The sequence below is a fragment of the Mya arenaria genome, chromosome 10 (genome assembly GCF_026914265.1).
Source record: "Mya arenaria isolate MELC-2E11 chromosome 10, ASM2691426v1".
NCBI lineage: Eukaryota > Metazoa > Mollusca > Bivalvia > Myida > Myidae > Mya > Mya arenaria.
The window spans coordinates 21812079-21884167 of record NC_069131.1 but is presented as its reverse complement, the minus strand read 5'-3'; the positions used below and the strand labels follow the sequence as shown (position 1 = coordinate 21884167).

Sequence of the window (72089 nt, the reverse complement as noted above, 5' to 3'; positions counted from 1 at the left end):
ATAAAAAATGCATTTTAAATCCTTGTGGTTCAAAAACAAATGCTCAATGGAGATTTGAACTTTCACCATCTCCTCATCATCAGCATTCGCGATTCTCAATTCCGTTATACTTTATACATACCGTGGTAAAAATGACTGACAAATGTTCAGTTCATTGAATACGTATGGGGCAGGAGGCACAACTCTTCTCATGAATTTTCATGTTTTAATTTAATTTAATATTTTCAAGAAACAAACTGTGTCAGTAGCCTTCATGGCCGAGCGGTCCGACTGCAACCAAATAGTATTGTACTGAAAAGGCATTCAAGGCTCATGCCAGGATATTTTTGACGGGAAAGCATCTGGTACCTTGCGGAGACAATAAACCTGTTAAAATTTGAATTACTTATGAACTGTAAAGATAGAAACCAATTAGTTAAACTTGCTTCATTTTGTAAGATAATTATTCTAACTTCCATTAATCTGAATAATTTTGTTGAATCATTCTCCATTACTACAAGGACTCTTAAGCTGACCTTAAAAGTTTTATTGAAAACATTATTTTCGCTAATTTTCACATTCACAGTTATAATCTGATATTATTGTATTTTGTTGTAAACATTATTTTCAATTTGATTTCAACTTAAGTGCTGCACACATTCTGTTCACTAAGTTTTATATTATGTAGTTACTGATATTTGTTTCACTGGTTTGTTTAAACCGTTTCAAACTTGTTTCTATGTCATCATATCATGCGTATTATATGCGAAAGATGTAAATAAAACTTGAACTTGAATCTGCCTCATTAAGCATTCATGATTACGAGTGTTTACTAACCAATTGCCCAAGGATTTGTCTTGCTTGTGTATACATGCTGTACTTTGACTATGAACGGAGGGATCTTGTAAAAAAGCAAAGTCTGTTTTGTAAAAGGTCTAGGTCAAATGTGAGGGTCATTGGTAAAATACATCGTATTTTGGCGATTCAGCGCTGTAACATGGCACTTGGGGTTTTGGCGTTGTTTGTCCTCGAGGAGATAAAGGTGTGTCAACTCATATTCATGAGGCAAAGGTCAAGGTAATTTTCGGAGAGTAGTTTGTTTATGCTATTTTCGCTTGTAATGTATCTCTGTTACATCATAAACATCATGTTACATCGGTTTACACATAATATCTTTATACCTACGTATTGAATCCACACAATTTAACCAGCCCAACTTCGTTCATACCCCAATAATAACATCAATCGCGAAATTCATTCCTTAAATATATGTTTTGTTCTGTTATTGATATTAATCAAGTAGAACATAGCCTGGCTGGGCATGTAGACAAACCTTAAATAAGTAAAACATAACAACAAACAACAACCATTTAGAATTCGTATATATATGATAACATAGGCAATGATAACATACACAATTTCAAAGGTCATCATACGTAGAAACAGTTGCGTTTTTACCACGCCACTGACCATTTTTTTATAAGAAAAACGAATCACAATCGCCCCTGGACACTCAAATGTTTTTCAAGATGGCGATGACAAAGGCTGTCACGGAAACGATAACTCCGGGTCCTAGCAAAAAGAAAAGGAAAAGAAAAACATTTATCTGATGCAAGCACAAGGCCCCTTTAAACATTGTTTTCGAAGAAAAAAAGAAACTTCAATAAAATGGTATAGCTGATGTGACATAAACTATTTATCCATTTACAAAACAATTTAAGACACCAGTTAGTAATCCTATTATTATAGCATGTATAACTTTTAAGTGTATAAAATTCTAATGTTTATGCTTTTGCTTACTTTTATGAAAATCCAATTTCCATCAATTTCATCAAGTATTTCATAAATCCGTTTATCCAGAAATCCATTCTGTTTATTTATGTTTATAAAAAAGATAATAATAAAAAATAACTTTGCGGTTATTGATAAAGTAAATGCGTTTCGACCAGGTTGAAAGTATGTAAAGAGCTCTATACCAAAGGCGGGTGCAGATGACGTCACTCCAACTATTTCTATGACGTCATGAGTTTGTAAATAACGATCTTCCTTTCCGAACGGCATGTTTCGTCGTCGTCTTCTTCTTGACGAAGGGCCGACACCACTGCACTGTAAATCAGTATGAATGTACTATGTAAAATAATGAAGTATATCTATTACATAACCCAACAAGATGTAGCCGTATATAGTATTATGTGAGGTTATAATTATGAAAATATTCGGAGGGGTCATAAATTATCATAAATCACTAACTTTTAAACATAATGATAAAAACCTGCGATTTTTTGTCAACAGTCTTACATCACTGGTTTACACGCATTTTCGCTAAAAATGGCTCGTTCCAAAGCCATAAAATATAAAAAAAGTTGTCAAAACGTTCAATCTGTGAGCTTGCAGCTTTAAAAGATATTCTTGGAATTCAACCGTGGCCACGTAGCTATTAAATAAAACAAAAAAAACCCATTTAAATCTACTACTATCATCTGTTTCATTAAATGGGGCTAAAAACTCATCTGTGCGCACTCAAATTCTTTTTTATGTAAGTGCTTTGTTTAAAAGACGATGAAAGACTTGTTAGGTCAAAACAAATTGGTTTGGTTAGGGTTACATCCTTTTTAAAAATAGGTAGGGTAGGTAGGCATTTTTTTTGTTAGGGTTGATATAAGAACGTTATTTTCATCATACGAGAATGTGTTAAAGTAATCTTCCGTACAAAGCGTTTGAAAAGTTTAAAGCTGCACTCTCACAGATTAACCATTTTTACAACTTTTTTATTTTTTGTCTTGGAAAGGGCAAGCTTTTAGCGTAAATATCTGCAAACCAATGATATAAGATCGTAGATTTTCATATTTCCGTTCGATAATTAATGTTTTATGACTTACTAACGGTTTAAGAAAAATGCATAAAACTTCAATTTTTGAACTTAAATGTAAAAGTCTGCGATCTATTTTTTTTGTCAGCAGTCTTATAGAACTGGTTTCCATGGATCTTCCCAAAAATTGGCTCGTTCCAAGACAAAAAATAAAAGAAGTTGTCAAAACGTTCAATCTGTGAGAGTGCAGCTTTAAAGTACACATGTTATTGTTCGTTTTTCATTTTTTACCAACAATATTTTTTATTAGGCTTTATATAAGAATATCATTTTCATCATTGGAGAATGGTGTTAAAGTTATCTTCTGTATAAGCATTTAAGGTTTAAACTACATATTGAAAAGCAATTAAAAAAAAAAAACGAAAAAAAAAAAAAAAAAAAAAAAAATTTTTTTTGTTTTTCAATTATTTTTTTTCAAACTGACTATAAAACGGTAGAATCGGCGCCTATTATGTAGGTAGGGTCGGGTTACCTTAACCAAATGTTTTTTCAGGCCTTAGGGGTATTTTTTTATCCAATGAGAAGGCAGCATTTCCTCCTTAAACAGTTGCTAGTCAATTAAGTTGGTAGTTTAAACAAGAAAATGCAGACCACTAAAAAGTTAAAGGTTGTTTGTATATACCATTTATTTTTCTAAGTAAACAATATTCAAAATTCCAAAAAGGATAAATAGATGTCGAAAACAATGGTTCTTATGACAGTTACCAAGTTCAATTTGAAAGAAATGAGCATAAAACACGGTATATACCTTATGAGACTATAGTAGAGCACAATAAATCTTTTAGCATTCACCATTCATTTGATATATTTGCGCTTCTTGCTATTAAATACACGGTTACAATCTTGCTATCAGCAATTAATATTTTCCATAAATGCATTATTTAGTAAGTAGTTAATGGTTTATCTGTCAAAATTGATGTTTGTTAAACATGTGTATTAGGTATTGATTTTGAATAAGAGTGTCACTTTAAGCATTAAATAAAGTGTGAATTATATTATTTGTCTATCATTAATACACTTTTATTCAATTATTCAACTGTACTATTATCAATTTCATGAGGGTAGTGTTCTTTGCTTATTATTTTTTATTTTATACTGTTCTTTCTGTTTTACCAGCCAGACGTTTTCGGACCACCTCAGCCCTTTTCCACCGAAAATAATCTCGGATGTAAATGGTCGGTTTAGAAGGTCAGAAATCTTTACATTTAACTTTTTTTTTTAATTTCGCAGTTAAACTTAATTACTTTACTCTTGGGAATCTTAATTACGTATGCAATAATTTACTTCACTGGCAATCAATAATAATCTTCATAATACAAAATAACGTCTAAACACTACAATTCATTTATATTATTTTTTTTTTAAACTTTACGGACTACTTCTTCAGATGTACCGGCATACATTCGAGGTTGTTTTAAACTTTACGGACAACTTCTTCAGATGTACCGGCATACATTCGAGGTTGTTTTCGAAAATGGCCGAGGTTTTCGAATGCAGCCAGACGATGCTTAACATTGATTTTAGCTAAAATGTGCCCTACCGTGGGTTGGCAATCGGTCGGGGATAATGAAACCGGGCAGATATGTATGTCACATCGGATCTGCAAGTACTTATATCCGTGGAACTGGAAGGTGTGGATGGTTGTCCAGTAACGGTAGTGATTAGCCGCATACAAGTAGTAGTTGTCAAAACTCTCCATTAGGGTTGGCTGCTCGGAGCATCTACAGATATAACATGATGATAAGACAATGTTATATTTACAGAGATTAACATGATGATTAGACAATGTTACATTTACAGAGATTAACATGATGATTAGACAATGTTACATCTACCGATATTAACATGATGATAAGTCATTTTTATATACAGTGATTAACATGATGATTAAACAATGTTAAATCTAAAATATTAACATGATGATTAAACAGTGTTAAATCTACAGAGAAAACCATGGTGGTTAGACAATGTTTCATCTACAGAGATTAACATGATGATTAAACATCTACAGATTAACATGATGATAACACATATACAGAGATTAACATGATGATTTAACATATACAGAGATATCATAATGATTATAAAATGTTACATCTAAAAATTAACATGATGATCACTCATATACAGTGATTAAAATGATGATTTAACATCTGCAGAGATATCATAATGATTAGACAATGCTACATCTACAGACAGAGATTAACATGATGATTAGGCATTACAGAGATTACATGATGATTAGACAACGTTACATCTAAAGAGATTGAAATGTTTAGTGAACATTTACAGATATTTAAAGCTGCACTCTCAGAGATTTTTGACAGCTTTCTAAAAAAATTGTCTTGGAACGAGCTTATTTTTGCGAAAATGAGTGGATCAAACACTTGTAGCTAGAACATGGGCATTGCATGCACTTCATAAGATGGTTCTTGCTAAATCGTATAAAATGAGGTGAGATATTTCACCGCCAAAATGGCAAAACTCAGCCTCCATAGATGCGAGTGTTAATATCTCACACATGAAGTCGTGGTTTAAACTTTATCGGCGCCATTGAAATAGTAAATGCTTAATTCTTGGGGAAAGAACTCCTTTAACCAAGTAGTCACATAAAGCGATTCACCATGTGTTAACAATATGATATGTCTGTGATCACGAGTTCTGATATAACACATTTGTTTATTTCACGATTGATGTTTAGAATAAGAGGGCCGCGGTACGAGGATGTACTGAATTAGTGAGATGAGGAAGTAGGATACGTGGGTGTACTGAATAAGTGAGATGAGGAAAAGAGATACTTGATATACTGTATAAGTGAGATGAACAAGTGGAATACGCGGATGTACTGTATAAGTAAGATGAAGAAGTGGCATACGCGGATGTACTGTATAAGTGAGATGAAGAAGTGGAATACGCGGATGTACTGTATAAATGAGATGAAAAAGTGGAATACGCGGATGTACTGTATAAGTAAGATGAAGAAGTGGAATACGCGGATATACTGCATAAGTGAGATAAAGAAGTGGAATACGCGGATATACTGCATAAGTAAGATGAAGAAGTGAATCTCGCGGATATACTGCATAAGTGAGATGAAGAAGGGGAATACGCGGATATACTGCATAAGTGAGATGAAGAAGTGAATCTCGCGGATATACTGTATAAGTGACATGAAGAAGGGGAATACGCGGATATACTGCATAAATGAGATGAAGAAGTGAATCTCGCGGATATACTGTATAAGTGACATGAAGAAGGGGAATACGCGGATATACTGCATAAGTGAGATGAAGAAGTGAATCTCGCGGATATACTGTATAAGTGACATGAAGAAGGGGAATACGCGGATATACTGCATAAGTGACATGGAGAATTGGATTACGCGGATGAACTGTACACGAGAGATAAAGAAGAGGGATCCGCGGATGGACTGAATAAATGAGATGAAGAAGTGCTATACGCGGATGTACTGTATAAGTGAAATACAGAAGAGGGATATAGTTAATACGCAGATGTAGTGAATACGTGAGATTAAGAAGAGGGATACGCGGATTTCCTGAATAAGTGAGATAAGAGGGATACTCAGATTTTCTGAATACATGAGATGAGAAAGTGCTATACACGGATGTATTGTATAACAGAAAACTGAACTATTTTTCGAAATTATTGGAGTTGTTAAATGAGCCTTTGGTGGTGCTATTCAATATTTTTTGTCCTCATTGCGACTAAGAACAATGCTGCTGATTGGATCACGTGTTATTGACAGGGTAGAATGGTCAGAGCATTGACATAATGAATATCGCAACTGAAAGGCTTGAAATAATTAAGCTTATTATTATCGAATATGTATACAAAAAATAGCGAAGCAATTCTAAGAAGTAGCGCCTTTAATAACTATGTTTCCGTTAATATTTCAGAATACAATCTGTAATTGTCTGACTTGTACAAAGGAGAAAATAAAATATGCGGTAGTATATCCACGGTGAGGAATCACCGGAGCTAAATGGGTTCTCAGATGGGTCACAACCGTTGTAAACAAACATAACATTGTTGAAAAAAAAGATATGAAACTATTTCTTAGCCTATATATGACTATGCTATTTTCTGCTTCTACACCTGTGAAATATTTGAGATTAGCTTTTAGTTTAATGATACAATCCTTGGCCAAAATTAAGCGTTGCACCGTTCTACAAAATGTCGTCAAATTTTGGCAAATCATTAAAATGATGCTTACCCATGTTCTCCTACGAGTTTGACAGCCATGGTGGACACTGCAGTTAGATTGTCCATCAGAGGTTCCCCAAAGCACTGAACAAACTCTAGCGAGAATGCATCTGAAAAAAGAGAAAAGTTTAAAGATCAATCTCAATCTCAATCATTTAAAAAAAATCATTTTTTTTTCACAATTTCGATATTGTTATTTTTAGTTTGAAAGTATAAGATTTATTTTTGATTTTTTTTTTAAAGAATGATTGAGTTTTAAATCCCGTGCCAGTGAGAGCATGAGCGGATTTGTATGTTACATTAAAGCTAGAAAGTTGTAAACGTCTTCATTAAGATTACACCTCTTTGTAACACCAAGGGAACTAAGACAATCTGCGAATTATCATGTTCCCACTTACGAGCAGAACAAGTTGTGGGGTCGATGGTGTTCAAGCTATCAAAAATTCCTTGGCAAAAAAACCTTCGGCCTAGTTGATATCACGGGTGACGGTCTGTGAGATCCTCAAAATCTAGCATGTCTGGAATCACCAGCAATCTAAACACTTAGTCCATTATTTAACAGATACAATCTCAATCGGAACTACTCGGCCATTTTCCAACAAAATTGACACGTCTATCTCCAAGCTTGCCGGAGATGGCCGAGTTGTTACGGTTGATATAACCTCGGAAGGGTCGTTAATATAGTCCATCATGGTTAAGGCCCTGTTAAAAACAGGCTGCATGTGTTTTAACCCAATTTCTTACGATGTGATTTCCCCTGACAAGCAGAAAAGAGGAGTTCCAAATGCACTAATCCTTGACATCACCAATAGAAATCTGATTAATTTGCAATGGTTAACAAATGCAGTCACATATCATGTTAAGCGTTTTTATTTATGTCGCCTGTATTGGTGGCATACGATTTTATATTAGATCATTTAGGAAGAATAAATATACTAAATCAGTTGTTGTTGTATTTAGATTGTAAAGTTTCATTTGCAGCTCCTCGGCCATTTTTCTTTATCGAAAACAACCTCGGATGTATGCCGGTACATCAGTTGAAGTAGTTCGTAATATTTTGAATTATATCATTAATTAAATGTAGTGTTTTAGCTGGGGGTTTTTGTTAATCTAAGTTTAACTTAATTGCCAAAGAGGAGTATTATTACAAACATAATTAAGCTTCCAAAGAGTAAAGTCATTAAGTTTGACTGTTAAATTGAAATTACTACGCGATCTACATGCAGCGGACTTAAACATATCAATTTCTGAGTATGTAAACCGTCCATATACATCCGAGGTTGTTTTCGATAAAAATTGCCGAGGAGTTCCAAATGTAAGCTTTCGATTAAAATGGCAGAGGATTTCTGAATGTACGTTTTCGATTAAAATGGCAGAGGATTTCTGAATGTACGTTTTCGATTAAAATGGCAGAGGATTTCTGAATGTACGTTTTCGATTAAAATGGTCGAGGATTTCCGAATGTACGTTTTCGATTATAAAGGCCGAGGAGTTCCAAATGTCTCAATGTATTACCATGCAGATCTAGTGTGATGAAGATATCAGCGCCCACTTGAGCCGTTTGCAGACCAGTGTTGCCCTTATAATCGCTCTTCAACCCCGTCATTACGTTCGGGGTGTTAGTACGGGTCATCAGTGTATGCGTCGATACACTAAAATAAAATTTAGAGGGAAAGAGGCGCTAAATTCTAGAAACTTCTCAAGCTTAACAGGCTTAAGTAGCTTATTTCAATCAGCCGAAATAAATACTTAAATTGAATTTTGATAAATTGAAAATGGTATATTTTGATTATCGTAAAGACAATTTTTATCTTTAGTCTAAAATCTCTTCAAGAGGAAAATATTACGCAATTAATTTTAAAACAAAAATAGTGAGCTTAGCTTAATCCTGTTATAAGGGATTTAAGAAGTTTCGAGAAATTTGGTCTAGAATGTTAAAAGCCCCGGAGCGCGAAAAGCCGCCAAATCAGGAGCAGACATATGAAATATCTATTTGACGGCGTATCGCTCAGGATTTGGCGCTTTTCGTGTTTTCTTATGGCGGGTTTTCGTATTTTAACTCCGAAAGGCAAACTCGCCTCTCAGAACCCCGCCAACACAAAGTGGCAGAAATCCATCACTCTACCAACCAGATAAAAGTCTCATTTAAAATAACCCTCATGTAGCTCATGTTATAAACTATATATTAAATCAACTGCATGAAATAGTTGTTGTAGGTGTTGTTGTTGTTGTTGTTGTTGTGAGATGTTAACATGACCATAGACTATATTTCCAGCCAATGAAATCGTCCATTCCCTTCAATAAGTACCACACTTAATCGTGACAGGTAAAACAAAAATTAGGCCATAATTTGGTTCGTTACTAGGTAACGAAAATGCATATGTTATTTAAAGCCTTATTTATGAAGAAGTCTCTGAGCTTAGTGGTTAGCGCGTATTGTATCTAAAAGATCGTGGAATGAAATCCGACTGCAATCACATTTTTTTTTCTATTATCAGTATTCTTAGTATAGAAAACAATACCTTCCAGCATAGTCAGCAGTTACCACGTGCGAAACGCCGGCGGCGTCGATCTCCGAGCATTTAATGCCCATTCGGTTTATTGTGCTAAAAGGGGCACCCGCGTCACCGTCGGTATACATGAACAGAATCTCAACATCCTGCAAATACCGATAAATGTAAATATAAATGTAAGCCGTTTCTCATGCAATCATGGAAATCTTAGTTGCTTCAACGAACGTGCAGGAAAAGTAAGTCGCTTCTCTGACTATACTCATAAAAAGCCCGTGAACAACCATAGCTCTTTCTTACCTTTGAACAATCAGAAATAATGACGTCATTTCCGTTTCTAGATGTGGTGCAGACAGTATTTCCTTGCTCAGCGCGCAGTGACGTCATCGCGAGGGGAACTCCGCTCAATGTAATCCTGCCTCCAGTGTTACACGCTATGTGAAAGGAAATAAAACATTGTTAAACCATACACTTGAAAGCTATGTGCATAGTTATTTCACTCATAAATCTATACCGCCTCCGTATCCCAGTAATTAGGACCTCCGCCTACAGAGCGGGCGGTCAAGGAGTATGTTTTGTTATGACCGACTGCAGATCCAGCAGCTTGTTGAATAGATGGGTACCGATTACCTTTAATTGAAGCTCCAGGCGCGGCTCCAGGCGCGGCAATGCCTTTTATTGTTGGGGGTGACACTATAAATCAATCGGAACACCTCGGCAAATATCCAACAGAATTGACTATCCCCGATGCTTGTCGGAGATGGCCGAGTTGTTACGATTTACTATAAATAACAACAAAAGCTGTCACAGGGACAGCGCGCTCGACTATTCCGCGCTTTTCAGTGTAAGGATTGAAGAGTTTTAGCGAAATATGCATGGATCACTGTATTAAGTCTCAATTCAATAAATCAAGTAGTTGGTGAGATATTAACCTATATGTGCTTACATTTAAAACCTTGACCATAATTTCTAAGTCGAATAATAAAGGGGCAAACTTTATTTTATATGCAAGATAGAGTTATCTAACTTGATTAATTAAGAAGGTTGGGTGGTTGAGTATCATTGTATAAAGTCTCAATATAATACATCAAATAGTTACTGAGATATACTAACTTATGTGTGCTAACATGCAAAACCTTAACCAGAAACCTTAACCAGCTAAGTCACATAATAAAGGGACAAAAAATATATAATAATTATGCAAGATAGAGTTATCTTACTTGATTAATTAAGAAGGTTGAATAGTTGGGAGCCTGTGTATAAAGTTTCAATGCAATACATGATGTATTCGCTAAGGTATTGACTTAAAAGTTGTTTCATGCAAAACCTTAACCAGAATTTCTAAGTCAAATAATAAACGCCCATTATTTGCATTATATTCAAAAAAGTGTTATCTAACTTCATTAATTTAGTAGGTTATATAGTTGGGGATACATAACCAAAGTTGCAATGCAATGCATGATGTATTTACTGAGACAATGACTTAAAGTTGCTTACAAGCAAAACCTTAACCAAGGTGTGACGCCGCCGCTAGGGTAAGTAGTATAGCTCTCCTTATTCTTCGAATAGGTGAGCTAAAAATCGAGGCGAGATTTAAAATTTGTATTTTGTCTAAATCGTCCAATCCCCCCCCCCCCCCCCCCCCCCCCTGTCGTTTGTTTAATGGCAAAACATTGTGCATAAATATCGTAACGGTTATTCTAACCTGCCTTTATGACTGGCACACTCCCACCGGAAATCAAACGAATGCTGAGTGGCACCGCGGCCCAACATAGAAGGCAGCTGATCTGAAACAAAACAAGCATTAGTCCATCCAGATTTACCCTTTTTCTGCAAAATCGTGATATACGGTCAGGAATTAAGACTTAGGCAAAATATAGCTATAGACAGCCGTAAAGCCGGTGATGTCTTCCCATAATTTTATATAAAATATAATTTATTATATAATTTTAATCACAGGAGGCAGTTGCGTTGACATGACACACCCTATGGCCACAACCCTTCTTAAACATTTTTTTAGACCAACATTAATTAAAACATGATCATCTATCACAAAACCCTAAATATCAAAGAAAAATTCCAAAGAAATAGGATGGGTCATGTCAACGCAACTGCTGCATGTGTAAACAATTTGCGGAGTTTAGTGCTTAATTTTCACTGTAAATGTACAAATTCGACCATGTCGCTAAAGCCCGAGCGGACCTTTTTTTGTTCACATATGGATTTTAATTTAGGATCACAGTTATTTCGAACAAAATGTTGACTAAACATTTTCAAAACAGTGAAAAATCAAAATTATCAAATTTCCACCTAATTTATAATGAAGGCTCAGATAACATCATACCATTACATGCATGCTATTCCCCATTTGAGAGGTTTGTTTCCGGTTTCAAGCCACAAACATGGGTCGGGTTTTATTTTCTTGAGTTTTTCGGTTACCAAACCATATGAAATATATTCTAAAGAACATCTACATCGATGCAATCAGCATTACCATCATTGGTATTGGTAAAAGCCCAAAACATTTCATTTTTAATTTAAAAAAAGAAAGAAAAATGATAAAAAGTATTTCTTAAGGCAAAAAAGGTCTAGGGTTGGTGCAAAAGAAAAGGGTAGGTCGCTGCTAAACCTGTAACAAACATTATTTTTACATCAAAATGATGTGTGCATTTACACATCGTTCAACCTGTAAATTTTGCACATGATGTGTAACTTACGTTCAGTATTTTCTTGCGATCTGTAAAAACACGTTGTCATAATCCAAAAAAACGGGACTTGGTTTGAGGGAGCAGGGATATTCACAATTGAAATAAAACAATCAACTGTTTAACAATCTTTCACAAATACATATTTATGAATTGAACGACAGCATTTACATTTCCCCGGTGCACGAAGCTTAAAGCTGCACTTTCATCGTTTTCCCCACTTATTTTTATGATTATTTTTTGTCTAAGAATCAGTCGAGTTTTGCGTAGATGTCTAGAAACCAGTGATATAAGACGGAAAAAAACCAGATCGCAGGTTTCTAAATTTATTGTATGTTTATGCCGGTAAACATACTTTTTCTTAATGCTTTAGTGATGCTTTTAGCCATTAAACATTAATTTTCGGACGAAAATATGAAAACTGCGATCAGATATTTTGTCAGCAGTCTTATATCTATGATTACCAGACAATATCGCAAAAGTATGTCTCGTTCCAAGATGAAATATTAAAAAAATGTCAAAACGGTCCATCTGTGTGAGTTCAGCTTTAAATATTCGTGTTTGAAAATCGGACTCCATTTGCTATCGATAATCGAATCGAATCGGACCAAGCATTTCGATTTACTATCGGACAATAATTGAAAGTTCATAATATCAGTAAGCAATACATTCTTTATACATAGTATCATCATGATCATTTGGTTAAACCTGGAATCAGTAAGTGTGATTTGCAACAGTTAGTAAATTTCCATAACCTTTTCTGTCTATAATAACTTAACGAAAAAACATAGCAACGCAACACATGCTTAATAATTGCACAATAATTGCAAAATGATGCACACCGCATCAAGTAAGTTATCTTAGCATGTTAACCATGTAAAAACATATTAAATATTTGTGAACCAGCTTAACATTCAATATACTGTTATATTGAACATTTCATTAGAAAATCTTAATTTCATAAAACTTTCACAAAAAAAGTAAATTAATTAGAAACGATACCAAAAAAGGTTTTAACAGAATACCTCGAGCCGGGATCACCGGTATTTGCATGTAATACCGGACCCACTACACCATAGAAACAGGTTATTAAAGAAGGTTTTATGAAATATATAAACAAATAAAAACAATTTGCAATTTTGGGAGAGTTTGTAAGTTTTTAAGCAAAAGTGTTTACATTCACAGCATTTGTGTAAGAGAGTGACCTCCCAAGTTAAAATGACTTCAACGAGAATTTACCGGAAACAAAAATTGACATTTACTCGACTTTTACCACAACAAAAAATACGTAGATACCGGAATAACATTAGCGAAATCGATTTTGGACAACCACTATTGATTGTCGCCGACAAAGCATTGTCAGCGACGATTTATCGATTGTACTCGATTATCGTTTCATCACTATTAACTATACATTTACATGTCCAGATAATCGAAGTTTTAAGGTTAAGTTGCTAGTTTCAATTAAAGTCAAATGTCTTAAACTCAATTTCATAATCGTGATTTTCATACAGATACTTTCTTTTAATGTTCCAAACTCCCTTAAAAATCGAAATATTACACAAATTAAGCCGAAACAAAAATGAGCTTAGCTTAATCCTGTAAGAAGGGACTAAAGCTGTATCGAGAAATTGGGGCCAGAAGTATGCCAAAAACCTGAGTCCATGATAACGAACATTCTCAAGTCTGCGTCTAGACTCAGACATAGATAATCAGGTTTATCAAGAAACAAAAAAAAACTTCATCTTTCTTCCTTTTTTACAAAAAAATATATGTAAGTAATAGCTAAACAAATGGTAGCTTAATTCAGCAAAATACACCATCACTGCTGTGCTAGATGGAAAGAAATAATGAAATACAGATGAGCAGTTATGGGTGAAGGATCTGGGGCCATGATTAGCGAACCGTTTTAAAATCAGACAGAAGTGGAACTGCAAATCTTTATTTCATTGCATCTCTAGTGGAGTATTGGTGATGTAATTTGCTAAATTGAATAACCTAGTAACAAGTGATTACTATTTTAATCTCTTTTTTGAAAACTAGTGGAATATAGATGATCCTTTGTAATTTAGTAAAAGTGATATTCTGAGTCTGGACTCGGACTTGAGATTCGTAATCATTGCCCGAGAACTCACTTGAGACTGTTCGTTATTTTGGTCCCAGAACTCAAACTTGAGGCTGTTTGTTATCATGGCCCCAGAACTCAGACTTGAGACATGTTCGTTAACATGGCTCCGGAACTCAAACTTGAGGCTGTTTGTTAACATGGCTCCAGAACTCAAACTTGAGGCTGTTTGTTATCATGGCCCCAGAACTCAAACTTGAGGCTGTTTGTTAACATGGCTCCAGAACTCAAACTTGAGGCTGTTTGTTATCATGGCTCCAGAACTCAAACTTGAGGCTGTTTGTTATCATGGCCCCAGAACTCAAACTTGAGGCTGTTTGTTATCATGGCCCCGGAACTCAAACTTGAGGCTGTTTGTTAACATGGCTCCAGAACTCATACTTGAGACTGTTTGTTATCATGGCCCCGGAACTCAGACTTTAGACATGTTCGTTAACATGGCTCCGGAACTCAGACTTGAGACTGTTCGTTATCATGGCCCAAGAACTCAGACATGAGACTGTTCGTTAACATGGCTCCAGAACTCAGACTTGAGACTGTTCGTTATCATGGCCCAAGAACTCAGACTTGAGACTGTTCGTTATCATGGCCCAAGAACTCAGACTTGAAACTGTTCGTTAACATGGCTCCAGAACTCAGACTTGAGACTGTTTGTTACCATGGCCCCAGAACTCAAACTTGAGGCTGTTTGTTATCATGGCCCCAGAACTCAAACTTGAGACTGTTCGTTATCATGGCCCCAGAACTCAAACTTGAGGCTGTTTGTTATCATGGCCCCAGAACTCAAACTTGAGGCTGTTTGTTATCATGGCCCCAGAACTCAAACTTGAGGCTGTTTGTTATCATGGCCCCAGAACTCCGACTTGAGACTGTTCGTTATCATGGCCCCAGAACTCAAACTTGAGGCTGTTTGTTATCATGGCCCCAGAACTCAGACTTGAGACTGTTCGTTATCATGGCCCAATAACTCAGACTTGAAACTGTTCGTTAACATGGCTCCAGAACTCAGACTTGAGACTGTTTGTTACCATGGCCCCAGAACTCCGACTTGAGGCTGTTTGTTATCATGGCCCCAGAACTCAAACTTGAGACTGTTCGTTATCATGGCCCCAGAACTCAAACTTGAGGCTGTTTGTTATCATGGCCCCAGAACTCAAACTTGAGGCTGTTTGTTATCATGGCCCCGGAACTCAAACTTGAGGCTGTTTGTTAACATGGCTCCAGAACTCATACTTGAGACTGTTTGTTATCATGGCCCCGGAACTCAGACTTTAGACATGTTCGTTAACATGGCTCCGGAACTCAGACTTGAGACTGTTCGTTATCATGGCCCAAGAACTCAGACATGAGACTGTTCGTTAACATGGCTCCAGAACTCAGACTTGAGACTGTTCGTTATCATGGCCCAAGAACTCAGACTTGAGACTGTTCGTTATCATGGCCCAAGAACTCAGACTTGAAACTGTTCGTTAACATGGCTCCAGAACTCAGACTTGAGACTGTTTGTTACCATGGCCCCAGAACTCCGACTTGAGACTGTTTGTTATCATGGCCCCAGAACTCAAACTTGAGGCTGTTTGTTATCATGGCCCCAGAACTCAAACTTGAGACTGTTCGTTATCATGGCCCCAGAACTCAAACTTGAGGCTGTTTGTTATCATGGCCCCAGAACTCAAACTTGAGGCTGTTTGTTATCATGGCCCCAGAACTCAAACTTGAGGCTGTTTGTTATCATGGCCCCAGAACTCCGACTTGAGACTGTTCGTTATCATGGCCCCAGAACTCAAACTTGAGGCTGTTTGTTATCATGGCCCCAGAACTCAGACTTGAGACTGTTCGTTATCATGGCCCCACGACTCAGACTTGAGACTGTTCGTTATCATGGCCCCAGAACTCAGACTTGAGACTGTTCGTTATCATGGCCCCAGAACTCAGACTTGAGACTGTTCATTATCATGGCCCCAGAACTCAAACTTGAGACTGTTCGTTATCATGGCCCCAGAACTCAAACTTGAGGCTGTTCATTATCATGGCCCCAGAACTCAAACTTGAGACTGTTCGTTATCATGGCCCCAGAACTCAGACTTGAGACTGTTCGTTATCATGGCCCCAGAACTCAGACTTGAGACTGTTCGTTATCATGGCCCCAGAAATCAAACTTGAGGCTGTTCATTATCATGGCCCCAGAACTCCAACTTGAGACTGTTCGTTATCATGGCCCCAGAACACAGACATGAGACTGTTCGTTATCATGGCCCCAGAACTCAGACTTGAGACTGTTCATTATCATGGCCCCAGAACTCAGACTTGAGACTGTTCGTTATCATGGCCCCAGAATTCAGACTTCAGACCGTTCGTTATCATGGCCCCAGAAATCAGACTTGAGACTGTTCGTTATCATGGCCCCACGACTCAGACTTGAGACTGTTTGTTACCATGGCCCCAGAACTCAGACTTGAGACTGTTTGTTATCATGGCCCCAGAACTCAGACTTGAGACTGTTCGTTATCATGGCCCCAGAACTCAGACTTGAGACTGTTCGTTATCATGGCCCCAGAACTCAGACTTGAGACTGTTCGTTATCATGGCCCCAGAAATCAAACTTGAGGCTGTTCATTATCATGGCCCCAGAACTCCAACTTGAGACTGTTCGTTATCATGGCCCCAGAACACAGACATGAGACTGTTCGTTATCATGGCCCCAGAACTCAGACTTGAGACTGTTCATTATCATGGCCCCAGAACTCAGACTTGAGACTGTTCGTTATCATGGCCCCAGAATTCAGACTTCAGACCGTTCGTTATCATGGCCCCAGAAATCAGACTTGAGACTGTTCGTTATCATGGCCCCACGACTCAGACTTGAGACTGTTTGTTACCATGGCCCCAGAACTCAGACTTGAGACTGTTTGTTATCATGGCCCCAGAACTCAGACTTGAGACTGTTCGTTATCATGGCCCCAGAACTCAGACTTGAGACTGTTCGTTATCATGGCCCCAGAACTCAGACTTGAGACTGTTCATTATCATGGCCCCAGAACTCAAACTTGAGACTGTTCGTTATCATGGCCCCAGAACTCAAACTTGAGGCTGTTCATTATCATGGCCCCAGAACTCAAACTTGAGACTGTTCGTTATCATGGCCCCAGAACTCAGACTTGAGACTGTTCATTATCATGGCCCCAGAACTCAGACTTGAGACTGTTCGTTATCATGGCCCCAGAATTCAGACTTCAGACCGTTCGTTATCATGGCCCCAGAAATCAGACTTGAGACTGTTCGTTATCATGGCCCCACGACTCAGACTTGAGACTGTTTGTTACCATGGCCCCAGAACTCAGAATTAAGACTGTTCGTTACCATAGTTCCAAAACACAGACTTGAGATTGTTCGTTAACATGGCTCCAGAACTCAGACTTGAGACAAGTTTGTAATCATGGCCACCGAACTAAGACTTGAGACATGTTTGTTATCATGGCCCCACGACTCAGACTTGAGACTGTTCGTTATCATGGCCCCAGAACTCAGACTTGAGACATGTTCGTTATCATGGCTCCAGAACTCAGACTTGAGACTGTCTGTAGGCATTGCCCCAGAACTCAGACAGGAGACTGTTGGAGGCATTACCCCAGAACTCAGACATGAGACTGTTTGGAGGCATTGCCCCAGAACTCAGACATGAGACTGTCCGTTATCATGGCCCCAGAACTAAGACATGAGACTGTCTGTAGGCATTGTCCCAGAACTCAGAAATGAGACTGTCTGTAGGCATTGTCCCAGAACTCAGACTTGAGACTGTCTGTAGCCATTTCCCCAGAACTAAGACATGAGACTGTTTGTAGGCATTGTCTCTGAACTATTCATACTCCCGCTGCATATGTTATGAATTTATGTCAGTAGATTAAACACGTACATATTTTTTTAAACAAAAACGACAATCATATTTATCAACCTTATTTAATTGTTAATAATGCGTGAACATGTGTGTACATATATTTTAAAGGTAAAAACATACCAGCTGTTTGGCGTCCATGTTAACACTTGCAGGGAGTACTGGGTACTGAAAACATGATTCTACATACATAACGCTTAATATGTTTTATATTGGATTGTCAGGGCTGCGGTCTTGTGGCGCGTACAGGTTAATACTTGTGATTTTGTAATTACATTTTTGGCATATTTTATATCGATTATAACCCGCCTGTACCAGAAACGAATAACGACTTTAAAGACCTGGATTTATTTCATTAATATGCGTACGTTTCATTTTTAAACTTAACGTTTACTATGAAAAAATCTCCAAGTTAATTTGGAATATAAGCCTCACCCCGACGGGTCAGTATTAACATGTGGCGTCCATGTAAAACTCGTCAAAACTTGATTTCCACGAGCATTTTGCTGTTCCCTCTTGCGTACTACTTTGGTATCGAACAGGAAATAAGGCTCTACCAAATATAGTGCATGTTTAGCGGTACTGGCCCCAATTTCTCGAAACTTTTTAAGTCCCTTATAACAGGATTAAGCTAATCTCATTATTTTTGGTTTTTAATAAATTGCCTAATATTAACTTCTTTAAGAGTTTTTATACTTAAGATAGAAGTTATCTTTATGAAAATCACAATTAACCATTTTACAATTATAAAAAATCAATTAAAGTATTTTTTGGGGTAATTGAAATAAGCTACTTAAGCCTGTTAAGCTTAAGAAGTTTCGAGAAATTGGGGCCTGTTCTAACTAAAGTCATGAAACTTTGTTTAAACGCATGACCCAAAAATTAAAAAAAAAACATTATTTCGTTGACAAATTGCTATGAGAAGGAAATTGGTAATGCAAATCGTTGTGTTGTTCAACATTTGCTTTTACATTTTTTATCGTATTACGTGGGTTACACCGTGCAAACGTTGGTTTGAAGGATAAAAAAATAAAATATTAAAAAAAAAAATTTAACTTGCTTTGTAGGACCTTATTATTCCCAGATCATATTCTTCACAGGTCTGGGAAAAATAGGATCATATTCTTCACAGTTTCAAACTGTGACATATATGATTGACCAAAATGGTGGTAAAATGGTGAAGAAATAGTGAAGTTATCTTTGTTTTAAGTCTTTTTTCAAATCAAAATATTGCCTTCCGACGTAGTATTTATGACGCAATTCATCACGTGGTATACACACACTGATATTAGTCCATCTAGTCATAATATATTCGTTAAACTAGCCAATGCTAACCTAAAACTCAGGCTAAATAAATCTTATGTTCATTGTTAAATTGCTATTACAAGCACATACTTGAACATGTATAGCATCAAGTCGAATTGAATAAAATGAGATTTGTCAAAATTCAAAAGTAACCCATACTGTAATATGAACGTACATTATAGGGTACTGGCGAATCTGTCATGTTCAAGGCAATTCTTTATATTGAAGCTATACATATTTAGATATGTGTTGAATAGTATTATATGTTTTGGCTATTTGAACTGGTGTATTATGGCTAGATGGACTTACAGAGCTCATCAAGCCAGTGTGACTACAAGAGCTTTGATTATCAAACTTGCTGAACAGGTTAATAATAGCAGGTTTAACCACGCCAAATACACATCTTATATCCAGGCCCTAATTACTCGAAATATAATATGTCCCTTATAAAACGATTAAGCTTAGCTCACATTTTATTGATCTTCATTTTGCGTAATATGTACTTCTTTAAAAGGTTTTAGGCTTCAAATAGAAATAGTCTTCATGATAATCACTATCAACCATTTTTCATTTATCAAAATCCAATTTCAGTACGCATTTTTGCTTGTTGAGGTAAGTTATTAAAAACTGATTTAGCTTAAGAAGTTTCGAGAAATTGGGGCCTTATTGTTGTTCCAATTTCTATTGGACATGTATAAGAACTGTTTTGACTGTAAAATTAATATTAAAAGAACTTGTTGATTCACGAAGAAGCTGTAAATGGCAGTAAATGCTTCTGTAACTCAGTATTGTTGCATTTCAAACAGCGATTTTTTTTCAAAACATTTCAATTCGAATTTCTAAGCTTGAATCTCAAATTCCCTATATATAGATCCAGACGTTAGTGTCTATGAGCCCTTGGGTCGTATTCAATAAGCATCTTAGTAACAATTTTCAACTTAGTGAAAAATGGCCTTTTTCTAATTTGAATTTTAAGAAAACGAACAATGTTTGTACACCAAAAATATGAAATTAAGCAAGAAAATGGTCTAAACATAATATGCATATGAATAAATCTGATGAAAAGTAGCGGTATTTATTACTCGGGGTGGGGGATGGGGGTGTATTGAAATGGCATGTATACAATCGCTGATGCGTTGTACCCTTTATGCAAGAATACATCTTAAAGTGACACTCATATTTAAAATCTGTTCATACACATGTATAACAAACATAAATTTTGAGTGATAAACTTTATGGAAAATACTGATAACAAGATTCTAACCGTGTATTTGATAGCTGAGAACGCACACATATTAAATGACTGGTGAGTGCTAAAAGATTTACATTGATAAACAATCGTCTCATATGGTAGAAATACCATGTTTTCTGCACCTTTCTTCCAAACTAAACATGGTATCCTTCATAAGAATCATTGTTTTCGATATTTATTCATTTTTTAATAAATTAAAACAATTGTATTAATTGGGGTACATCCAATGTGGGAATAAGAGTTCATGTTTAAACTTGCTGTGACCACCAAACGCAACAGTCTAAGAAAGAGAAACCAAATGAACATTTGTTCAGCAAATTTGTCACATATTATGCCAGTACGCAAAAGATATTGCAGAATAATAACCGAACTTTTATTTTATAATTGTATTTGATAATACAAGTGTTTTCAGATGCACTACTCGGTAAACGTATTTTATGTCCAAAAACTTGAGCAAGTCCCTTTAAATGTGATAGGAAATCTATATAATTTATGTATATACAAATATGGGTGATTCAAATTTCTAATTATCTTTCTTCTCAAGATACACTTATATACTTACTTGTTCTATTTAAGGGACTGCTTTGTTTTCGGCTACACATGAACGCTAACAAGTAGGCGGAACTTAACCGTGCTATAAAAAGAGTGTGGATAAATTTCAACACTATTCATTTATACACAGTGTAGTTATTGAACGTTGTTATTGGCAACATAGAATGCAAAAATGATTGCACCACCAACATTTGTACTTGAAACTATACACACACGCGCAACGCGCTGATGTTTTATTTTAACAATTCGGATTGCGGGGGCAGCAACCATGGCTGCCTTATTTAAAAATTATGACTTTAATATGTCAAGACCTCAACTAATTACGAATAGGTTGTAATACAGTAACGGTAATCAGCCAATATGTGCATGGGACTTACACATATACAGTGCACGATACAAAACAAGACATATTAACATCACAATGGGGCGAATTTTGGAAATGGAATAAGTTATTATTGACAATAGATGGGATGTGATCATGCTCGAAGTCATTACTCATTATTGCATACACAAAATAATAGTTACGTATGTAAGATAGAACATGTGTTCTTGATAGCTACCATTTTTATATTGCATTATTAAAGCATTAATTGTCAATATAATATATTTGACAAAATGGACAAGCTTTGTTCGAAAGCGACCTATATAATGTATGCATAACTATTTAACTGTCAAGAACTTTCATATGAGTGTTAAAGCTGCACTCTCACAGATATACCGTTTTTACAACTTTTATTTTTATTTTTTGTCTTGGAAAGAGCAACCTTTTGCGTAAATATCTTTAAACCAACGAAAAGGATTGATGACAAAAGATCAGATCGCAGATTTCATATTTCCGTTCAAAACATTTTTTAACTAAAATACAAAAATCTGCGATCTATGTTTCTGTCAGAGGTCTTATATAACTGGTTTCAATGGATTTTCGCAAAAATTGGCCCGTTCCAAGACAAAAAAATAAAAAGTTGTCAAAACGTTTAATCTGTGAGAGTGCAGCTTTTACTAATTATTCAAAAAGGTCAAGTTGTACTTGTATGTTTTTATTTTTAATCCATATGCAAACATCTGTTACTGTAGTATACATGACCCCTATTCGATCCCTTCTGCTGGTAATTCTTTTTCCTTCAGATTTTTCTCAAAGATTTCATATATGTTTGATTAAAATATTTAAAAAAGAAATACAGCTAATGGGCCTCTAGGAAAGAGTTATTGAACAAAAAAATAGAAAATTATGTTTGCTTGTTATTAAAGGAGCTTTGAATATGTAAGTTAAACGTTGTTTCTGAACTTCCTCACGGTTAGGGCAACATTATTCGATTAAGCAATACTCATGTCGGGTTTCCATGGTTTGTAGGTAAAGGGGGACTACTGTAACTAGGGCTCTGTCGTCAGTAAAGGATGGATTATTTATCTTTACAGACATCACTGTGCAGCCATAATTCGATCGACGTCAACAAAATACAGTCTTTTTTCACCGGTTTTCAGATATAGCTCATTCCAAGACAAAACAGTTTTCAAAACGGCAAACATGTGAGATAAGAGTGAAGCTTTAAACATTCCGAAACTCAAGCGACGAATATTTGATTGACCCATGGTAAGACTGCAGGTGTGGTTGTAATGCTTGACATTTATGTATTGCTGGGGATGTTGTTATGTCTGACATTTGTATATTGCCGATGTGGTTGTAATGTCTGATATTAATACATTTCTGGGGATGTTGTAATGTCTGACATTCGTATGTTGCCGGCGTGGTTATAACGTCTGACGTTGGTATATTGCCTTATGTGGAGGTTATGTCTGACATTTGTATATTGCCGATGTCGCGGACATGTTTGACATTTATATATTGCCTGTGTGGCGGTCATGTATGACATTTGTTTATTACCTGCGTGGCTGCAATGTCGGACATTGGTATATTGTCGGTGTCGTTGTAATGTCTGACATTTGTATATTGCCTGTGTGGCTGTTATGTCTGACATTTGTTTATTGCCTGTGTGGCTGTAATGTCTGACATTTGTTTATTGCCCGTGTGGCTGTAATGTCTGGCATTTGTTTATCGCCATATGTGGTTGTAATGTCTGACATTTGTATATTGCCTGTGTGTCTGTAATGTCTGACATTTGTTTATTGTCTGAGTGGCTGTAATGTCGGACATTGGTGTAGTGTCGAAGTGGCTGTAATGTCTGACATTTGTATATTGCCTGTGTGGTTGTGATGTCAGACATTTGTATATTGCCTGTGTGGTTGTGATGTCGGACATTTGTTTATTGCCTGTGTGGTTGTGATGTCTGCCATTTGTTTATTGCCTGTGTACACAGGTTGTGATGTCGGACATTTGTATATTGCCTGTGTGGTTGTGATGTCTGACATTTGTTTATTGCCTGTGTGGTTGTGATGTCGGACATTTGTATATTGCCTGTGCGATTGTGATGTCTGGCATTTGTTTATTGCCTGTGTGGTTGTGATTTCGAACATTTGTATATTGCCTGTGTGGTTGTGATGTCTGACATTTGTTTATTGCCTGTGTTGTTGCGATGTCGGACATTTGTTAATTGCCTGTGTGGTTGTGATGTCTGACATTAATATATTGCCTGTGTGGTTGTGATGTCGGACATTTGTTTATTGCCTGTGTGGTTGTGATGTCTGACATTTGTTAATTGCCTGTGTGGTTGTGATGTCTGACATTAATATATTGCCTGTGTGGTTGTGATGTCGGACATTTATTTATTTATTGCCTGTGTGGTTGTGGTGTCGGACATTTGTATATTGCCTGTGTGGTTGTGATGTCGGACATTTGTTTATTGCCTCCGTGGTTGTGATGTCGGACATTTTTTTATTGTCTGTGTGGTTGCAATGTCGGACAGTGGTGTTTTGCCGATGTGGCTGTAATGTCTGATATTTGTATATTGTCGGTGTGCTTATATTGTCTGGCATTGGAATATTGCCGATGTGGTTGTTATTTCTGACATTTGTATACCGTCGGTGTGGCTAAAATGTCTGACATTTGTAAATTGCCGGTGTAGCTGTAATGTCTGATATTTGTATATTGCCTGTGGAGCTGTAATGTCTGATATTTGTATATTGCCTGTGGAGCTGTAATGTCTGATATTTGTATATTGCCTGTGGAGCTGTAATGTCTGACATTTGCATATTATCGATGTAGCCGTAATGTCTGATAATTGTATATTACCTGTGTGGTTGTAACGTCTGACATTTGTACATTACCGATGTGGCCGTAATGTCTGATAATTGTATATTACCTGTGTGGTTGTAACGTCTGACATTTGTACATTACCGATGTAGCCGTAATGTCTGATAATTGTATATTACCTGTGTGGTTGTAACGTCTGACATTTGTACATTACCGATGTGGCCATGATTTGATGCTAGAGGGTGCGTAGCTGGATGGTAACCATTTGACGTGCGCCCACTCCTCGGAACAGAAATTTAGATAGTTGAAAGAGTTGGCAGGGTTTTTTGAGAATAATCCCCTGAGAACGTTTTAACAATTTCTAGTCCGAAATTGTGCACTTTGTTCGTGTTTTATTCCTTTTACCTCCTATTTTCAAATTAAAAGAAAACATGGACGAGTTCAAAGGAGGCCCCCCATCTGGATCCGTTAGTGTATTGCCGATGTCATATTTATGTTATACTTATAAATCACCTTTATATAAAATGTGCGAAGTTGATTGGACAATTCCGAGAAGCTGATGTTCGATAAGATAAGATAAGATAAGATAAGATAAGATAAGATAAGATAAGATAAGATAAGATAAGATAAGATAAGATAAGATAAGATAAGATAAGATAAGATAAGATAAGATAAGATAAGATAAGATTAGATTTAACGTTACATTCAAACATGGTAAGACTAGCTACAAGCTACTGTCCGACAAAACATGATTATCTAGGTACAAGCCTTGTATACAAATCATATGTAATTACAACTGAATTTGCACAATGTGTAAGGGTGTATGTAATTTCGACCATGTAATTTATGCACAAACTTTCGGTCACATAAAAGTGAACGTATACATGTAGGACACATTAAATATATTCTCTTCGTACAACAATAGAAATTAATAGTTGTCTTCTAAATTAGCATTATGTTTACTAGAAAGGCGGCATTATTATTTAATTTAACGTAATAAAATGTTTTTGAGAGCAACGACACAGCGCCAAGAAAACGGGAAATATTAATTATGCCGACAGCGTCCGTTTTAGTCGATAATTGTTCAAATGAAAATGGCGACCTCCGTTTGACATCTGTCAACCACAAATCTTTGCTGGTTTTTCAGCGAAACGTATGTTTATTTATACGTTGATAATTTCCATATTTAATTAATTGTTTCTCAGAATGTTTGCGCTTGTTATTCTGAATGTATTCAGTGTAAGCGATATATTTCTTGACACTAAATAGCATTGTTTCGGAATGGAAAATTTCGGACAAAAGTATTGTTTTTTTATGACATATTGTAAAACCAAGGCATTTATGTTAATTGTATTCATTATATTTGTAGATAAACAATATTTTAACATTAAAATCTCACAAGCTTATACCATAACAACTGAAACATCAAGAATTAACTGGCAGCCTTGATGTTCCAGTTGATTGAATTAACACATTAATGCACCAGTCAATTGTAACCATGGCCCCCAGGTCCGGGGAATAGTGGGGACTTTGACTTTCGGTCCAGCTGAACCCGGGTAAAATTCCCGTCCTGCGGGGACAAACTGCTGGTAAAATCCTAGCTAAATGTCCTCGACCCTCGTATACTAGGTAAGGCCCACTCCCCGCTATTTCCGTGCGAAAAACAAAACCATCGCATTCACTTGGCACTGCGGGGCCACCTGGAAGCTAAAAACACAGCATATTTCCTTAGCTACCCCAGTATTCCCTGGACCTGGTGGGGGTGGCGCTTGATTACAATTGACTGGTGCATAACAAGTTTTAAGGTCAATCGGTAAAACACCGATGGCCTTATTACCATTTGTGGGGAAGACACCTAGAACTACTTGTGGGAGAAAAATATGTTTCACACAGTACCTTTTCAAACATTTTGGGAACAAACAGTAAAATATCAATAAACCAACCACTCCGAAACATCATTTAATGAATTTTGAGATTTTCTTTTTTTTTAAATTAAAGGAAAATATGTACTAGTGTGGCCTTTTCATTTTTAAATATATAATATTTTTTTTATCTTTCAGGTTGACAACATGATCGATTTGTGACAAATCATGTTACCTGAGTTTTAACTTTCAATGCAAGCATACACATGTAAATACCTCATTGACCTAACATGAACAATCAGAGTAGCAATGCTGGTCTGCCTCCTGAAATGCCAACTGTGAAAAGCAATGCTGCGGAGGAAGCTTATGTTGCCGAGTTACTCAGACACTGGCAAAAGCCGGAGTATGTTTGTGGTTGGGGGGCAGCATTTGTGAACATAAGTCTGACCTTCCCAATCAACAAAATAATGTTTCGTCAGCAGCTTCATGGTGTAAAGACATTAAAAGCCATTCAACAGCTACGGAAAGAGGGGTTGACTCATATATACAGAGGCTTGCTTCCACCTTTGTTGCAGAAAACGACATCAATGTCACTCATGTTTGGGTTGTATTATGATTTCCAACGCCAGATTTATCACAATAGTCCATCCACTCCAGCGTTTGTTGTGAAACCTTCTGCGGCTATGTTAGCTGGCACAGTGGAAGCACTGCTGTCTCCCTTTGAACGCGTGCAAGTGCTAATGCAAGACAGATCCTACCATGCTCAATACAACAATACTGTCCATGCTTTTAAGGATATTTACCTCACGTATGGAGTGAAAGAGTTCTACAGAGGGCTTTCACCTATTTTATTAAGAAATGGTCCAAGCAATGTGTTATTCTTCCTAGGAAGAGATTATTTGTTAGAAACCTATGCAGGAATAGAGTCCACTGGTGAACGAGTTGTTCTTGACTTTGTGAGCGGAGCTTTTCTCGGGGCATTTATAAGCACTGTATTCTACCCGGTCAATGTTGTTAAAGTTCACATGCAAAGTCAAGTGGGTGGAGAATTCAAGCACATGCTGCCGACATTTTACACAATATTGAAGGAGAGAAATTACAGCTTAAAAAAGTTGTTTAGAGGCGTACACATAAATTACACAAGGGCTGTATTGTCTTGGGGAATCGCTAATGCTACCTATGAGTTATTAAAGAAAAATGTGTTCCTTAGCGTTAGTGCTGATGATTACTAGTTTGTGATATTATTTAGATATATGGCAGACCATTTGGGTCAAAAGTCACTTAAAGCTGACAGTAGCACCGAATTAGAGGCACATTTAAAATCGTTACTTTCTATTTTAATATAGGAGAAAAAAAGTAATCAAATATGCCAATAATTCACAATTTCGGATTAAAAATTGTTTTAATTTTTCTGGGGGGAGTAACAGGAAACCTCACTACAAATACCTTAATTTTGGTTCTGGGGGAGGGGCGCAAGTCAAAAGTTTATGCCCCTAAGTTAAGCCCCCTCTTATGTCAAATCATGGATTAGCTTCTGGAGGTGCACCTCTATTTCATAAATAGAGATGAACTTCTATATTTACACCTATACATGTATCTCTTAATAAAGAGGTGCATCTGTAAATGAGATAGACTCTAGCGGGAAGCCCTCAATATAGAGGTTTTTCTCTAAAGATAGAGTTGCACATCTATTTTATACAAGGTGACCCTGACCCAAATGGTACATAATATAGATAAAAGTACATACATATAAGGTCTTGGTAATACATGTATATACCGAATACTCAGGTTTCCCATTAGTCGCTTTTTAACTCAAGTTATTTATTTTTCTGTTAACATTTGTAATTTGACGGGTTTTAATCAGAATTTTTTAGAGTCCTGATTATTCATGTATTCTTATACCAACTCATTGAGCTGTTGATAAGTTGGGGTTCGAAAAAGAGTCTTTTTCATTTTCTATTACAGGATAATTATGAATGCTTACCATGTTATCATCAACAAATAGATTTTACATTGAGTTCAGATATTTTCTTCTAACATGACATTAGTGATTAGGTTGTCTGTCAGTTAATTAATTTCACTGTTGTGACTATTTGCAAATACCAAGGTTTAAACTTTGATATTTGATACTTTGATTTGATACATTTCTAGCCAATGAAATAGCCTAAAAATGTGCCAAGTTTAACTACTTGCATACATGATGATATAAAGGCCTATTGGTTCCCCTGGTGACCTGCTGAAAACTGGTTATAATAATTTAAGACAGACGACTCATTTTAGTTATACCTTTTTTTCTGAAAAAAAACAACAACAAACTAACAAACTTTTAACAATGCTACATGGGCTGAATTAAATGCATCTATTTCAAAATATTTAATGTAACCAGTTTGTTTTTAGATATTTTTTTCTTGTACATTTCTTTTTGAAATTTCTAAGTGTCTATTTGTTATTGTTGAATATTAATTATTCTAAGCAATTTTAGTTAATCCATCCATTACTACTAATAAAAAGTGCTAATGTTAAAAGTTTTATTTTAAAGTTATAAAATGTTAAGTTTGAATATATTATAAGTTTTCATTCAGACCTTTGTTTTATAGACATTATGATATTTAAGAAACAAATTAAAATAAAATTGCTGTATAATCATAGTTAAATGTTGTTTTATGCACCAGTCAATTGTAACCACGGCCCCGCCAGGTTCGGGGGTAAACCGGGGATAGCCGAGGAAATGGGCCGTGTTTTAACCTTCCAGGTGGCCTCGCAGTGCCGGGTGAATGCGGTGGTTTTGTCTTCACACCAAATATAGCGGGAAATTGGTCTTATCTAGGGTCTCTGGGGTGCGGGTGCATTTGGCGGGGTTTTAACAAGCTGTTCGCCTTGCAGGGCGGAGATTTTGCCCTGGCTTGGCTGGACTGAAAGTCAAAGTCCCCGCTATTCCGCGGACCTGGGGGACTGTGGTTACAATTGATTGGTGCATTATTACCTCCTTTTTACATTCATCTTATCATAATAGTATCGTCATTTTGTTGCTATTCAAAAATGTTATGCATGTAAAATCATCAAAGAATTCATCAATATTAAACAAATATATATATAATCTTGATATTAATATGTAAAATGCAATAACACATCTTTGCAGGCTGGTTAACCGTAATAAAACCAGTGTTATTTGTCGTGATAAATCTGCTGTGTTTTCTATCTTATACAAACCAGAAATAAAAAGTAGCATGTTCATTGTTCAGCTTTAAGTTATGATAAATCTGTTGTAATGAACGTACTACATTATGACTTTTTTGTTTTTATTTGGTTTTAGTAGTTAAATTATAGCAGGGAAACCCAAACCATGTCCGTGGTTGTATGTACATGTATAATTTGGTCCGAATGCGATATAGATGTACATGTATTGTGAAAAGGTAAATATTGCATGAACTTGCATGAATGAATTGTGTCTATTGTGTAAACAATTTAGGGTCTATTGTTCAGAATTTTGTGGGAGTTATCAACGTTGTTAGCGACATCATTTGAATGCCAAATAGTGTATGCAATCTGAACACTTGGCTGATCTCCGCTGAGTCTTCGATGTATGCTGGTGCATTTGTTAAAGTAGTTAGTAAAATTAAAATGACGGCGACGCCAACAAAGTTGGTGTCTGCATGTATTTTATGTTTTGTGTAAGACAGCCCCCCCCCCCAAACAAACTGGCATTCTCAGAGTCAAGTGTATTCTCTAATTGATGTCTTGGTTTCGATTTGAAATTACTACGCGATCTACTTGCAGCGTAGATAAATGTAAAGAATTCTGACATTGTTAACTGTCCATATTCATCTGAGGTTGTTTCGAAGAAAAATTGGCCAAGGTACTCCGATTGATAGTGTATGGAGTGCTGGTATATTTAAAAATAAACAGCAGCTGACAAAGTTGTCTCTAAAATAAAGACGTACTGCTGATCACAAACCTCATGAGTAGTAAAAGTTTGAAAGTTAACAACCATGATGTTAACAAAATTGTTAACTTAACAAAGTGCTGAACAATTGTCCAATGGGTTTAAATGCCTTCCATAAAACCATACATTCACCTTTATGTCATATATTGTGATACTCAATACAATCATGTTTATGATAATATTATCAGTTTTAAATGATTCAGAAATTAGGATTGTGAATTGAGTTGTATACGTTATATCTAATCAAGTTATTACTGAACTATTTAATACATGAAATTAAACTTTACTTGATTTTTGTTAGATAATTAATGTTATTGTTTTAATAAATGAAATGGCTTTTCACTAAGGTAATTGTTTTCAGTATATGCTTTTCCCGTGTTTTATTGATTCATTAGTGAAATATAAATGATATTTATAACTGTTTGAAATAGTAAATGTATCAATTTGATATATTTTTCATTTTTCTTAAAACCAGCGTCAGCACTCACAGGGCTAAGACACAATTTCATCATAGTTATTTCCGAAAAGTCATAATAAAAACATTAGTATTCTAGTATCATGCGTTCTTTTCAAACTATCGCCATTTGCTATGTTCACCACCTAGGCAAACAATAATCATTTGCGTAAATTTACTTCCGCACCCTGCGCTGTGCATGGGTAGAACCATTGTTTTAGCTCAATATTCGTCTTTCACACTCGTGTCCGCTCTGTTGGTCCTTCACCATTGAAGGATTATCATGGGAATCGAATCAAATGTTCCTCAAATCGAAACAATGTGAAGAAACCACCTTCCAGGTATTCTGATTAATGGTCACGGTCATAGTTCAAGGTCAATTGTTCAAGCCGTTCACTTCGTGTCTGCTTAGTATCTCCTAAACGCTCAGATTGATTTTCTTCAAACGCTAACTCGGCTTTAACGTCCACTTCTTTGAGTTGAGAAGAACCCACGTAATAAGCGCCGACTCAAGGTCAAAGTCACAGTTTTAGGTCAAAGTTCGAGTCAAAGGTTTCATGTCTGTTCTGTATCTGCTTAAGTCCTTAAATTATTTTCCTGAGCCATTGGTAAAATGTAAACCATATTTACACGACATGCAGAACCCATACTCCAGGCGCTCTAGCTTAAGGCCAAGGTCACAGATATCAATGTCAAAGGTTGGCACCATATATTTTATGTCGGCTTTATTTCTCCTAAACCCCATCGGTAAAAGTTTCACCTCATCGGGACAACGTGCATAACCCATATACTAAGCATGTCAGCTCAAGGCCACACTTTGATATGAAAGGTTCTAACCATAACGTGTGTGTATTATTTCTTGTTTGCCCCCTATCTCTTACACGTATTGAAGGATTTTTAAGAAACCACCTCATCGAGACGAAGTGCCAGACATGCCGGTTCAAGGTCACAATTCAATACCAAAGGTACGAGCCATAGATTTCGAGTACGCTGGGTATCTCTTAGTCCACTTGAAATCGGAGGCAAATATTCAGTATAACTGCAAAACATGCATTCGAAACAAAGTCCACTAAGTTTCAGCATCAACGTTCAATGTTTCGGAACAGGAAGAGATAATTTATTACATAAACTGAAGTCAGACTGCTAACACTGTGAGAATATGACTACTAAGAGGATAGGGTAATTCAGCGCATCATGAATAAGAATAACTGAAATTGTCTGGCCATTACACTATCACATAGTATGTTTTGAATTCTGTTTATGTTACAATTCTTCAATGATTTTCATAACACTAATATCTTGTATTCAACTCATCGGCGCATCAACCAAAATGAACTCCATATTTTATAGAGTAAAACTTCGTGGAACAGAATAAGACTAGTAATATCTATCGTCTGTTTCCGGTCCGGATAGAAAGTCCGACCCGAAGGCATGCCCGTAAGCCATTTACGGTGCTTGTTTTGCTTGTTTACTGACGTCATTACGCGTAGTAATTTTAGATCACAGTTGACGTCAAATAGTTCATTAAAAAATTCATTTCTAATTAAAAGTTTGCATAGTATTTTTTAATTGCGCTTTAATGAAATGACATAATTTACTATTTTTAGCAAACAACGAACGTTACAGCCCATGAAATTGAAGATAGACAACCATTAAGTACTAGGCTTAATCATTAAGAATTTCAACTTTCGCGGGTGTTAAAAGGTCTCTGCCTGCTCCAACTCATCCGATACACAATCCCTGCATCAGACTTTGCGTTGACAATGTGTCAGCCAATGAGGTTGTATTCTAAGTCAGTTAGATGACCTGAATTACGCTCACCTCGCCCATTCTTAAACATTAAGATTTGAATTCATGCTAGAACATTGACCATAGCATAGAAGAAATGCGAATTGGCGCGTTGTTTCTCTTGACTCATCTGGCATGCCAGATGGGATTTTCCAGCATTAGCCCGGCAGATTAGTGAAAAAAACGTTCACATTGTGGAACAAGCACCAAAATTGACATGGAGACTCTTTTGGGTCTACGTATTTGGAAAATTCCGTTAGCCACGAAAAATTCAAAATGGCCGCTATTTTTTCAAGATGGCCGCCATTCTAGGTAATGGCTACATACAGTTAGTCATTGTTACATTATGTTGTTGTTTCTGCGTGTGAACATACAAAATTAACGGTTACTTTACTTTAATATTAGACACAATTACCCCAATAGGTTAAGTCACCGGTGATTATTGTAGTTTTTTACGGGGTTTTTCCGAATGCTACACTCAATTTGATCAATATTTGCTGAACTTCACCGTCAAACGATACCATTTTTCCTACATTTGGAACTCCTTGGCCATTTTTGTCGAAAACAACCTCGGATGTATTTGGACGGTTTACATACTCAAAAAGAGGTACGTTTAAGTCCGCTGCAAGTAGATCGCTTGGTAATTTAATATAGCAGTTAAACTCTTAAGACTTAACTCTTGGGAATCTTAATTATGTTTGCAATAACATACTTCACTGACAATCACTTTAAACTTAGATCAATAAATACAATTCTACAACACTACATTTCAGTAATGATATAATTAAAAAAATACGAACTACTTCAACTGATGTACTGACACACATCCGAGGTTGTTTTCGATAAAAATGGCCGAGGAGCTCCGAATGTTTTTCATAAAGACAAACGCAGATGGGATTCAAACCCCTTTATCCTGATGATGCAAATTAATTCTGATGACTTCCAAACTTTCATGAAATCTTTCAATAAATATATCGAGCTACTAAACGTTACAATGAAAACGTTTCGTACTTGAAATTACATGTGTCTACGAACAATTTGGTCACACGTCGTAAAATATTCATTTTTTATTGAAGGGAAAGGGAAATACTCTGAAACGAAATATGAAAACGTCATGATTATTGTTTTTTGGAGAATGAGCGTGCTTATTCGCCTTAATATCAATTCTAAAATGCTAAAATGGACTCGCCAATATTCTTTGCATAATGCACTTGTTTCTTTGACGAAATACTAAAAGCTGAAACCCTACAGCTAATGTTTTTTGCTGAAATATCGTATTAAAAAACCACAATTTTCATTAGCGTTACAGGTAAAATAATTTCAGCTTTGTTATTACGTGATTGGCTGAATGACGTCATTACGTGGTGTTATCAGTGTATTGTTAGAAGGTCAAAATATCCAACACTGTTGTACAAGTTCTGGTGGGCAAGAGGTGGTGGTGTCATTTTTTAAATTATTTTTACTTCACCGGCTTCGCTTCGCACCACACTTACACCAAATACCTTTTTATACTAAAATTGTAATTTTCTGTTATTTTGATACAATAGTGATAAAACAAGTGATTTTTGACGCATAACCTGTGAAACAAATAGGTATCAAAACATGATCGAGTACCTTTAAAGTTTTTTTCGGTAATCTCTATATACATCGGTTGTTTATTACCATGTTCTGTGCATGTGATATATGAAGCAAATCTTAAGACATCACAAGATATCAGCATGACTGATGTGATGTAACACGGTAGAGAAGGTTCTTAAAACTAGGTTATATGGTGTGGCTATATAAAAATGTTAATTAGTTGAATAAACCTGACGCGCTTGAATGAGAAGGTGTTTTTACATTCAATCTTTAAATCGCGAGGTTGTCATTATTATCAGATACTTCAATTTCTATTTCTGTACGTTTAATGTTTGAACTGTGTATGAACATTGTACATGTTATTAAATTCGGATAGGTCTTTTCTTGCCAATATGCTTGATTTTAATTCCTTGTGTGCTATTGTTATAACTATTCTGGGACTTATATTCTCCTATTGGTACATACAACAAAAATGGATTTTCTCAGACCGGAAGTATCCAGACGGACCCTGGGGATTACCAGTGGTTGGGCACCTTCCGTTGCTAGGGAAATTCCCCCCTAAACAGTTCATGGCGTGGCGTAATACATACGGCGACGTTTACAGGATACGTTTGGGAAGCTGGCCAGCAATCGTTGTTAATGGCTACGCTGCCGTGAAAGAAGCGACGCTAACGGCCGGTGATGCGTTTTCCGGCCGCTCCGATTTTGTTTCCGCACAGGTGCTCCGTAGTCGGACAGGAGACGAGGATTTCGCGTTTGGAACTTTCTCTCCTGCCTATGTTCAGCAACGGAAAGTATTAGCGCAAGCCTTGAGAATGTTTACAAATACAAGACAATCGTTCGTAGAAGAAATTGTTGATATTGCGGTCAAGAACTTAGTGGAGACTCTTGTAACAAAGTTTTCAAAAACAGCTGGTTCCCTTGAAGGTGATGTACAATTTGCAGTGGCAAGTATAATATAGCAGATACTGTATGGGAAGTCGAAACAAGTAGATAAAGACAAACACGTCAGGGTCATTGCAAACGGGATAGAGGAGATTAATCGTTTAACCGGAAGCGGAAGCCCAATTGACGTCATGCCTTGGCTGGGATTTGTTATGCCAGGTAAACTTGAAACGCTGCGGAACCTTCAATGCGAATCAGACAAAATTATGTTATCAGAAGTAGAAGAGCACTACAAAACGTTTGATAAGGACAATACACGCGATATAACCGATGCTATTCTGAATGCCGCCGAGCAACTGAAACAAGACGATGAAGGCGGGTATGAGCTTACAAAAATGCGATTAATCATGTCCTTGTTTGACCTTCAGAGTGCTGGATTTGACACCACGCATAAGACGATACTCTGGCTTGTGTTGTACATGGCGGCATACCCGGCCGTTCAGGGCCGTGTCCAAGAGGAAATTGATAGCGTCGTAGGGCAGAACCGGCCGCCAGCGATCTCGGATAAGCCTCGTCTTGTATACACGGAAGCAGTCATTCAGGAAGTCATGCGCATTGTTACGATGGCCCCGGTGTCATTGCCGCACTACGCGATAAAGGACTCCGAGCTATGTGGCTTCCACGTTGACAAAGACACCGTTGTCATCCTTAATTTGTTCTCCGTTTCTCACGAAGCAAAGATCTGGGGGGGGGGGATCCTGACAACTTCCGACCCGAGCGCTTTTTGACTGAGAGCGGGGAAATCAACACCTCGTTGCTCGGTCACTCACTTCCGATTGGCCTCGGACGGAGGCGATGTGTTGGTGAACAGCTAGCCAACATTAACCTCTTCATTTTATTTTCATTTCTCATGCAGCAGTGTCGCTTTACAGTGTCTGGTAGCGTGGACCTTACCCCGATACCGGGACTGGTTTAAACCCCGGCTAATTGCAATATCATTGTGCAGAATAGGAATTAAATTCAATCACGATTGATTGAATTCGTAATACAGTCAAAACCTGTTGGCTCGATATTGCTTGGCTCGATATTCTCGCTAGCTCGAACTGGATACCGACTGTACTGCAACACACTGGTGCTGATATATTTTGTAAGCCGACAAACATGCATCTATACTTAGATTGTTAATTTTCTAACCCCATGTGCATATAAACGGAGTTTCTCACATCCACGAATTATATCGAATATATATATATCAGTCTATCGTTGAACATAGTGGTAAATATATATGTTGCTTTATTCATGTGTGAGATATTATGTTGTTAATATTTATACAAAATAGTGTTTCATTGAATATGTAATGGTCTTAAAATGTCTAGGATGGGTTTTATTCATTTTTATGTAGTTAAACAGATGACAATATTTGCAAGTTAATTAAGGTAAGTCATCCATCATGCAGGTGTGTACAGTAACGAGATTATTTGTCTGTTTAATTTACATTGATAATACATTCTGTTATTTTTGCATGTATTGCATATTTAAATACGATATGATACTTTAATGATATGATATATTAAAGGGAGCTAATAAAGAATACTACGAATATATTACAATTGTATTTATCTGTTTCTTGAATAATACAATGACCTTATAAAAATGAATCTGTGAAAAAAGTAAAAACTTCACGTTTTGTATGTTTAAAATTAAGTTACTATATAAACTCAGAAGCTGAATTATATGTCGTCCAACTAAGATGTCGCTTGACATTTGAAGTTACTATATAAACTCAGAAGCTGAATTATATGTCGTCCCAGCTGAGATATCGGTTGACATTTGAAGCTACTATATAAACTCAGAAGCTGAATTATATGTCGTCCAACTAAGATGTCGGTTGACATTTGAAGCTACTATATAAACTCAAAAGCTGAAACATCTGTCGTCCCAGCTGAGATGTTGGTTGGCAGTTGAGGTAACTAGTTACTATATCATTCCAGAAGCTAAAACATCTGTCGTCTTAGCTGAGTTGTCAGTTGACTTTTGAAGTTCTTTTATAAAAACAGACGCTGAACCATCTGTCGTACCAGTCGAGATATTGGTTGGCAATTGAAGTGACTAATTACTATATAAACTGAAAATCTCAAGCATCAGTCGCCCAGCTAAGTCTCGGTTTCAAATTGACTTTCTTATATAAACTCAGAAGCCGAAACCACTGTCGTCCTACCTGAGTGTCGGTTGACATTTGAAGTAACTAGATAATCTAAGAAGCAGAAACACCTGCCGTCCTTTTTGAGATGTCGGTTGAGATTCTAAGTTCCTATATAATCTCGAGCTGACACATCAACGTAATTTGGTTTTGCCGCTCAAGAAAGATTTGGGCATGTCCAGCATTTACTTAACATTGCACAAATATTAACAATATGCCAGGCATATGTATGTAAGTCAAGGTCACACTCAATGGCATTTGGTCGACTTCTCTTTTATTTAAGATTGTCGGCCCTTGGCCATACATCGGGGGATTTAAAACAACAACTTACGTTTGTGAGTTCGTTCGTCCAAAAATTCGTTTGAACGATTTTAGCTTGCTAGGCTTTAAATTATCCATGCATGTGGGTAGTTTCAATATTCTTGAGAGATGAGTGCATATTAGGTGCAAAACGCTGTGTGTAACAGGTGCAAAACGCTGTGTGTAACAGGTGTAAAACGCTGTGTGTAACAGGTGAAAAACGCTGTGTGTAACAGGTGTAAAACGCTACGCTGTGTGTAACAGGTGCAAAACGCTGTGTAAAACAGGTGCAAAACGCTGTGTGAAACAGGTGTAAAACGCTGTGTGTAACAGGTGCAAAACGCTGTGTGTAACAGGTGCAAAACGCTGGAGATCAACAGTCGAGATCTCACCCATGTGCAAAGAGGGAGTTTACTATTATTTCAATGTCATAATGAGTTGCGAAACATGATTATAACCTGAAACTGAAGTTTTATTTGGATCAATTGTGCGCTTCTGCAATCTTTAGTTGCAAGATGACATTGTATGACTTACTCCTACACGCATTATACGATAATATTTCTATGCACGAAAACACATGTTACAATAAAAATATCAATGCAAGGTTTAACACATAATTGAAACCGACATTGTAAAATGCAAATAATTTGACCACGAGTTTTGACAACACAAAAAACGGCCCTCTCCCATATTTGCATGTTGTTAAGGGTTAAAAAATACTTTGTCGGTAGCAGGCTCTCAATGGTACTGATGAACGGTTGATTGATAAAGCCAGCGAAGTATAACACGGACACATTTTGCATTCAAAATATTATGTCAACCAAGAGTTATGCATATATCAATAGTTTGCATTGATGGAACTGAAAGAGACTCGTTCATGTTTTGGCACTAACAATGATTGTCCCGGAAATGCATCTGATAACACATATCTTATAATTATTTTAAAAAATGTTATAGAAATTGCCAAAAAACCAAGTATAGAAACTGGTTTTATTGGGAAGTGAACCCATGACGATAATCTCACGAAAACAACAACAAACGAACATATTATCAACTATCCCTTGGACACTCATTCCAAGCTGAGGGATATTAAAACCTTTATTAAAAGCATTGGTTGCATCACGTGATAATGGAAATCAACCAATCAGGCTATAGCCTTTTGTTGAATCGCGCAAGTAACGCTTTTTAAAACTGTGGACTTCGTAGACCTTTTTAGAGCATAAATTAACATTTGTTGAAGGTGTTCCATCCATCAGTCATAAGTTTTAACACTCTTATGATTTGCCACATTTTTTCGTAGTAAAACAAGTGTATTTTACAAACCATGAACGAGTCCCTGAAGAATAACACTTAGAAATGGTTGAACGTTGATAGTATGCATGTGTCACATAACATTTTGTTTTGTAGCCATAACATGTGTGTATTATTTCGTGTCCGCTCACTTTCTCTAACACGTCTTGAAGAAACCACGTCATCGAGACGAAGTTCAGACCCAGACATGCCGGCGCAATGTCACAATTCAAGGACAAAGGTAAGAGCTATGGCCCCAATTTCTCGAAGCTTCTTAAGTCCCTTATAAGAGGATTAAGCTAAGCTCACTATTTTTGTCTTTCAATAATTTGCGTAATATTTACTTATTTATGAGTTTTTATGCTTTAGATAGGAATTATCATTATGATAATCCCAATAAACTGTTTTTCATTAATCAAAACCCGACTAAGGTATGTACATTGCCTAATTGAAATAAGCTACTTAAGCATGTTAAGCTTAAGAAGTTTCGAGAAATTGGGGCCAGGATTCCAAGTACGCTACGTATCTCTTAGTCAACTTGAAAGATTTTCGTGAAGTTTGTGGCAAATATTCACTTTAGGCTCGAAACATGTATTCGAGACGAAGCCCACTAAGTTTCAGCGCCAAAGTTCAATGTTGCGGACCAGAAAGAGATAATCTAATACTCTACCAAGGCGGATATCTAACAACTGTGAGAATATCTTGACTACTAAGAGGATAATGGAAATTCAGAACACCATGAATCAGAATAACTTATCTTGTCAGTCTGTTTCACTATCATACTTAGAATACAACCTATATTTACAGCCGATTAAATAACAGATAGGTAACCAATAAGTTCTAGGCTTAATCATTAAGAACTTTACCTTTCGCGATTGTTTAAAGGTCCACCACCTGCCACTCATCCGATACCCAATCCCGATGTCAGATTTTGCGTTGACAATGTGTCAGCAAATGAGGTTGTAATCTAAGTCAGTTAGATGACCTGAATTAATTCTTAAATATTAAGAAGGGCTCGTTCGCTACGCTCAATCATTAAGATTTTAATTCAGGTAATCTTACTATTAATTATACGCTGTGTTTATGTTGCAAGCCTTCAAATACTTTCATAACACTCGTATCCAATGTTCAACCCATCGACGCATCAACAAAAATCAACTCCATATCTTATAATGTAAAACTCTGTGGAACAAAATAAGACTTAAGTAATATATATGGTATGTTTCCGGTCCGGATAGACCGGTTAGCCGGTTACGAGGCTTGTTCGCTGACGTCATGATGCATAGTAATTTAAGATCACAGTTGGCGTCAAATAGTTCCTCTAAAAATCATTTCTAATTAATAGTCTTGCATAAAATTGTATGAAATATATTGAAATGACATAATTTACTTTTCATAAACTGTAGAATAAAAGATATAAGAATTGGCGCGTTGTTGCGCATAACTCGTCTTATATAGCAGGCGCCAGATTTTCCAGCATGACTAAATACACGGAAAATACCTATCAAATGTGGAAAAAAACATGGGGAGACATCCAAGAAAACGTTATGATTTTTGTTTATTGGAAAATGCACGTGCTTTTTCAAATTATAGTAAATTCTAAAATGCTATTAAAGGGCACTCTTTTTGAATGACGAAATAAAGTGTGGCAAATCATTAGAATTGTTAAAATAGTCACATTAGTTCAGCTGTGTTACGTGATTGGCTGATTGACATTATCACGTGGTGTTATCAATGTATTGTTAAAATGTCAAAATAGCCAACACTGTTGTACAAGTCCTGGTGGCCGAGTGGTGTTAGCGTCAGTTTTCTATTTTTTCTTGACTTCATCGTGGGTTCGCATCCCAATAAAACCAAAATACCTTTTTATATTACAATTGTATTTTTCTGCAATTTCGATTTCATAATGATAAAGCAAGTGGTTTTAGACGCATAACCTGTAAAAAAATTGGTCCCAAAACATAAGTGAGTACATTTAAAGCTGCACTTTCACAGATTGAATGTTTTGACAGTTTTTTTATTTTTTGTCTTGAAACGAGCCAATTTTTTGCGAATATGCAGCTATATAAGACTGCTGACAAAAATTAGAAGAATTTTGTATTTAAGTTGAAAACTTGATGTGTTATGCTTTTTTCTTAAACTGCTAGTGACGGTTTAAGCCTTAAAACATTAATTTTCGAACGAAAAATGAAAATCTGCGATCTGATATCTTGTCAGCAATTTTGTGACATTTGTTTGCAGATACATGTATTTACGCGAAAATTTGCTCTTTTCAAGACAAAAAAATAAAAAAAAGTTGTAAAAACGGTAAATCTGTGAGAGTGCAGCTTTAAAGTTCTATTTCGGTAACCTCTATATACATCGTTTATCAATTATCATGTTCTGTGCAGTACAGTCAAAAGCACATTTTAAAGACATCACAAAGATATCAGCACGATTGATGTGATGTATCACGGTAGATAAAGAGCTTACGGTTCTGAAAACTAGATTATGTGATGTGGCTGTATAATTATGTTTATCAGTTGAGTATACTTGACGCGCTTTAATGAGAAGATTTCTTTACATTCAGTGTTAAAATCGGGAGATTGTCATTATTATCAGTTACAGCTCACTACTTCAATTTCTATTTGGATGTACGTTTATTGTTTGAACCGTGTGTGAACATAATACGTGTTATTAAATTCGGATAGGTCTTTTCTTGCCAATATGCTTGATGTTAATTCCTTGTGTGTTATTGGAATAACTATTCTGGGATTTCTACTCTCATATTGTTACATGCAACAGAAATGGATTTTCTCAGACCGGAAGTATCCAGGCGGACCCTGGGGATTCCCCGTAGTCGGACACCTTCCGTTGCTAGGGAAATTCCCCCCTAAGCAGCTCATGGCGTGGCGTAATACATACGGCGACGTTTACAGGATACGTTTGGGAAGCTGGCCAGCAATCGTTGTTAATGGCTACGCTGCCGTGAAAGAAGCGACGCTAACGGCCGGTGATGCGTTTTCCGGCCGCCCCGATTTTGTTTCCGCACAGGTACTCCGTAGTCGGACAGGGGACGAGGATTTCGCGTTTGGAACTTTCTCTCCTGCCTATGTTCAGCAACGGAAACTATTAGCGCAGGCCTTGAGAATGTTTACAAATACAAGACAAATGTTTGTAGAAGAAATTGTTGATACTGCGGCCAAGAACTTAGTGAAGACTCTTGTCGCAAAATTTTCAAAAACAGCTGGTTCCCTTGAAGATGATGTACAATTTGCCGTGGCAAGTATTATGTATCAGATACTGTATGGAAAGTCGAAACAAGTAAATAAAGACAAACACGTCAGGGTCATTGCAAACGGGATAGAGGAGATTAATCGTTTTAGCGGAAGCGGAAGCCCAATTGACGTCATGCCCTGGCTGAGACATGTTATGCCAGGTAAACTTGAAACGCTGCGGAACCTTCAATGCGAATCAGACAAAATTATGTTATCAGAAGTAGAAGAGCACTACAAAACGTTTGATAAGGACAATGTACGCGATATAACCGATGCTATTCTGAATGCCGCCGAGCAACTGAAACAAGACGATGAAGGCGGGTATGAGCTGACAAAAATGCGATTGATCATGTCCTTGGTGGACCTTCAGGGTGCCGGATTTGACACTACACATAAGACGACACTCTGGCTTGTGTTGTACATGGCGGCATACCCTGCCGTCCAGAGCCGTGTCCAAGAGGAAATTGATAGCGTTGTAGGACAAGAACGGCCGCCAGCTCTCGCAGATAAGCCCCGCCTTGTATACACGGAAGCAGTCATTCAGGAAGTCATGCGCATTGTTACGATGCTTCCGGTGTCCTTGCCGCACTACGCGATACAAGACTCCAAGATATGTGGCTACCATGTTGACAAAGACACCGTTGTCATTCTTAATATGTTCTCCGTTTCCCATGAAGCAAAGGCCTGGGGAGATCCTGACAATTTCCGACCTGAGCGTTTTTTGACTGAAAGCGGGGAAATCAACACCGCATTACTCGGACACTCACTTCCGTTTGGCCTCGGACGGAGGCGATGTGTTGGTGAACAATTAGCCAACATCAACCTCTTCATTTTGTTTTCATCTCTCATGCAGCAGTGTCGCTTTACACTCTCAGGCACAGCGGACCTGACACCGATACCGGGACTGGTTTATACCCCGGAGAAATGCAATATCATGGTGCAGAATAGGAGTTAAATTCAATCACGTTTGATTGAATATGCAATACAGTCGAAACCCGTTGGCTCGATATCGCTTGACCCGATTTCATCGCTAGCTTGAAGTGGATGTCAAGGACGAATTTTGTTTTACATTTTATAAACGTTCCCTCTTGGCTTGATATTCGCTACGGTCTAAGTATTTTTGTCCAATCCTCGGGATATCGATCTGTATATTGGTCTGTAATTTAATATTGACACCACACTGGTGCTGATATATTTTGTAAACCGACAAACATGCAGATATGCTTTGATTGTTAATCTTCTAACCCCATGTGTATGTAAACGGAGTTTCTCATATCCACGTATTATATCGAATGATGAATGTGTGTAAATCAGTAAATCGTTGGGCATAGCGGCATATGTGGCTTTAATTATGTGGGAGGTATAAATATGATTTAAATAAAAAATGTTGTTTAAATTTATATAAGATAGTGTTTCATTAAAAATGTAATATTCTTCAAATGTCTTGGATGGGTTTTATTCATTTTCTATGTAGTTTAACAGATGACAATATTTGCTAGTTAATTGTGGCAAGCCATCCATAATTAGGATGCAAATGTGTCGAGATTATATCTATGTTTAATTTACATTGATTAACCATTATATCATTTTTACATGTATTACATATTTGGATAACACGATAATGACGCTGCTATAATGATATGATATATTCAAGAAGGAAATAAAAATATTTTACTACGAATATATAACAATTGTATTCATTTGTTCCTTGAGTAACACAAGGACGTTAAAAAAGGGTATCTGTGTAAAAAGTAAACACTTTTTTGTAAATTTAAAATGAAGTTACTATATTATCTGAGAAGCTGAAACATATGTCGTCCCAGCTGAGATGTCGGTTGACATTTGAAGTTACTATTTAAACTCAGAAGCTGAAACATCTGTCGTCCAGCTAGGATGTCGGTTGACACTTGAAGTTTCTATATAAACTGAGAAGCTGAAACACATGTCGTCCCAGCTAAGATGTCGGTTGACATTTGAAGTTATTATATAAACTCAGAAGCTGAAACATCTGTCGTCCCAGCTGAAATGTCGGTTGACATTTGAAGTTACTATATAAACTCAGAAGCTGAAACATATGTCGCCCAGCTAAGATGTCGGTTGACATTTGAAGTTACTATATAAACTGAGAAGCTGAAACATCTGTCGTCCAGCTAAGATGTCGGTTGACACTTGAAGTTACTATATAAACTGAGAAGCTGAAACATATGTCGTCCAGCTAGGATGTCGGTTGACATTTGAAGTTACTATATAAACTGAGAAGTTGAAACATCTGTCGTCCCAGCTGAGATGTCGGTTGACATTTGAAGTTACTATATAAACTGAGATGCTGATACATATGTCGTCCAGCTAGGATGTCGGTTGACATTTGAAGTGACTATATTAACTGAGAAGCTGAAACATCTGTCGACCCAGCTGAGATGTCCGTTGACATTTGAAGTTACTATATAAACTCAAAAGTTGAAACATCTGTAGACCAGCTAGGATGTCGGTTGACACTTGAAGTTATTATATAAACAGAGAAGCTGAAACATCTGTCGTCCCAGTTGAGATGTCGGTTGACACTTGAAGTTACTATATAAACTCAATAGCTGAAACATCTGTCGTCCAGCTAGGATGTCGGTTGACACTTGAAGTTACTATATAAACTCAGAAGCTGAAACATCTGTCGTCCAGCTAGGATGTCGGTTGACTCTTGAAGTTACTATATAAACTGAGAAGCTGAAACACCTGTCGTCCCGCTAAGATGTCGGTTGACACTTGAAATTACTATATAAACTGAGAAGCTGAAACATCTGTCGTCCAGCTAAGATGTCGGTTGACATTTAAAGTTACTATATAAACTGAGAAGCTGAAACATCTGTCGTCCCAGCTGAGATGTCGGTTGACTCTTGAAGTTACTATATAAACTGAGAAGCTGAAACATCTGTCGTCCAGCTAAGATGTCGGTTGATATTTGAAGTTACTATATAAACTCAGAAGCTGAAACATCTGTCGACCCAGCTGAGATGCCCGTTGACATTTGAAGTTACTATATAAACTCAAAAGTTGAAACATCTGTCGACCAGCTAAGATGTCGGTTGACACTTGAAGTTATTATATAAACTGAAAAGCTGAAACATCAGTCATCCAGCTAGGATGTCGGTTGACACTTGAAGTTACTAAATAAATTGAGAACCTGAAACATATGTCGTCCCAGCTAAGATGTCGGTTGACACTTGAAGTTACTATATAAACTCAATAGCTGAAACATCTGTCGTCCAGCTAAGATGTCGGTTGACACTTGAAGTTACTATATAAACTCAAAAGCTGAAACATCTGTCGTCCAGCTAAGATGTCGGTTGACATTTGAAGTTACTATATAAACTGAGAAGCTGAAACATATATCGTCCCAGCTGAGATGTCGGTTGACTCTTGAAGTTACTATATAAACTGAGAAGCTGAAACATCTGTCGTCCAGCTAAGATGTCGGTTGATATTTGAAGTTACTATATAAACTGAGAAGCTGAAACATCTGTCGTCCAGCTAAGATGTCGGTTGACACTTGAAGTTATTATATAAACTGAGAAGCTGAAACATCAGTCGTCCAGCTAGGATGTCGGTTGACACTTGAAGTTACTATATAAATTGAGAACCTGAAACATATGTCATCCAGCTAAGATGTCGGTTGACACTTGAAGTTACTATATAAACTCAATAGCTGAAACATCTGTCGTCCAGCTAAGATGTCGGTTGACACTTGAAGTTACTATATAAACTCAATAGCTGAAACATCTGTCGTCCAGCTAAGATGTCGGTTGACATTTGAAGTTACTATATAAACTGAGAAGCTGAAACATATATCGTCCCAGCTGAGATGTCGGTTGACTCTTGAAGTTACTATATAAACTGAGAAGCTGAAACATCTGTCGTCCCAGCTAAGATGTCGGTTGATATTTGAAGTTACGATATAAACTGAGAAGCTGAAACATCTGTCGTCCAGCTAAGATGTCGGTTGACACTTGAAGTTACTATATAAACAGAGAAGCTGAAACATATGTCGTCCAGCTAAGATGTCGGTTGACACATGAAGTTACTTTATAAGCTGAGAACCTGAAGCATCTGTCGTCCAGCTAAGATGTCGGTTGACACTTGAAGTTACTATATAAACTGAGAAGCTGAAACATCTGTCGTCCCAGCTAAGATGTCGGTTGACATTTGAAGCTACTATATAAACTCAAAAGTTGAAACATCTGTCGTCCCAGCTGAGATGTCGGTTGTGGTTTGAAGTTCCTATTTAAATTGAGTGTTCCAAGTAGATATGGAGCGCATTTTCTTTGTACATGTATACATATTTGGACTTCAAGTATATCATTAAACTATTGAAAATCGTTGTTTATTTTGATTGGGGCTGAGGTGGCTGAAGCGTTATGCAACATAAGTTAGTTTGATAATCTATTTTGAAGATATAGAATATCCACAAAATGGGAGAGCAGATAGGCAGAAAGTTATCCATTATATTTATACGTTCAAATGTATGTGGCTTTTTCATATTTCTGTTTCTATCAACGTTATTGGTTTTGCTTCTAAACGATGATTTGGGCATGTCCGGCATTCGCTTAACATGGCAAAATATTCATAGTATGCAAGGCCAATGTATGAAGTTCAAGGTCACACTCAATTGTCATTTGTCTAATAATCTTTTTTTTTGGCTTGGTGGTGCTGGGCCATCTATGCGGGAGGGGGGGGGGGGATGCAACTTATGTTTGTGCGTTCCTCCGTCCATAAGTTCGTCCGAACGATTTTGGCTTGTCCGGCTGTTTGTTTTCCATGCAATTGGATATTCTAAATATATTGTAGAAAAAGGGCGTGCTAAGTGCAAAAAAACTTTATCTAGATCTAAAGTCAAGTTCCCACCAAAGTTTCATTGTTACAACGTATGTGGTAATGTCAATTAACAAATCAGGCTACATGTATATAGTCTTTTGTTGAATAGCGTTTATTACTTCATAAAAAAGACTTGCGCATATATAAACATTCGTTGAAGGGTTCCAGTCGTCAGTATATCAGGTTTATTTTTATTGCGAGAGACCATGTTCTGTAAGGGACCTAACAGCTGTCCGGCAGAGATTATTTCTGCGTTTTACAGTTCGCCGTTATGACTATCAACGAGTTAGCCCCCTTGGTAAACGCGTCCCCCCGCCATTTGCAATTCTGAGGACAGAAACAAGGAAGCGAATTAGAAGGTCCCGTGGATATATTATTTTAAACTTTTGTTTTCAAATAATGCATTTAAACGTTACTCTCTAGTATGATGCAAAAGACATTTAATGGAATCGCGTGCAAATTTAATTTCGGCCTTCCGATTTCTCGCAATTTGATATCGACTTCTTTATTTTTGTGGTTTTGCAACGTTTTACGTAGATTGCTCACTGAATATGATTCAGCTTTTGCTTACCACAATTGTGTTTTTTTTGTGTTCTTGATATCAAAGTTGTGTGATTTGCTATCGATCTGTTCAAATTATAAAATGCTCTCCATTTATAGTAGTGTAAGATAAATTATCGATACATATTTTCAGGATTCAACTTGTTGAGTGACATTGCATCTGTTAATTAACATTATATCAGTGCTCTAGGTTAACTGTTTTTAAACGGGGGTAACCATTACCCTTTTGTTTTGTTTTAATGTTTGGACAGCTTGTGTCCAATTTAATCTCTGGCAAATTACAGCATTTTACCATATTTAGCCGGAATTCTGGGTTGATATAAATCTATTACTTTTTTTATTGCACCTATCATGAACAACACCTTCTGCAAAAAGGAGGATCTACTAAAAAATGGAATTTTTTAGAGTATCGGTCCGTGAAGTTTTCCCAGGTAGCCAATGGGGCTACAGAGTTTGAGATTTCTGTAGCTCAAGCTAGATTTCCACAGCACCATTCCGAACATAATGAACATCTTTGTGACCAGTTTATATGAATCAAGAAAGAGTAGGAATAAAAAAGACAGATGTACATGATCTATCTTTTATTCGGTTATAGATTTTTTACTATTTGTTTTCATTTATCATTGTTTTGAACTTAATGCTGTGCTCTCACAGATTTACCGGTTTTTACAACTTTCTAATTTTTTGACTTGGAATAAGCAAATTTTTGTGAAAATATCTGCAAACCAGTGATAAAAGACAGCTGCCAAAATAATAGATACAGATTTTCATAGTTCAGTTCAAAAACTAATGTTTTATGGCTTAAAGCATTACTAACGGTTTAAGAAAAATGCATCAATTTTGGAGGGGTGCTGCACCCTGTCCTTTTTCAGTAGTACCCTTCTGACCACATGGAGACGAGCATGGGTACCCTTCTGCCTTTATAAAATTAAATGCTCAAGACTGTCTTTTGTATAGTTTAATACTTCTGTAATAAGATTATATAACACACACACTACATATCTGGCAGTTGAATCCTAATATTTCTTCATTAAAACACAATTTCTAACATTTTCTGCCAAATTCATAATGTTCCAGTTTTTTATAGTCCGATTCAATGTGCCCTTTGCACTCTGTCCCTTTTCTGCAGGACCTTGTCCTATTTAAAAATTAAACTTGGCACTAGTGAAATAAATAATGAAAACAAAGTCAGACAAGAAGGCAGTGATTTTTTTTGGTGCAATTTACTGCCTTTTAAAGGCTGTTTCCCCTAGCGAAAAACTTATCATTTTTACCAAAATTGATGATATTTTCCCAATTGATTGAATACAGGTCCTGTGAATGAATAAAAAAGCAATGAATTTATTAAGAAATAAACAAAATCTTGATAAGACTAGCTCTTTTACAGCATAATGTATGCAGAAAAAAGTAAAAACAAGTATATTTGCTAAATATTTGCTTTTTTAGCATGATTTTGTATTTCTCCCAAAGTCAAGAAAAGTTCCCAATTTGGAAGGAACAGGCGGTGAAAATAATTCCAAGAAAAATCACTGGAAGCAAAGATTAAGAAGTTTTTTTCTTTAATGTGCTGTCTGACATAATTATCCAGTTTTATGAATTATTTACTTAAAATTACATTAGAAAAAGTTCTTTTTGTTTCTGTTCGAAATTCAATACAGAAGAGCCATATCCCCATTTATTTAGAGAGGAGAGATGGCCAGGGCTTTTTCTGCCCATTTTGGGAAAAAGACCCTAGCAATTATGCGAAAATTTGCGTCACAAAATATGCCAGAATTGGGAAGTTTTAAAGTTTAAAGAACAAACTTTTCAGTGCCGTGCATATGAGGAAATTATTTAATATAAGTTTCTTTCCCTTTCAAAAGACCTGAAACCGCTGAAATATCAATCCTTGGGGAGTAAATATCTATTGCAATAAATCATGACAGATAATATTTCATACTGATCTCTGAAAAATATCATATATTCTGCTTAGAGAATGGGTCTGATAGTCAGGCGCATGGGTACTTAAGAAAAAGCCCTGTTGGCAATCCAATATGATTCCATAACCAAGCTATTTATGTTTTTAGGTCGAAGGTAAGCACTATGGATGGGTTTGCGTCAAACGGGGATGTTGCCTACACCAGTGCTAGCGCCTACAATGGCATCCAGTTTGAAAGTGAACCCTACCATGAGACAGGGGAGTTGCAGCCGCCATCTGAGTTCAGCGCACAGCAGTATACCTACAACCCTGCCACCCCTCAGGTAAATATTGCTTTTTTTTACACTGCTCTAATATGGATTTAAAGCCAGTTGTTGTTATAATATACTTCTGAGTTACAGTACACTCCACGCGGAACTACCACTTTCCATTTTCCTCGGCGGATTTTGGTCATCGCGGACACGACATCCAATTTATGATAATCCGCTTTCCTCGGTGTTTTCACTCGTTCACCCTCCGAGGCTGATCAGTGGACCTTATAATTACAATCGCCGCGTTGCTCGGGAGTGAAAACACTGCGAAACTCTGAGGAAACCGATAAGAATCTCATACTGTACATGTATCTGATTTTGTGTAATTCATTTGAATACTGTTCTTTTATTGTGTTGTTTCAATATTTTTCAGACCTACTTACACATAATAAGACTCGTAATCCTTTGACGGCGCAAAAATGCAACATATGTCGATGTCCATTTTTGACCCAGTTCTAATTATATCTTACTCATTTGGCTTCCAACAATCCCAGTTACTTAAAGTAATGTAAACATTCTGTTTGCTACGTATATTCAATTAATTTCTCTTAACTGTTTTACATTTAAACGTGCAGTGTGATATAAAAAAAAATGCATTTTTCGCATTAACATGCCAGATAACCAAAAGTAGTCTGAATTTAGCGCACAATACGTCACTACGCAATTTGCATATCACGTGACTACCACATTGTCAAAAATACTAGATTGCGTTTTATACTAGTAATTTCTAATTGTTAATTAAGAAGTTATGGTTTCAATATTTTTAAGCACAATATTCATACTAACACCGTAACTTTCATAAAATAGTTCAATTGAAAGCTGAATTATTTTCATTTAGAGTAGGAAATAGATTACGACAATATCTTCATATAGATGTAGATTAAATCGGCGATTTTTTAAACCACAGAACATGAGTTAACTTCATACTTTTTTAATGTCATAATTACAGTGCAATTTAGATATTATCTGGAATGCGGAAAAACAACTGATATGTATCACAAAAGAAATAGTGACAGGAAAAATATTGACACTTACATGGTACCCAATACCTGCATATTACTCCAAGCCAATTTAGTTCTCAACAACACAAAAGCTGTATGACGTAATTATGGTAAACAAACATATAAATCTTAAATGTGTGCGGATATCAACAGGCAATTAATGAATATTAGTTGAAAGGTAGATTAATAACCGAATGAGATAAAGATGTATTGTTTAATTGAATATGTATTCTTTCTTTCTTTACAAGAAAAATTGATTTTTATAAACGAAATAACTGCAAATGTAATAGTTGCAATGTAGTAGCAAAGCATACAACTAGGAGTTCCGCTTTGAGGCCAATAAAACAACACGATCACCAGCGATACTGGCAATAAAACCCTCGGCGGAAAACCAGCAACTCGGCGGATTTTAGGGAGGAAAGCGGTTACATACTCGGCAGATGTCCGCAATAAATAAAAAAAACCTCAGAGTGACCGAGGAAAGTGGTAGTTCCGCGTGGAGTGTACTGTATAAGGGGATTTCCAGATTTCTAGAACAAACCACTTATAAAATAAATGATCAAGTTGGCAAAGGTCAAACTAGTGTCAGCTTGCAGATTAATGAAAGTATGCACAATTTCAAACAAGTGCTGTTTTATGCATCTACATTGTAAAACTTTAGTAGGCTTTTAGCTTAAGAGTTACTGAGGGGTGCTGCATCCTGCTCTTTTTTGGTAGCACCCTTCTGCCCTTCTGGAGACCAGCATGGGCATCCTTCGGTATTCATAGAGATAAATGCTTCAGATCATCAAATAATTCTCTTGCTTTGATTCAAACTTAAAATATGATTATACAACATTGACATATTTGGCAGTTAAAGACTAATATTACTTCAATAAACCACATTTGCAGTGAAATTCATCATGTTCAAATTTTTTAAAGCCTGAAACAATCTGCCCTATTTTCCGTTAGCACCCTGTCTTTTTTCGCAGCACCCTGTCGTTTTTAAAACCTAGCTCAAATCCTACTTTCACATGTATGTAATGAAGTGTTACTCTGTTTTCAGATTCAGTATTACAATGGCATAGCCCAGATACCGATAGGCAACCCAACCACAGAACACCCTCAAACCCCCGAGCCCAATGCCCTGCTCACACCAAACAAAGTGAGTTCAACCAACAAACACCTTTCCAAGGTAATCAAGTTGAACTTGGTGTGGTTGAAATGTCAGCTCCCAACACCAATGGATAAATTGTTTGTTTGTTTCTTTATTACATTTTTTTTTCATTATCACATTTTCTTTCTTTACTGTCTAATTTTTAAAGCATTCTTGTTCATTCCTAAGCAAAATTGGTATTCCCAGTCGTAATAAAGATTGCGCATTTTTCCCAATCAGAAAGGCCCTGTCCTCATGCATAAAATGATGGCACAAAGTTGAGATTAGTTGACTATATTTCATAGTTTTTGCTGAACAATTTTGAAGTAAAACATTGTTTCAAATTTCAAATCCTGTAAACAAATTTCTAGTTCAATAATTTAAAGGTCCAAACAGTGCCAAAAAGGTTTATATAAATTTGCCCTTGGACTTCCCACTTATGGTTTCATTGTACATCATGTAACATCTACATTCCAGGTCGGTTCCAGTGAAACTCGATGTGACGTTTGTAGCAAAGGATTCAGCTCCGTAGCAAGCTTACGACGCCATAAGGAGATTCACTCGGGCGTGAAGAAATTCTCATGCAATCTTTGTGGGAATAGCTATACGCAGAAGCATAACCTCACAAAACACATGAGGCTCCACACTGGTATGTGACTGAATTTTAATCAGCTCTTTCCTCTTTCTTTTTTTTTTTAAAAAAAATCCGTTTTTTTCCTAGTCAAACCGTATATATGTATAATTCCAAAATTTGAGTTACTCTCTGATGAATTTCACAAATTGAGGTGATATGCTTGTTCCTTATAATATATACATGTCTTATAAATGGCCAGAAAGTTTGACAGGCTTGCTTGAGTGGACTCACATTAAGTTGTGTCTTGCTACATGTATTTATATAGCGGGGAATATCTAACATTGCAGGAGATTTCAAGCTTAACCATCCTGAACTCTTCTTTGTCCATTGTAACTTTGGCAAGCCCCACTCAAATTTTATCAGCTTTGGCAGATGGTTCAGATGAATGTGCCTTATTCTGGAATAAAAAAAAATTGTGTTTGCAAAAGCATAGCTAAGCTTTCAATTCACATGAACATGATGTATCATACATGTTAGTGCTTGAATTTTGACTCAGCTTTTTACTAAAATCATGAGTTCGGGATATTTCTGAGTTCTGACGTTATATTCTTCCCCTCTCACAGATAACAATGAAATGTATTTGTATTTAGTTTTATTGGTATACATCGAGCTGAGTTTGTTTATAAAAATCATTTTACAGGCGAAAAGCCATACCAGTGTACGGAGTGTGACAAGTCGTTCTACATCAACCATCACTTGAAGAATCACATGAGCCTGCATAACGGTGTACCCTATCCTTGCACCCAGTGTGAGCGGGGATACAATCATCGATACCAGCTCGCTGCCCATGTGCGTAAACATCATACCAATGTTGGTTCGGACGGCAGTATGGCCCAGTCGCCTCCCTCAAGTATGTACATGTACATTTTCATATTATATATGGAATTTTGAGGTAGCATTAATTTTTGGTTTTTATCTGATTTTCATGAAACTTGGTCCCAATATTTGTCAGCATGATATTTAAGACAAACTTGTGTAAATATGGGTCATTTGTGGTAAAAAAAATAGATTGCACCAGTGTGGATATGGATCAGTAGCATTTTCTTTTTCCTCTATTAACATCCATCGAATTTTACATATTAAACTGAAAACAGAAACACTTATTTGATGTACCGGTAATACAGTGGTCGAAATTAGCACAAGCCCGCAAGCCCTGTACTAGTAAAATGTCTTCCGAGCTTGCTCAAATTCTGCATTTTATATAGCAGGTCTTGTTCAAAAATTTGATGCCAAGCAATAGTATAAGAATTCGGGCTTGTTCATCCAAAAGTCTAATTTCGATGACTGGTAATATGTTATGGTTTATGCGTGGAATTCAACCACTATTTTCACTTTTGTACCTGTATTCATCATTGGTTGAAATTAGCACAAGCTAAAGCCCGACAATGGCAAATTTGCTTTCATGGCCAATCAAAATTATGATTTAACATATTCCGTATTCATAGCCAATCCTATCCATGAAAAGTATGGGTTCAGACTTGTGTCACTGAATTTAATTTTGTTCATTTATTTGGAAAAGTAAAAAGTTAAAATGTATTAGCTAATGAGTTATGAAGTTGGGGCTGCACCATGAACTATTTCGAAGCACAATTTTGCCTTCATGAAGACTAGCATGGGCAGCCTTCTGCCTTAATAGAATTAAGTACTTAATATCTTCTTTTATGTCATTAAAAACGTATAATATGATTATAAATACATACTACAGCTTGACATATGCGGCAGTTGAGACATAACATTACATCAATAAAACACAACCCTAACATTTTCAGGCAAATAATAATCCAGTTCATAATGTTCATGTTCTTAACAGCCAGATAAAAATCCATCCCTCCTCTGCAGCACACAATCAATCTTTCTTCAGCACCCTGTCCCTCTTCTTTAGCACCCTCTCAGTCTTCTGCAGCAACCTGTACCTTTTAAAACCAGGCTAAAACCCTTAGTTATAACTTTGATGTTGTATCACATTTCAGCCATAGAGAGCGAGGAGAACAGCGTCTCGGATGTATGGGCAGATACTGGCAGCGAAGATGAGGGGCAGGGACATGATGAGCACGAGTGTGAAGCTTGCCAACAGATCTTTATCAGCGCAGAGAGTCTGAACCGGCACATTAAGTTGCAGCATTCGGTCGATCAGGAGTTCCGCTGCGATGAGTGCAGCAATATATTTCTCACACGTGCTCACCTAGTGAGGCATAGGCAGACCCACACTGGCGAGAAGATATTCGAGTGTGAGGAATGTAATGTTAGCTTTAGGTTCAAGGTGAGTTTGCATATCCACATGAGGAGACACAATAACGACTTTAAGAGGTTTGAGTGCCCGCTGTGTAACAAATATTTTCTGGCCAAGGACAGTTTGAAGAAACACATAAACTGCATACATTATGGGATGAACTCCTATGAGTGCGATGAATGTGGAGAAAAGTTTACGCAGAAGAATGACTATAAGAAACACTTGGAAAATCACGGAGATGCCGCGGAACCAAAGGCTGTTAATAAGAAAGTAGATAAAGAGAACGTGTCCACCACCCCAAGGAATCCACCTACTTGTAACATCTGTGGTAAGACTTTCAGCTCCAACTCCAGTCTGAGAAAACACGAATACATTCACATGGAGGAAAAACCGCACAAGTGTGAAATGTGTAATGTTTCGTTTGCTCAGAAAATCCAGCTTCGTCTACACAATAAACGCCACAATGGTGGTGTGATGGATCCTCCTATGAAGCCTCCGTATGGAAAAGTGAAAAAACCAACGCCTAGGAAAGGTGATAATGAGGATGATGAAAATGATAGTAAGGATGGGATAAAACAAGAACATAAGCTTGAAAAAGATAGCATGGAAGAAACAAAAGAAGAAGATGAAAGTGAGGAATCTGATTCGTCCGTCGATTCTCCACCTCCACCACGGAAGCGTTCCTCACCAGTGAAGGCATCACCCTCGCCATTGAAAAACTCTGAGATTTCACAGAGTTCTCCGACTAAGCTAAGAATTCGCTTAGATAAGATAGAAAAGGTTGAAAAAGTTGAGCCACTTCCTGTGAAACGAAACGCAGCCAGAAAAGCGCGAAAGATGTTTCAGTCGATCGGAGCAGAGCAGGACGAAACTAGTTGTGACGCAGATGATATGGATGAGGAAAGTGAAGAGGATACTGAAGACGAACCACGGAAAAGACGATCTCGCTGGGACGGGTATCGTTATCCTGTCTGCGAAAACTGCGGCAAGCGCTTTAAGAAATTGAGGGCACTGAAAAGGCATTCAAGGTTTTGCAAAACAAACTAAAATTGGGTCATTTATTGGTATTCTTGGTGAGATCTTAATGTGGTTGAAAAAGTAATGTGTATCATTGTTAACAAACAGTTGACTGTACGAAGCGCTGCAAAATAATCTCAACAATTTTAATTGTTTTAGAAATTTTGAGACTCAGTAGGTTGATGGTTCATGCTCGTAACCTTTCTCATGTTTAGAACAGTGAAATTCCATTGCAGTGCCTTATAAATGAAATAAGAAATTAATCTATGCAGGCTTTGAAATCGGGTTGTGAAACAGAATACATAAGCAAATTTCAATTATCTGTATTGTTTATACATCATGTACATGTATTATGACCTCATTATGTGTGATCTACTTCAAAGAGTTTACTATAATTAGTGACCCAAAAACTCAAACTTCTTTAATGGAAGCACAGAATTACTATAAAAATTTGACTCCAGTATAAAACTTTTTTTGTGATATTGAGGCCTATGCTGGTATTCAATATTAGTCTTAATTAAATCTTAAGAACGATGTAGCTAATTGGATTACTTGTTATTAATAACAGACCAATAAAGTAAGTGGAACTCAATGATATATGACCATAAGATTTAGTTAAGTGGAATATTGAATACCATCACAGGACTAGAATTTTTGCTTAGACTCAGACTCTTACATTTTTGAAGTCAAAATAAGTGTCAAACTTTGTTTTATGTCATGATGTTTGCCAGACTCTAGGGATCCAAAGTCTCTTTGCATTATTTCTTCATTTAAAGGATTATTTTGATTCCCTTATTAAGGTTAATCAGTTTTCACGAGTAATGACCTTAAATCACCTGATCAAGGTAATACTGGTTTTCCAATAATTCATAGATCTGCATGTTCTGTCGATGGATTGATTGAAATGACTGTGTTGAGTTTATTCGAAGTTTTTTCATGTTAATGATATTGAACGTGTACACTTATTATTGGTTTAAATTGATTTTAAGGTCATGATTCATTTATTTCTCCTGCCTGAGACATTGTTCATTGTAATTTTGTTGGTCACAGGTGATCATATATTTCAGAAATTAAAATGGAGCTTTTGATTATTGCTGACAAAGAAAGGGAAATTCATTTTCATGTAGGATTTATAATTCTTTGATTTAAAGTTCCATATTAACGTTGCTCAAGGGACACATACATGTGTTGGTTACATTCTATTTGATTTGCCAAACTCCACTCAGCAGTTACTCGTCTTTGCCAAACAGTAATCATTGCCATCATGCAAGTCAGGGAGTGAATATCATACTCTCTTGACATCCAGTCATCAATAATGGTCTTTTGGATGAACAAGCCTGAATTTATATACTTCTGCTTGGCATTACATTTTTGAACAAGCCCTGAACCCAGAAACCCAGAATTTGAGCAAGCCTGGAAAGCATTTTACCAGTGCAGGGCTTGCGGGCTTGTGTTAATTTCGACCCTGGACATCATACAAAAAGTTAAAGTTTTCCTTCTTTTGAAATATTTTTTGAAGCTTGTGAAGCTGAAATCAAGCTACTTCCACAAATGCAGAGATATTCTCAGCTTGTCAAGGGGGGATCACTGCATAGGAAAATTGTTTTATTGCTGGTAGAATAAGCACAGGACCATTCCATATATCTGAAGGGAAAGGATATTGAGATTTCTATGCCAAAAAATATGGTATTGTAGTTATTTTTGAGACAAAAGTGAGGTGTTCTCTGTTTGTTATTGATAAACATATTTGATATTTGACATGTTACTTAATTACAGCATTTTTGGAGTGTCGTTAAATTTTAAGTCTTGTTGATACTTTTAAATATTTTACAGGTTTTATATGAATGCATTTAAAATCTTTATGATAACATTCATCGTAATTTTAGGTTCTTTATATGGAAGTTCTTATGCTGTAAACAATTGTTTATTTTCTTGTTATGTTAATTTAGATTTAGAACGTTTTTACCATTTTTGATGCCCTTTGTTTGCTAATGTTAGAACTTTGATAGTTTCTGTTTTTATTTCAATGTTAAGCTGAAATTTAATGTTCAGCTGAAACTGAAAATTTGCTGCATATGTTCAATGCTTAGATTGCTATTTTCACAAGCTTAAGAATTGCTTTTGCAAACCTGCAGATAAAATTTTACTCTAAGTGTATTTTACGCCCTTATTTAATTTTGTGAAATGTACTAAGTGAATTGGCGATTGTTAAAGTGTATTGGCTTATTGAATTACATTTATGTATTTTACATACACTAAAGGCTTTTTAGAATGGGGAACTTAATTGATTAAAACACCATACAGTGCTAACTTTCCTGAGAATAATAAAACACTTTGGTCCTTAAAGGAAATCACTGTTAAAACACTTTGCTCATCAAGGGAGATCACTGTTAAAACACTTTGCTCCACAAGGGAGATCGCTGTTAAAACATTGCTACTCAAGGGAGATCACTGTTAAAACACTTTGCTCCTCAAGGGAGATCACTTTTAAAACACTTTGCTCATCAAGGGAGATCACTTTTAAAACACTTTGCTCAACAAGAGAGGTCACTGTTAAAACACTGCTCCTCAAGAGAGATTACTGTTAAAACACTTTACTCCTCAAGGGAGATCACTGTTAAAACATTGCTTCACAAGGGAGATCACTGTTAAAACACTGCTTCACAAGGGAGATCACTGTTTAAACACTTTGCTCCTAAGAGGGAAATCACTGTTAAAACACTGCTCCTAAGAGGGATCACTGTTTACAAGGTGATTTGGTTCGACTCAGGATGGGCAGCCATCTTTAATTCGGTCTGATTGGTCAGTCCCTTAACAATCTTTATTACTCCCAGTAAGAACAAATGTTTGAAAAGCGTTTATTTCAAAGCGTATTTAGGACCCTTTTCTGTAGCTTTATATTGATTTACTGACTAAACATTAAAAGGTGATAACTTCTCATGTTTTTAAGAGTCAAGAAAAAAATAAAGATCGTTGACTAGCCTCTTTGTCTTGTGTGTGAAATATTGTTGTAGCCTAGGTAATTCATTTAAACATCAATTTTGTACTTCCGGTTTGTTCTGTGATAGTTGATGATGAAGTTATGCAATTTTAACAGAACTGTTTTAACTCACAGAGATTTACACTTAGTGTTGTTTTGTGCCATCTGTTTGACCATGTTAAAGATAACAAAAGCTGTGGTACTTTTTGTGCTTTTTATGCAAATTTATATGACGTACAATCTTGCGATATTGTTAAATTGTGTGATAAAGCACTTAAAACATAATTTTGATGGAATTTTGGGTTTTGGTATCATTGGATGCATTTTAGTATGAACTAGCAAGCAATCTCTTGTAAGATAGATATCAAGAATATCTTGAATTTTTTTTTTCATAACATCTTAAAAAACTCCGATGCTCAAACACTCTGTAATGCCTATTATTAACTATTTAAAGCTTTTTTTGGCTTAAATGCAGGTTTATCTTATTTCTGAGAGAAATTGAGGTTATGGACTCTTATCATTGAAAAATAAATTTAACTATAAAAAATGATATCTTTGCATCTTTTGGCGTTGAAAATGTTAAAGCTCAGTTCTTTAGTCTAAATGTAGTTTAGTGTTAGTTTGAATATTGTATAATATTTTTTATACAAATTGTTGCATGTTACAAAGAATTTACAGTATTCGTTACTTCACTGATTCCAGACAATGTTTTGTATATAGTAGAAGATATATTTGTAAATAGAGTTACATTGTTATAAAGATGTATCATTTTAAGGTACCATATGTATATTTTTGGATTTCTATACCTTCACAAGTGCATTTGTTAATTAGATGCCAGATCAATAATTGTGTACTCTGAAATGATTATATACTTTGAAATATTTACTTATCATATTGTGTGCATGTAGATTAAATATGTTTTTTGATTTTATATATTTATGTTCATCTATGCAAGGCTAATAATGTTGACAGATGCAATCTGTGTGCTTTATGTAATACAATAAATATACATCATTACCATCTTTTAAAGACAAATTTATGATGAATTATTGAGATTGATTAAAATATGTATATATAATTATTAAAAAGAATATGTTTAAAATCATCAATCAGAATATAATACTTTCTAAATAATTTAGAATTAAGTTATTTGAAAGAATGCATAAAAAAGTTCATTGGTGGGATTTTTTGCTCAACTTGAAGCTGCACTCCCACAAATTGACAGTTTTGACTTATTTTTAATATTTGTCTCGGAATCAGTTGATTTTGGTATCAATGCTTAAATTTAGTCATATCAGATGATTCACAATAGAACATATATATCCCAATTGTTTGTAAACTACCTAATGACTAATTTTTACTTAAAGCGTAAGTAGCGATTTTAGCCGTAAATATTTTCGAATGTAAATATGAAAAGCTGTGCTCTGATCTTTTATCAACAGTCTTGTAACACTGGTATTTTGTAATTTACACAAAAAAATGTCTCATTCCACAACAAAAAATGAAAATGGTGTCAAGATGGCCAATCTATGAGAATGCAGCTTTTAGTCAAATTTCAATCTCAACTCATTTTACCACAAAGCATCAACAGTCGTTATGTATCATGCTTTTATTCTTAGGAAAGTCACATTTTTCACTCATAGAATACGCTGATTAAGAACGTCGTTTTTTATCATGGTCTGTTTGCTGAATAACGAATGGGATGCAGGTTAGGGTTTAAGCTAAAGAGTTGTGGAAGGGTCCTTGATAGCATTCTTCTTCCCTCATGGAGATCAGCATGGGCACCCTTCTACCTTCATAGAATTAAATGCTCAAATATTTCATCATGAAATTTCTTTTGTTTTGATAAAGACTTAAAACATGACTATAAAATCGTACAATCTTGGCAGGTGAAAACCTTAACAACTTTAATGAAGCACACTTCCTAACATTTAATGTGAAATTCCTGATGTTAATTCTCTTAACAGCCTGACACAATGTGCATTTTTTCCTTTATAAAAGAACCCTGTCCCTTTTCTGCAGCACCCTGCTGTTTTTTAAAACCTGGCCAAAACCCTATATGAATAGTGTTATGCTTATTTGTAAATACTTGATTAAGCCACAGGCTTGAATAAAGATTAACTTAACTGTTAATTGATTCATATAACCTTTTGAGTTATAAATATTAACCAATCAAATCATTTCAATATTATTCCAGATAGCCAAAAGTTACAGAATTGATGTATTGTCCAGTTTTATACAAGGCTGCAGGCATTCATTTTAATTAAGCCTTTTGTATCTATCAGCTTCTATTAAAAGTAAAATTGTTCACTAGTTAAAATGCATTTTGTCTTGTTTTAATGACGTTATTTTAGTGTTTTACATGACATTAAACTTGTAATTTACAGACTGTTTAAAATTGTATTTATGTATGCCAGATATTGCACATTTATCTCCTTGTGAATTGAAGGTATACCCCGGGGTTTTAAAGTTCAGGATTAGTTCTAAAATCAGGATTGAGAACTTCAGACTATTTTGCAGTTGTAAAGATTGTATATTGCTCGAACTTTTACATTATACATTAGGAAGTACCTTAAAATGAATATAAATGACTACAGGAACAATTTTAAAAGGGACCTTAGCACATTCACTCTGCTTTTTTCCCTCATACTCAAATGAAACCGCCTGCCATTTTTCAGGATTGACAATTATAAGCTTTAAGAATCCCTATATATTGTATAAAGTGTATGTTTCTTTTAGTCAACAATGTCCTCAGATTGATTCTCAAGAAAATGGGTCAAATTTTCAAAAGAAATCTGACTAAGGCCATGTCAAGGATCGAACAACAAAAAAATATCATTAGGCTTTAATAGCATATCTTTCGATTGAAAGGTGACTTAATAAAAGTAAATTTCTTTACAGGCAAAATATGTTGACAATATAGTCCTACCTAAATATGGATTAAAAACCAACTTAAAGAAAATAAGCATCTATGCATAATGATGTTATACATGTAGGTTTGTTTTTACACTCATTCTTATGTCATTGTTTGTGTAATGTAGGTTGTATTTTACAATTTCGTCATGTAAATGTGTCTGGTGTCTGGTTTTAAATATAATGTCATTTTATAACAGTTTTAGCTTGACTGGTTCAACTTTTAGAAGAAAAAAAGTTGATGTATAGCCACTGTGTTGTCAGCAGTGTCAGCATCATGGTCATTTAAAAGCGTTAATTTAGGCTAATTCAAAAACTGTTCAAATTATACAAATGGAACTTGGAAGATGTGTTGCCAGTGACAATACGCTCATGCATATCAAGGCCCATAACACTTACGTTAATAGATGAGGGTTTGTGCTCGCTGGGCATTTGTCTGGTTTTCTAAGAAAACAGTTGACTGAATGACATGGCCTTTGTGATGCGAAGCAAAAACTTGTACCATATTGGAGAGTTTTTTAGCCTTTACTTGAAGCCCTGTATGAAAACAGCTACAATTAGGCGGAGCTTAGCCATGCAATAACTATTGTGTGGATAAATTACAACGTTTATTCACTGAAACGCATGCTAGTTATTGAATGTTGTCCTGGACAACAAGGTACACAACAGTTACTTCACCCCTTTTCCTTGTGATTGAAATTATAATCTTGCGCTGCTAATGCTTGCTTGAATAACTTCAATAACTTGCGTTGTAGGTGTAGTAACAATTACATAACATGAAAACCATTCATGGCATCTCTGTCATTTATTGAATATTATTGTCATGAAATATTTAGACTTTTATTAAGGTAAGCCATCCATCATAGGAATTGCTAAGATGTGTTAGTGCATTTAAGATTTTAATATGAAGACTTTTTTAATGTTAAGCTAATATTGCTTAAGCATTATATTATTTTTGCAAGGATTACACTTCCCAATAAAGCCACTAATATGATATGATGTAAAAGAGGGGGTAAAAAACAATGTTTGACTGATTTCATACAATTTTATTGATATGTTTCTTAAGTATCACAATGCCATAATTCAAGTAGCTCTCAGTGAAACATTAAGAATATTCAAACCTAACATTTTTATAACTTTTGAAACTTGTACTTTAAGGCTGCTTTCTCACAGATAGGCACTTTTGGCATAAGTTTTTATCTTTTTCTAAACAGCTGATGCTTTGCATCAATGCCTTAAGTCCAGTCATATATGATACATGTTTCTTACAATCAAACAGATCTTAATTGTCTGGAAAACTGTCGAAAATATCATTTTCCTGTAAGTGTTACTGACACTTTTAGCCATTAAACATAATTTTTCGATCAGAAGTATGAACAACTGCAAGCTCATCTTTTGTAAGCAGTCTAATATCACTGTTTTTCAGACATTTGCACAAAAGTTGGCTAATTCAAGTACAAAAATAAACTAAAGTTGTCAAATCTGTCTATCTATGAGAGTGCAGCTTTATCTATGTTTTTGAACTGTGTCATAATATTTGTTACTCTTAGTTTAGTAGTGTGTGCTTGTACTAAGTTTGTTTTATCATGTCGCTATTTGGAATGTAATGGTAAAAACAGATTAAAAGATAAGTTTTATTGAAACTAATGTATTGTTATATGTGTATATCATAAAATGTTGTCAAAGATTATTATTTTATGTGAATTAAAATATGCAAAAAAAATTATTGTATAGTTAAGATGTTTGGCTTTAAACAAATTTATTGTTTTGGCTAGACTTTTGCTTTTAAACAAATCAATTGTTAAGGCTAGACTTTTGCCTTTAAACAAATTTATTGTTTAGGCTAGATTTTTGCCTTTAAACAAATTTATTGTTCAGGCTAGTTTTTTGCCTTTAAACAAAAAAAATGTTAAAAAGATGAAGTATAAACTGCTTAGAATGTTTTGGATTCTACATACAAATATATATTTGGGTGTCTGTAGATTCAGAAACATCTATTATTATTCTAGCCACTCATCATGAATTTTGTGTGAATAGAGAAATTTGATGTATAGAGTTATAGACTGGAATTAACATTCTACATGTATTTGTTTGTTCACTTTTCATGACAACATCTATATATGGTTTTGTTTGAAATTCTTTTTTCAAAGATAATCAGACGCACGAAATCGTACATGTCCAAAACCAAACTATGCCATACATGGAAATGTAGGACCAGTTATAACAGGTTCTCCAGTTCAAACCATACTTTTCTTACTATTATTTACTTTTTAAAAAAGCCTCATACTTTTTCCTCTTTTTGTTAACAACTGCTAGTAGTCCTATTATATTTGTGAAAAAAAGCTCATTAATGGTTTAGATTTTATGTTTAATTGTGAATTTTGTTCACCGTTTCACCTCATGAGACCAAAGCAGGACATATAAATATATGAAAACCTACAGAAACAAACTCAGTAGCCAAATGTTTAAACATAAGCCACCGTGCATGTATGCTAGATAAAAAACTAGGTGTATATCAAGGATTGTTAGGTACCGCCTTGGAACGGTCAGTGAAATGTAAATTTACTGGGTTTAAACCAGTTTGTGTGCATAACCTCACTCTTATCCCAACAATCCAATATAAAGTAAAAACCTAAAAGGTTTAATCTTATCAGTTAGATAAAAAACGTATAAGACATTAAAAATGCTATAGACTTAAACTGTAAAATAGTCTTTAACTATCATACAAAATACCTAATTTATCCAACGTTTTTTTTTCACAAAAAAATCCTACTTTCTACTATTGCTTTGACATAAAATGTCCAACTTCATTCCTATTTTTCTTTGGGCCAATGCTGGAGAGCCTGTCATTATAAAGCCATTCTCTGTACTTGTGTTTCCTAATCATTGATTTGCCTGTTTTAAGACGAACAATGTAATGCATTATTACAACTATCTCACCCTCTGTATGTGAAGAATAGCCATTATGTCCAAATTGTTTTAACAGATCATTGTTTTATTCAGATTATACCATGCAAATAAATACTTTTGTACATTTGTTGTTTCTTGTTTTCTGTCAATACACAGTTTTTAGAATACAACCTACATTTTTAAGCAGGTTTTCACATAGTGAAACCTGGTTATTAGAATGGCGAACGTCGTTGTTCGGGCGGGCGGGCGGCCGGGCGACGTCAAATTCACCTATAAAACTGAATAACTTTAGTAAGGGTTGATATATCTTGACCAAACTTGGTCTATAGAAAGAGTTTATGGATACCTTTAATGGGATTGCGTTTGGGGTCCCTAGGATCAAGGTCACTGTTACTTAAAATAGAATAACGGTTGAAATTGAACAACTTTAGTTAAGGATGACATAAATTGACTAAACTTGGTCTATAGGAAGAGTTTATGGAGACCTTTCATGGGATTGCGTGTGGGGTCCCTAGGGTCAAGGTCACTGTTGCTAAAAATAGAAAAACGGTTGAAACTGAATAACTTAAGTTAGGGATGAAGTATCTTGTCTAAACTTGGTCAATAGGAAGAGTTTATGGAGACCTTTCATGGGATTGCGTTTAGGGTCCCTAGGGTCAAGGTCACTGTTACTAAAAATAGAAAAAGGGTTGAAACTGAAAAACTTTAGTAAGGGTTGACATATCTTGACTAAACTTGGTCTATAGAAAGAGTTTATGGGTACCTTTCATGGGATTGCGATTGGGGTCCCTAGGTTCAAGGTCATGGTCACTATTACTTAAAATAGAAAAAACGGTTGAAACTGAACAACTTTAGTTAGGGTTGACATATCTTGAGCATACTTGGTCTATAGGAAGAGTTTATGGAGACCTTTCATGGGATTGCATTTGGGGTCCCTAGGGTAAAGGTCACTGTAACTAAAAATAGAAAAATGGTTCAAACTGAATATCTTTAGTTAGGGTTGACATTTCTTGACCAAACTTGGTCTATAGGAAGGCTTTATGGATACTTTCATGGGATTGCGTTTTGGGGTCCCCAGATTTAAGGTCAAGGTCACTGTTACTAAAAATAGAAAAACAGTCGAAACTGAATAATTTTAGTCAGGGTCTACATATCTTGACCAAATCAGGTATAAAGGAAGAGTTTATGGATACCTTTCATGGGATTGCGTTTGGGGTCCCTAGATTCAAGCTCAAGGTCACTGTTACTAAAATAGAAAAATGGTTGAAACTGAATAACTTCAGTTAGGGTTGACATATCCTGACACAACTTGGTATAAAGGAAGAGTTTATGGATACCTTTCAATGGATTGCATTTGGGGCCCCTAAGTTCAAGGTCACTGTTACTAAAAATAGAAAAACAGACACAGGCTAAAGTTCTTCTGCCAATCATTAAAAACCTGGTTTCGCCGCATTGCGGCGTTTCTTGTTAACCTATGAAATTGCACACAGGCAATCATTAAGTACTAGCTTAATCATTACTAATTTCAACTTTCGGGGGTGTTTAAAGGTCCGCCTACTGCCACTCATCCGATACACAATCCTTACGTCAGATGTTGCGTTGACAATGTGTCAGTCAATAAGGTTGTATTCTTAACTATTACTTAGTGTCTATATATTGGAAAGGGAAACGGTGTTTGAAAATTCATACCTGTGTTCTACAAACAGACAATTATTCATGCGACCTTGTACCAAGATAGTTCTATTGTAAAACAAGATTATACATTGCATATACGTGTGTCTGTTTCGTGAAATAACATTAGCTATTATCGTGGCTTTGGCATGTCCGTTTTAATAACGTCGTCCGTCTGCAAAAAAATCGTTGACCATTTCACGTAGGTTTGTATCAAATGAAGGTCTGCCTGTCCGGCGGTAGACCATTTCATGTAAGTTTGTATCAAACGATGGTCTGCCTGTCCGGCGGTAGACAATATCACGTAGGTTTGTATCAAATGAAGGTTTGCCTGTCCGGCGGTAGACCATTTCACGTAGATTTGTATCAAATGAAGGTCGGCCTGTCCGGCGGTAGACCATTTCACGTAGGTTTGTCTCAAATGAAGGTCGGCCTGTCCGGCGGTAGACCATTTCACGTAGGTTTGTATCAAATGAAGGTCTGCCTGTCCGGCGGTAGACCATTTCACGTAGGTTTGTATCAAATTAAGGTCGGCCTGTCCGGCGGTAGACAATATCACGTAGGTTTGTATCAAATGAAGGTCTGCCTGTCCGGCGGTAGACAATATCACGTAGGTTTGTATCAAATGAAGGTCTGCCTGTCCGGCGGTAGACAATATCACGTAGGTTTGTATCAAATGAAGGTCTGCCTGTCCGGCGGTAGACCATTTCACGTAGGTTTGTATCAAATGAAGGTCTGCCTGTCCGGCGGTAGACAATATCATGTAGGTTTGTATCAAATGAAGGTCGGCCTGTCCGGCGGTTGACCATTTCACGTAGGTTTGTATCAAATGAAGGTCGGCCTGTCCGGCGGTAGACAATTTCACGTAGATTTGTATCAAATGAAGGTCGGCCTGTCCGGCGGTAGACAATATCACGTAGGTTTGTCTCAAATGAAGGTCTGTCTGTCCGGCGGTAGACCATTTCACGTAGGTTTGTATCAAATGAAGGTCTGCCTGTCCGGCGGTAGACAATATCACGTAGGTTTGTCTCAAATGAAGGCCTGTCTGTCCGGCGGTAGACCATTTCATGTAGGTTTGTATCAAATGAAGGTCGGCCTGTCCGGCGGTAGACCATTTAACGTAGGTTTGTATCAAATGAAGGTCTGCCTGTCCGGCGGTAGACAATATCACGTAGGTTTGTCTCAAATGAAGGTCTGTCTGTCCGGCGGTAGACCATTTCACGTAGGTTTGTATCAAATGAAGGTCGGCCTGTCCGGCAGTAGACCATTTCACGTAGGTTTGTCTCAAATGAAGGTCTGTCTGTCCGGCGGTAGACCATTTCATGTAGGTTTGTATCAAATTAAGGTCTGCCTGTCCGGCGGTAGACAATATCACGTAGGTTTGTATCAAATGAAGGTCTGCCTGTCCGGCGGTAGACAATATCACGTAGGTTTGTATCAAATGAAGGTCTGCCTGTCCGGCGGTAGACAATATCACGTAGGTTTGTATCAAATGAAGGTCTGCCTGTCCGGCGGTAGACCATTTCACGTAGGTTTGTATCAAATGAAGGTCTGCCTGTCCGGCGGTAGACAATATCATGTAGGTTTGTATCAAATGAAGGTCGGCCTGTCCGGCGGTTGACCATTTCACGTAGGTTTGTATCAAATGAAGGTCGGCCTGTCCGGCGGTAGACAATTTCACGTAGATTTGTATCAAATGAAGGTCGGCCTGTCCGGCGGTAGACAATATCACGTAGGTTTGTCTCAAATGAAGGTCTGTCTGTCCGGCGGTAGACCATTTCACGTAGGTTTGTATCAAATGAAGGTCTGCCTGTCCGGCGGTAGACAATATCACGTAGGTTTGTCTCAAATGAAGGCCTGTCTGTCCGGCGGTAGACCATTTCATGTAGGTTTGTATCAAATGAAGGTCGGCCTGTCCGGCGGTAGACCATTTAACGTAGGTTTGTATCAAATGAAGGTCTGCCTGTCCGGCGGTAGACAATATCACGTAGGTTTGTCTCAAATGAAGGTCTGTCTGTCCGGCGGTAGACCATTTCACGTAGGTTTGTATCAAATGAAGGTCGGCCTGTCCGGCAGTAGACCATTTCACGTAGGTTTGTCTCAAATGAAGGTCTGTCTGTCCGGCGGTAGACCATTTCATGTAGGTTTGTCTCAAATGAAGGTCTGTCTGTCCGGCGGTAGACCATTTCACGTAGGTTTGTATCAAATGAAGGTCGGCCTGTCCGGCGGTAGACAATATCACGTAGGTTTGTCTCAAATGAAGGTCTGCCTGTCCGGCGGTAGACAATATCACGTAGGTTTGTATCAAATGAAGGTCTGCCTGTCCGGCGGTAGACAATATCACGTAGGTTTGTATCAAATGAAGGTCTGCCTGTCCGGCGGTAGACCATTTCACGTAGGTTTGTATCAAATGAAGGTCTGCCTGTCCGGCGGTAGACAATATCATGTAGGTTTGTATCAAATGAAGGTCGGCCTGTCCGGCGGTTGACCATTTCACGTAGGTTTGTATCAAATGAAGGTCGGCCTGTCCGGCGGTAGACAATTTCACGTAGATTTGTATCAAATGAAGGTCGGCCTGTCCGGCGGTAGACAATATCACGTAGGTTTGTCTCAAATGAAGGTCTGTCTGTCCGGCGGTAGACCATTTCACGTAGGTTTGTATCAAATGAAGGTCTGCCTGTCCGGCGGTAGACAATATCACGTAGGTTTGTCTCAAATGAAGGCCTGTCTGTCCGGCGGTAGACCATTTCATATAGGTTTGTATCAAATGAAGGTAGGCCTGTCCGGCGGTAGACAATATCACGTAGGTTTGTATCAAATGAAGGTCTGCCTGTCCGGCGGTAGACAATATCACGTAGGTTTGTCTCAAATGAAGGTCTGTCTGTCCGGCGGTAGACCATTTCACGTAGGTTTGTATCAAATGAAGGTCGGCCTGTCCGGCAGTAGACCATTTCACGTAGGTTTGTCTCAAATGAAGGTCTGTCTGTCCGGCGGTAGACCATTTCATGTAGGTTTGTCTCAAATGAAGGCCTGTCTGTCCGGCGGTAGACCATTTCACGTAGGTTTGTATCAAATGAAGGTCGGCCTGTCCGGCGGTAGACCATTTCACGTAGGTTTGTATCAAATGAAGGTCGGCCTGTCCGGCGGAAGACAATATCACGTAGGTTTGTATCAAATGAAGGTCTGTCTGTCCGGCGGTAGACCATTTCACGTAGGTTTGTATCAAATGAAGGTCGGCCTGTCCGGCGGTAGACCATTTCATGTAGGTTTGTATCAAATGAAGGTCTGTCTGTCCGGCGGTAGACAATATCACGTAGGTTTGTCTCAAATGAAGGTCTGCCTGTCCGGCGATAGACAATATCACGTAGGTTTGTATCAAATGAAGGTCTGCCTGTCCGGCGGTAGACAATATCACGTAGGTTTGTATCAAACGAAGGTCTGCCTGTCCGGCGGTAGACCATTTCACGTAGGTTTGTATCAAACGAAGGTCGGCCTGTCCGGCGGAAGACAATATCACGTAGGTTTGTCTCAAATGAAGGTCTGTCTGTCCGGCGGTAGACAATATCACGTAGGTTTGTATCAAATGAAGGTCTGCCTGTCCGGCGGTAGACAATATCACGTAGGTTTGTATCAAATGAAGGTCTGTCTGTCCGGCGGTAGACAATATCACGTAGGTTTGTCTCAAATGAAGGTCTGCCTGTCCGGCGGTAGACAATATCACGTAGGTTTGTATCAAACGAAGGTCTGCCTGTCCGGCGGTAGACCATTTCACGTAGGTTTGTATCAAACGAAGGTCGGCCTGTCCGGCGGAAGACAATATCATGTAGGTTTGTCTCAAATGAAGGTCTGTCTGTCCGGCGGTAGACCATTTCATGTAGGTTTGTCTCAAATGAAGGTCTGTCTGTCCGGCGGTAGACCATTTCATGTAGGTTTGTATCAAATGAAGGTCTGCCTGTCCGGTGGTAGACAATATCACGTAGGTTTTTCTCAAATGAAGGTCTGTCTGTCCGGCGGAAGACCATTTCATGTAGGTTTGTATCTAATGAAGGTCTGTCTGTCCGGCGGTAGACCATTTCACGTAGGTTTGTATCAAATGAAGGTCTGCCTGTCCGGCGGAAGACAATATCACGTAGGTTTGTCTCAAATGAAGGTCTGTCTGTCCGGCTGTAGACAATATCACGTAGGTTTGTATCAAATGAAGGTCGGCCTGTCCGGCGGTAGACCATTTCACGTAGGTTTGTCTCAAATGAAGGTCTGCCTGTCCGGCGGTAGACCATTTCACGTAGGTTTGTATCAAATGAAGGTCGGCCTGTCCGGCGGAAGACAATATCACGTAGGTTTGTCTCAAATGAAGGTCTGTCTGTCCGGCGGTAGACAATATCACGTAGGTTTGTATCAAATGAAGGTCTGCCTGTCCGGCGGTAAACAATATCACGTAGGTTTGTCTCAAATGAAGGTCTGTCTGTCCGGCGGTAGACCATTTCACGTAGGTTTGTCTCAAATGAAGGTCTGTCTGTCCGGCGGTAGACGATTCACGTAGGTTTGTCTCAAATGAAGGTCGGCCTGTCCGGCGGTAGACAATATCACGTAGGTTTGTCTCAAATGAAGGTCGGCCTGTCCGGCGGTAGACCATTTCACGTAGGTTTGTATCAAATGAAGGTCTGTCTGTCCGGCGGTAGACAATATCACGTAGGTTTGTCTCAAATGAAGGCCTGCCTGTCCGGCGGTAGACCATTTCACGTAGGTTTGTATCAAATGAAGGTCTGTCTGTCCGGCGGTAGACAATATCACGTAGGTTTGTCTCAAATGAAGGCCTGCCTGTCCGGCGGTAGACAGTATCACGTAGGTTTGTATCAAACGAAGGTCTGCCTGTCCGGCGGAAGACAATATCACGTAGGTTTGTCTCAAATGAAGGTCTGTCTGTCCGGCGGTAGACAATATCACGTAGGTTTGTATCAAATGAAGGTCTGCCTGTCCGGCGGTAGACAATATCACGTAGGTTTGTATCAAATGAAGGTCTGTCTGTCCGGCGGTAGACAATATCACGTAGGTTTGTCTCAAATGAAGGTCTGCCTGTCCGGCGGTAGACAATATCACGTAGGTTTGTATCAAACGAAGGTCTGCCTGTCCGGCGGTAGACCATTTCACGTAGGTTTGTATCAAACGAAGGTCGGCCTGTCCGGCGGAAGACAATATCATGTAGGTTTGTCTCAAATGAAGGTCTGTCTGTCCGGCGGTAGACCATTTCATGTAGGTTTGTCTCAAATGAAGGTCTGTCTGTCCGGCGGTAGACCATTTCATGTAGGTTTGTATCAAATGAAGGTCTGCCTGTCCGGCGGTAGACAATATCACGTAGGTTTGTCTCAAATGAAGGTCTGTCTGTCCGGCGGAAGACCATTTCATGTAGGTTTGTATCTAATGAAGGTCTGTCTGTCCGGCGGTAGACCATTTCACGTAGGTTTGTATCAAATGAAGGTCGGCCTGTCCGGCGGAAGACAATATAACGTAGGTTTGTCTCAAATGAAGGTCTGTCTGTCCGGCTGTAGACAATATCACGTAGGTTTGTATCAAATGAAGGTCGGCCTGTCCGGCGGTAGACCATTTCACGTAGGTTTGTCTCAAATGAAGGTCTGCCTGTCCGGCGGTAGACCATTTCACGTAGGTTTGTATCAAATGAAGGTCGGCCTGTCCGGCGGAAGACAATATCACGTAGGTTTGTCTCAAATGAAGGTCTGTCTGTCCGGCGGTAGACAATATCACGTAGGTTTGTATCAAATGAAGGTCTGCCTGTCCGGCGGCAAACAATATCACGTAGGTTTGTCTCAAA

General features: G+C 37.0%; 3 protein-coding genes and 1 pseudogene across 4 annotated transcripts; all 4 read left to right on the top strand.

Moving 5' to 3' along the window:
• Positions 1-25643: 25643 nt before the first annotated feature.
• On the top strand, positions 25644-30851 carry LOC128205041 (mitochondrial nicotinamide adenine dinucleotide transporter SLC25A51-like). Its single transcript, XM_052906445.1, has 2 exons — positions 25644-25714; positions 26622-30851. The coding sequence occupies exon 2, from the start codon at positions 26714-26716 to the stop codon at positions 27653-27655; it is 942 nt and encodes a 313-aa protein (XP_052762405.1). The 5' UTR covers positions 25644-25714; positions 26622-26713; the 3' UTR covers positions 27656-30851.
• Positions 30852-34489: 3638 nt separating this feature from the next.
• LOC128206717 (cytochrome P450 1A1-like) lies at positions 34490-36646 on the top strand (annotated as a pseudogene).
• Positions 36647-41483: 4837 nt separating this feature from the next.
• On the top strand, positions 41484-43766 carry LOC128206276 (cytochrome P450 1A1-like). The gene is made up of 2 exons (XM_052908644.1): positions 41484-41494; positions 41646-43766. The coding sequence occupies exon 2, from the start codon at positions 41745-41747 to the stop codon at positions 43071-43073; it is 1329 nt and encodes a 442-aa protein (XP_052764604.1). The 5' UTR covers positions 41484-41494; positions 41646-41744; the 3' UTR covers positions 43074-43766.
• Positions 43767-47285: 3519 nt separating this feature from the next.
• LOC128205616 (zinc finger protein 883-like) lies at positions 47286-64715 on the top strand. 2 transcript variants are annotated; one of them, XM_052907371.1, is made up of 6 exons: positions 47286-47340; positions 49609-49783; positions 51818-51916; positions 52385-52556; positions 53182-53391; positions 54512-64715. In XM_052907371.1, the coding sequence occupies exons 2-6, from the start codon at positions 49625-49627 to the stop codon at positions 55816-55818; spliced, it is 1947 nt and encodes a 648-aa protein (XP_052763331.1). In that variant the 5' UTR covers positions 47286-47340; positions 49609-49624; the 3' UTR covers positions 55819-64715. The 2 variants fall into 2 exon arrangements, with proteins under 2 accessions (XP_052763331.1, XP_052763330.1); XM_052907370.1 differs by having other exon boundaries at positions 51818-51946.
• Positions 64716-72089: the final 7374 nt, after the last annotated feature.

Excerpts from the sequence above, each read along its gene's own strand:
- LOC128206276 (XM_052908644.1), top strand. The coding sequence starts at position 41,745 with ATGGCGTGGCGTAATACATACGGCGACGTTTACAGGATACGTTTGGGA.
- LOC128205041 (XM_052906445.1), top strand. The coding sequence starts at position 26,714 with ATGAACAATCAGAGTAGCAATGCTGGTCTGCCTCCTGAAATGCCAACT.
- LOC128205616 (XM_052907370.1), top strand. The coding sequence starts at position 49,625 with ATGGATGGGTTTGCGTCAAACGGGGATGTTGCCTACACCAGTGCTAGC. Across the intron at positions 52,557-53,181 it reads ACACATGAGGCTCCACACTG|GCGAAAAGCCATACCAGTGT; the intron begins GTATGTGACTGA and ends ATCATTTTACAG. Across the intron at positions 53,392-54,511 it reads GGCCCAGTCGCCTCCCTCAA|CCATAGAGAGCGAGGAGAAC; the intron begins GTATGTACATGT and ends ATCACATTTCAG.